Raw genomic sequence first — 65705 nt, 5'->3', positions numbered from 1 at the left:
ACTTGGCATAATACCCTCCAATTCCATCCACATCAATGTATATGGTAGGTATTCATCTTCTCTGATGGCTGAGAAATATTATATATTACTGATATGTATATCTATCTATATCTATATCTATATCTATATATGATCTTCTTTATCCATTCATCTGTCAAAGGACATCTCTGCTCCTTCCACAGCTTGGCTATTGTGGACATTGCTACTATGAACACTGGAGTGCAGGTGTCCCGTCATTTCACTACATCTGTATCTTTGGGGTAAATACCTAGTAGTGCAATTGCTGGGTCATAGGGTAGCTCTATTTTTAACTTTTTGAGGAACCTCCACACTGTTTCCCAGAGTGGCTGTGCCAGCTTGCATTCCCACCAACAGTGCAAGAGGGCTCCTCTTTATCCACATCGTTGCCAACATTTGTTGTTTCCTGTCTTGTTAATTTTAGCCATTATCACCAGTGTGAAGTGGTATCTCATGGTGGTTTTGATGTGCATTTCCCTGATGACAAGTGATGTGGAGCATTTTTTCATGAGCTTGCTGGCCATGTGTAGGTCTTCTTTGGAGAAATGTCTGTTAACAATTCAGCAATGTGGCAGGACACAAAATCAATGCACAGAACAATGAAACTGAAAAAAAGATAAATTAAGGAATTGATCCCATTTACGTTTGGACCAAAAATCATAAAACACCTAGGAATAAACCTAACCAAAGAGGTAAATATCTGTACTCTAATAACTATAGAGCACTTATGAAAGAAATTGCGAAGACACAAAGAGATGGGAAACATTCCATGCTCATGGATTGGAAGAATAAATATTGTGAAAATGTCTATGCTACCCAGGGCAATTTACAAATTCAAAGCAATCCCTATCAAAATACCATGGACTTTCTTCACTGAGTTGGAAAACATAATCCTAAGATTTGTATGGAACCAGAAAAGACCCTGAATACCCAGAGGAATGCTGGAAAAGAAAACCAAAGTTGGTGGCATCACAAAACCTGACTTCAAGCTGTATTACAAAGATGTAATCATCAAGATAGTGTGGTACTGGTACAAAAGCAGACACATAGATCAATACAACAGAATAGAGAGCCCAGAAATGGACCCTCAACTCTATGGTCAATTCATCTTCGACAAAGCAGGAAAGAATATCCACTGGAAAAAAGTCTCTTCAATAAATGGTGCTGGGAAAATTGGACAGAAGAATGCAGAAGAATGAAACTGAACCACTCTTTTACGCCATAAACAAAGATAAACTCAAAAATGGTTGAAAGATCTAAATGTGAGACAAAAATCCATCAAAATCCTAGAGAAGAACACAGGCAGCAACCTTTTTTAACTCAGCTACAGCAACTTCTTGCCAGATACATCTATAAAGGCAAGGGAAACAAAAGCAATAATGAACTATTGGGACTTTATCAACCCAAAAAGCTTCTGCACAGCAAAAGAAACAAGCAACGAAAGGAATGTTATCTTTTTACAGTCAATATGAAATTTCTAGATGAGTGCTAGTGAAGTAATCTGCATGATAAAAAAGTCTGTCAAAACCAGAATGATATATTACCTTACACCTGTCAGAATGGCTCACATCAAAAAGACAAGAAATAGCAAGTGTTGCTAATGGGAGAAAAAGGAACTGTCATGCACTGCTGGTGGGAATGCAATCTGCTACAGTCATACTGTGGAAAATAGTATGGAAGTTCCTCAGAAAGTTAAAGATAGAAATACCATCTGATCTAGTAATTCCACTTCTGAATATTTATCTGAAGAAAACAAACAAACAAACAAAAAAACACCACTAATTCAAAAAGATATGTGCTTCCCTATGTTTACAGCATTATTTACAGTGGCCAAGCTATAGAAGCAACACCAGTGTCCATTGACAGATGAATTGATATAAGATGTAGTATATACATATATAGAATGGAATATTACTCAGTTGTAAAAAGAATGATATATTGCCATTTGCTACAACATGGATGGGCCTAGAGGGTATAACGCCAAGTGAAACAAGTCAGACAGAAAAAGACAAATACCATATGATTTCATTTATATGTGGAATCTAAAAAACAAATAATGAACCAACAAAGCAGAAACAGACACATAAATACAGAGAACTTGTGGTTGCCAGAGGGGAGTGGGTGGGAGGATGGGCAAAATGAGTGAGAGTAGGAGGTACAGTCTTCCAGTTATGGAATAAATAAATCACAGGGATGAAAGGTACAGCATAGGGGATATAGCTATGTGATTGTAATAGGGTTGTATGGTGACAGGTAGTACACTTGTGGCAAGAGTAACAGACACTATATATTGCACAGGCTTGTTGAAACACTATGTTGTACACCTGAAACTAATGTAACATTCTGTGTCAACTGTTCTCCAATTGAAAAAAAAAAAACAAAAAAAACCTGACTTTCCCTTCCCTGCAAAAAGATGTAATAATTCAATAATCCTTTCTTTTCCTTTGCTAATAACTTCCTTGTCCCACCCTCTTTCTTTCCTATAAAAAACTTATTTTATACGGTTCCTTGGAGCATCTCTGCCTGCTGGATGGCAAGCTACTTAATTTATGAATTGCTTAAGAAAGCCAACTAGATCTTCAAACTTACTGGTTGAATTTGAATTTTTTAACACTTCCTAAGAGCCAAGTATTTTATATGTGTCATATTATTTCATCTATATAACAACCCTCTGAAGGTAAGGGATTTTTTATTCCTTTCTTATAAAGAAACCAAGGCACAGAGACAGTAATTTTCCCAAGGACACATAACTAGTAAGTGAAGTTCAAGGAGTCAAATCCAAATTTTCTGACTCTCACCTATCCAACTGTTGATTAAGTTCTGCTACTTCTAGTCTTTTTAGGCTCATAACATGAGGGCATCACGTTTTGGTTACAGTAGCTTACATTCATGAAAAGATCAGCCATTAGAAATGACGAACACCCATCATTTGCTTCGACGTGGATGGAACTGGAAGGTATTATGCTGAGTGAGGTAAGTCAATCAGAGAAGGACAATCATTATATGGTTTCACTCATACAGGGAATATAAAAAATAGTGAAAGGGATTATAGGGGAAAGAAAAGAAAATGAGTGGGAAAAATCAGAGATGGTGACAAAACACGAGACTCCTAACTCTGGTAAACAAACAAGGGGTAGTAGAAGGGGAGGTGGGCAGGGGGATGGAGTGACTGGCTAACGGGCACTGAGGGGGGCACTTGACGGGATGAGCACTGATGTTATACTATATGTCGGCAAATTGAACTCCAATAAAAAAATATACCACAAAAAGATCCTGATTATTACAAACCTCCATACATCCATTACCTTCACAACAACTTTATTTGTTGTAGGAAAAATATATCTCTATTTAAAATTTTCAGAAATCAGGTTTAGTACCTACTTTAATAAAGACCTGGTCACAGACTGAGCTAGCTTTAGGTATATGCAGAAGTGTGAGCCTGAGGCATCAGAAAGACACCCAGCTTCTTTTCCAAAGCCAAGTCCAAATATAGTCCCTGCGATTCTTTCATTTGTCATTAAGTTAATGTTACAGGATTTCTTTTCGTGCCAAGGTTCTTGGTCATGCTGCTTCAAAGAATGAAGAGGTAGACCAGATGAACAGTGGTGGGCCACAAAGCAAAGTTTATTGAACAAATTAAAGTGAAGATGGAGGGGACCTAAGAAGATTGCCACCAGAATTTCTAAGTTTAGAGGTTTTTATGGGTTTTTTGGCTGGCTGTTTTAATCTGATTAACCCTCCATGTGGCTGTCATCCAATCAGGTTTGTTTTTTTTTTTTTTTTTCATGTGGGAAAGGGTAGAGGACTCCTTCCAGGGTGGAGTAAAATCCTTTTAAAGGTAGTTTCTTTTTAGAGTGGGGGCCTCTTGTTCCTGCCTGTATTTCTATCAATTATCCTTCATCATTAATACTTATCAAGTGCTATCTCTCTGCCAAGCAGTGCTAGGGATATGGTAGCAAGCTCTTGGAGTTTACTGTCAAGGCAATATTAAACATATAAATGTATCAATTAGTGTGCAATTATAAATTGTTATATATGCTATGAAAGGAAATATAATAGGCTCTGGGACCATGTTGTAAAAAGACCTAATATAAAGTGGAGATCTGGGAGGCTTCTTTCTGCTGAGATATGGGGTTATATAGGAATGTAGCAGTGGAAGGGTTGAGATCATTCATGCAGAGGGGACATCATGTGTGAAGGCACAGAGGCAGTAAGGAGTTGTCATTAAAGACAGCCAGGGTCAATGGAACAAAGTGGGGGATGGGGTTGAGTCTGAGGGATTGTTGCACAGGATGATACTGATATGTTGACAAAGGTGCAGGCTGTGTCAAGATTTTGGGGTTTTAGTTCAAGTCCCATGGGAAGCCAATAAAGAGTTTTAGCAAGAAAATGATATCCAATTTGAGGTTTCAAAAAAAGAACATTTTGGCTGCTCTGTAAAGAAGGGATTAGTGGTAGAAAAGTGTAGAAGCAGGGAGACCTGTTGGGTTGTTGCACAAGCCCAAGAAAGAAGCAGTAGTGAATTGTATCAAGACAGACCATACCAAACCATGATGTGCAGCACAAACCATCATTTCATCAGACCCATGTGTTCCAAGAGATTGGATACCTAACGGGAATTTCAGCCTCTCCCCGGAGTGGAATTTTAAACCAATCAGTCTGGAATTTTTCTGACCAGCACTAGTTAGGTAATCTGCATGGTAAGGTATCCCCCTTCCCTGCCCTCTTGCCTTCCCTCCCTTAAGTGAAGGTAACCTTGCCTGAAACAATCCTTTCTTTTTGTTTGCTAATAACCTCATTGTCTCGCTCCATTTCTGCCTACAAAATCCTTCCATTTTGTACAGCTCCTCTGAGTGCCCCCTCCATTTACTAGAAGCAATGATATCCAATTCATGAACTATTGAATAAAGCCAATTGGATCTTAAATTTACTCAGCTGAATATTTGTTAACAGATTCCAAGACCAGCATCTCCTGCCAGGTTCACAAATTCTGACCAAAACTTTGCTTGTTTTCTTCTGTCTTAAAACTTCCCTTTGATAACCCCAGTCCCCAGAATGTGTATCTTTCCCCAGTATCCCCTTTTAAGACACTATCAAAGGTTTTTTAACATTTTTTATTTAAATTCAATTTGCCAACATATAGTATAACACCCAGTGCTCATCCCATCAAGTGCTTTCCTTAGTGCCAATTACCTAGTCACCCCACACCATCCTCCCCTTCCACAACCCTTTGTTTGTTTCCCAGAGTTAGGAGTGTCTCAGGGTTTGTCTTCCTCTCTGATTTTTCCCCACTCAGTTTCCCTCCTTTCTTTTATGGTCCCCTTCACTATTTCTTATATTCTCATATGAGTGAAACCATATGATGATTGTCCTTCTCTGATCACTATCAAAGTTTGATAGGGCAGTGCTCTCTCAGCTTTCTGTGATCTACCTGTTTCCTTCTGGTCTTTAGACCTGGAAGCTCTGAAAGTCACTTTGACTGTGGTGGTGCCAGGCAAAAAAAAAAAAAAGTGGATGGAGTTAATGTATATTTTGGAAGTAGATGCCATTGTGGAGGCCGAGAAAATTTAAGGCCATTCCACCTCAAGTTTAGTATTAGCACAAGTACAGCCATCTTAGGCCCCTGTAAATAAGAGCTGAACTTTACAGGAAAACCTGCAAAATGTCCTCGGCAGGGAATCCCATATCAAAAAGACAACAGAGCCCACGCCCATCGTAGAAAGTTCCATATTAGAATGAGAACAAAGCTCAATGCCCTTGAAAGCCCCATATTAGAATGAGAACAGAGCCCAATACCCTTGAAAGCCCCATATCAGAATGTAAACAGAACTTGAGAAATTCCTCCACCCCTTCTGAAAATCCCCTAGACCAGCCCATAAAAAACCCAGCTGTAACCCACTTCAGGGTCCAAGTCCCTGCTCCGCTGTGTCGGGTATACTTGGACCCAAGCTCGAGCTTGCAAATAAACCCTCTCGTGTGCTTGCATCGGTGTCAGCTCCTTGGTAATTTCTCGGATTCGCAATCTTGGGCACAACACCATAGGTCTTGAACACTGGATATAAAGGATAAGAAGAACAAGATGATAAAGATTAGTCCCAAATTTCTGTTATTTTATTTCAACTCCAAGGAGATAAAGCCTGAGGAACTGATGTTAAGTACCTGGCGGAGTTCTTGGCATATATTTAGCACTAAATGTTACCTACTGTATTGAAGATTATTCACAAGCACAAATTCTAATATGCAAGACATTTAGTTTTCCTATATCAACTGTCTTTTTTTTTTTAAGTTAGAACCTAGCATTTTATTTAGATCTTCATTAAACGGTTGGAATTGAGAACCAGACATACTTAATAAACCTCCAAAAATAGATCCTGAAAGGCACTTTCTGCTTAGGGCAAGCAGTCATGGAATAAGCATGTAAACAAGCTGGCTTCTCTGTACCACACCAGCCAAGTCAGCTTTCTCCATGGCCAGCCACACCAGCTCTGCCCTCCCTTCTGTTAACACCAGCCAGACCCCCTGTAGGTCTAACCCAAGGTCTTTCTGTAGGACACCTTGGCCTACCTGGGAATGCTGGGAACATGTTATTAAAGGAATCATGGTGTTGAGGAAAAAAAAAAAATCTTTTAAAAGCTGCCATCTGAGGTGATGGCTTCTCTGTACTTATGCCATACCCCAGAATACAATAAATAAGCAATTAGAAAATGTTCAAGTATGAAGGGATTTCCTCCTCCCCGCCAAAAGCACTGCTCTCTGAAGGAAGCTGGTTTCTCTGTAGCTACACCAGCTGTTCGGAAAGCTCATTGGACCTGGTTTTGAAAATAAAACAAAGTTAAAACCCTGGGAGGAATTATTGTGCAGTGTGGAGTACTCAGTCTTTCTTATAAAGAAAAAAAAAAAGTTATCTGGTACCAAAGTGTGCAACCTACAGACCCTCAGGTACTGCCCTGTGATTTCTCTGTATGACATTTCTAGAGCTAGGATCAACTGTCTTTTTCTATAATAACTTAATTTTTGTTGCAAGCCCCTTTTCTGCCCAGGGAGAGAAACCTTCTCAGTCGTTGTTGCCTCTACTCCACCCTGCAGGCAGGATGCTAAAGTGCTTGGGTAACACCACGCTATCAGGGGCTGATAGTAGGGGGAGAGGAAAGGGGACAGGAAAGTGGATGCAGCTGGTCCTTGTTCAACATCACACAATGACATCTTCTGACACTATCTCATGTCTGTCAGATGTTCTGTCATTCAACCATTAGGTCATCCATGGGCCCTGTTCATTCCCACCTCAAGACCCCATGACACTCAGCTGTCTCAGCCACTCAGGCCTCCCTGACACATGAGAAAGCCTGTTCCTTTTTCTAAACATGAACTGTGGAAAATTAGATGAGGCTGCCTAAGGCACTGTGCCTTTTATATTCCATTGTCCCCACTTCATGCCAAACCAAGGAAGCTCTGGGGTCTTATCAGCTTCCTGGCACTTCCCTGGGTCTATAAGGATGGGCAAAAGGCTCAGGTCCTCTCTACCCCGGATCTGCAGATCCCTGGAGTGCATCATCCCTCTCTCCCATCAAAAGAATTTAAGGGAAGGGTGGCCAGAATCACCCTTTCCAGTTCTTTCTCCCCCATTAAGGAGACAAGCCCACCTGGCCCAGGGGGTGAGATAAAATGGTATTCTTTCAAATCTTTTGCTTATGCCCAAAGCTTTCAATGAATCCTTTTGTTTTCTGAGTTCTGTTCCCCCTGAGGACATTAAATTGCTAAGATTTGAAGGAGGGAAAGGATCATAAAGTTCAGGAAATGCTAAGAAAAACAAAATTATTTAATATATCAAAATACTGTCCCACTATATAGTTATTATCATTGTTCATATTTGCTGTGAATTCACTGATGTATAGAGGCTTTGTAGAGTAGTTAAGCACTTGGACTCTGGAGCCTAATGACTTGAGTTTAAATCCCAGCTCCACTAATTGCTAATTGACCCTAGCTATCTATTTTTAGTGCCTCAATTTCTTCATTTGTGCCATAGAAATGATCATAGTACCTCCCTCAGAGCATTATTTTGGGCATTGAATCAGATCACTAATATCAGAACAGGTCATGTGAGAACAGTGCACATAGTAAATGCAATATGTTTGCTGCTGTGACTATTAAGCTTGTCATGCTCTTCTAACATTTGGCAGAAATCCATTACTGAACATAGGGCAATTGATTCCTGTAATTACTGGAGAGAACAAACCACTGTGTCACTTCCAAAAGAAAATGTTGTGTATGAGCCCATTAAGATGACGCTACAATCTCTACTCTTACCAGCATTAAAGGCAAATATGGAACTTAAATTTAGGACTATGGAACTATATACAGTTGGAAAAGACTCCATTCTTCATTATTTACTCATTTTATTTTTATTCAATTTAGTATATATCTACTAGCATGAGGCACTGCTCTAGAAACTGGGGCATCGTCTAGATTTGATGGTCCTCACAATATGGTAGAGGAAGACAAACATAAATAAAGAAAGAATAAACAGCTGCCAAAATGATACTAAGTCTCTACTAAAATAAGATTCATTCTCTGCTTGTTCTATAGGACATTCTAGAATTTTTCTGGAACCCTGACACCAGTTACCAAGCAACAGAGAAAAATTCTTCAAACCCAAACTGAAGAAAAATTCTTCAATACAGTACATGCTGTACTGAGGGTAGCAGTGGGAGTGGGGGATGAAGAACTACTATTCTGAGAACCTCCAAACTACAGGAGGGAGACACAGAGCAATCATCATGCATATTTTGCCTCAGCTTGTGATCCACGTTAAATGTTAAGCTAGCTGTGGTTTAGTAGTGTTTAGGGTGGCACTAGGGCCACCTGGCAGGGTACCAGGCAATGTTACATATACCTCATTGAATCTGCAGCACATTGCTGTGATGTAAGTATTATTATCATTAGTTTTCCCTGGAGGAAAGCAAGATTCAAGGTAAAGTGACCTGTCCACTCCCACAGACACGTGTACTTTCTCCCTATTTCTCTGACATGTGCACAGGTAACTGTAGGACACATATTGCCACATAAGTGAAAACAGCTACCAGTAGCCTTGTGGCCTCAATGCAAGCACAGTCTAGTAACTATTAGTCCTCTAAAAACTTCAAAAAGGCTCACTTGCCTTAACTCTTCCCTGGGCCCTAGAGAAATTAAAAAACCAGCTCCTGAATCAACTTCCTGGTGAATGAGTCAAAACTGGACTCTTGGGCACAGTTAGGGCAAAGAGGATACATTTTACTGGGGTTTTGGCTCACATTACTACTAAATGTCTTGCTGTGTGTCAGGCTTAGAATAGTACTAGAGACACAGCAGGAAATAAAATCGAAAAGAATCTTTGCCTTTATGAAGCTTATATCCAGCAGAAAGTAAGAGGGAATAGACAATAAACAAAAAAATAAACAAAGGATAGATCATGGGGAGTTCTGGTGGGAAACCATAAAGTAGGAGAGGGAGAGAAATGTGGATGAGAGAGAGCTGTTCCATGCAGCCTCTCCTACTCTGCACATGTCCAGGATGCACAATCAGAAAAGGCCATCTCACCGCTGAATGAATCTCTTCCCTATCACTGGAGATCATGGCTAACAGAGTTACTTTTCTTGGCATTGCTTAGATGAAGGACTTGAGCCTACTTGCTTTGAGAAAAACAGTGACATGGGGGACTATGGAAGTTCCAGGTGGGAGGCTTCTCCTACATGGGTTGGGGAATACCCTGTTATTGCTAAGGTTGTTTATCTTAGGAGGTCCAGGCATTTGGCAAGCACATCACTAGGAGGAAGAATTGAACAGCTCTCCCTTTGCAGAGTCACTTACCAGTTCAACAAACAGCACCATGTTGTATGCCAGGCTCTTTGCCTGGGAACTCTCCACCCATATAATTGCCATATTTCATTGCCATATCAAACTGAGTTTATGGAGGAGGAAAAGTCAAAGGACAATAGCATTTTGTAGGGCAGATAAATCAGATCATGCTTCAGAGAACATTTATTTTTTTAGTAGGTCTATATCCATGCACACCAAGCTTCAGAGATTTTATTTTATGGTTTGAAATAAAAAGCCACTTTCACATTTATTATCTCATGAGCGTTTTTTTTTATAAGGGACATTTATAAAGCACTTGTAAACTGATCCCCCAATTACCTTCAACATATTAAATTTCAGTTTCTTACTACATCATGAAATTAGTCTTAACTTAGTTCCCTTTATATTGTGTGCTTCACTTTCCTTGTAGCTAGTGACCTTCTTCCCTTCAACCCCCTCAATCTCATAGCTACACCCTGGACTCTTGTCATCACCAGGAATTATTCCAACACTCATATGTTAAATCCTGTTTTGGGACCTCCACCTCTTATATTTCCTGAACCCTGAATTTTTTTATTACTTTCTTGGGGATGCCATAACAAAGTACTACAGAAAGTGACTTCAACAACAGAAATTTATTTCCTCATAGTTCTGGAGGCTGAGGAGTCCCAGATAAAGATGAGGCAGGTTTGATTTTTTTCTGAGGCCTGTCTCTGCTGGCTTAGTTAGGGTTCTCCAGAGAACCAATAGGGTATTCATAGGTACATATAACAGGAGATTTATTATATGAATTGGCTCCTGTAATAATGGAAGCCAAGGAGTCCCATTATTTGCTATCTGCAAGCTGGGGAACCTGGACTGCGGACCCAAAAGCTCCAATGTTCGAAGGCAGGAGGAGTTGGATGTCCTAGCTGAAAAAGAAAGAGAGTAGATTTACCCTTCCTCCCGATTCTTGTTCTATTCAGGCCCTCAGTGGACTGGATGATGGCTGCCCTCCTTGGTGAGGGGGATCTTTATTCACTTTACGGGTTGAAAACTAATCAGAAACTCTGACAGAAACACCCAGAAGTCATGTTTTACCAGCTATCTGGGCATCACTTATTCCAGGCAAGCTGACACTTAAAGTTAACTTTCACAGCTACTTTTTCTCTGTCATCACATGGTCTCTCTGTATGTCTGTGCCATAGCTTCTTTTCTTGTAAGGACACCAGTCATATTGGATTAGAGCCCATCCCATGACCTCATTTAACTTTAATTACCTCCTTAAAGACCCTATCTTTAAATATAGTCACATTCCGATGTACTGGGGGTTAGGATTTTAACAAAGGAATTGGGGGGGCACAATTCATCCCATAACTTTCATTCCTACCTCAGAAGGTCTTCCATTTTATTGGGACATTCAGACTCTTGAGTTCAACCTCTCAGAACTTCATTCCTTTCTTTGCATGGCCTAGAACACTTGTCTTTCACTTCAGCAACCCTCCTAACAAAAGACACAATTCCACCACCCTTCTTCTGTTGGACCCATATAAGAAAACACAAATCTTGGATCAACTCATCTGTTGTGTAACTGAACTGATGTGAATTCACTCTTTGGTGAGATATAGATACAGGCTATGCCAAGTGGAACTGTCACCAAAGGAAACTTTATTAGATGCAAATAAGGAATCATTCCAAAGCAATGACTCCCCAAGTGCTGATAAGTGGGTTTCTTTCATTTAGGGTTAGGATAAATATTCATAAAGGGGAGTTTTGTCATCACATGTTAAGGCAGGTATAAAGTCATGTATGTATACTTAGGAAACATGCCTATACATGCATCGTATGTTATGCATTAACAAGGACATTTGTGTTCCTCTTTGGGCAGAAATTTTAACATTACAATAGGATAGATTTAACCCTTGAGCTCTCCATAATCCACCTGTGCAGGTGTGAGGCTGTGGTCAATCTCAAACTGATCTAGGCCACTGGAGCTCTCCCTGTTGTTTACCTTTAAAAGATAAAATTGACATTCCTATGAAGAAGAAGCAGGAACCAGTGGGAATCTTGCTGGTGACAATTTTAACCTCATTAACACTGTTAGGCACAATTTCAGTTGTACCTCCCTTCCCTGCTCCTGAATTGACATTGCTCCTGGAGAAAAATCACTCAGCACTCAGAAGGTGCTACTGCACATAAACAAGGTATGTTCTGTTAGAAATTCATGCTCCTCAAACCCAACTAGTCCCAGGGCCCCAGGCAAGCTATGTGGCTAGTTCCTACTTTTAACACTTTCCCAAAGTTTCTTCCTATACCACTTGCCCACTCATTCTCAGCAGATGACTTTGCTCCTTATATCATAGAAAAAATAGAAGCAATCATCCAAGAAACTGCTCAACTCCATGTTCCTGACCCATAAACATTTGCTTCTATTCCCTTTCTTGACCCCCAATCTATTTGATTTGTAATCTATTTGATTCAAAAAATTCATGTGTTCTGTTTCTATCAGAGGGAGGGGATAGCAGAGGCGGCAGGAGGGTAGGAAAAAGAAGGTGTTAGCAAGATGGTTATTTCTAATCTATAGCCAAGCATAAAAATAAAACAAAATTTGTATTCATCTTTAATGCAAAATTTTGCATTTATTTATTTGTTTTAGAAGCTTTAATATAAAATTATATCCTACTAAGCTCTATTAAAATATGTAGGTTTCTACACTATATTATTCATCTGAAACTAACACTGTAATGTTAGCTACACTGGGATTAAAATTTAAAACTTAATAAACTTTTTTAAAAATGAAATCATCAGGGACAAAGGAAAAAATATGTAGATTTCTTCTTTCTTGAGAGGATATCATAAGACCTTATGAAATTACAGGTCAAACTCAAAAACTAAAACTTAGCCCAGGTTGTTGAGCAGTGGTTGTATGTGTACCCAGTATGTAAATGAAGCAGATATCTGGTAGGCAACTGCCTTCAAGCTATTTTTGGTTCCAAGGTGGAAGCCTATTAAACCAAGTACCAACTGTGTAAGATTTGAATGAGGATTGCAGGTGTCCCTGGCATATCCCGTCACGCCTCGCCTTCCTTTTCAGTTTTTTCCCAACTCTTCACTTTGTCTTAAACTCATAAAGAAATCTTCCATGCTTATATTTAATAGCTCCTTGTACTCAGTTTTCTGAGGTGATCACATATGAATCACTTTTAATCTCTTGTAGGGCCATCAACTTCAAGCTGTAGACATGAAATGATTTAACTCAATTGTTACATTCAAAATAGGGGAAAAATCACAAAAGAAGCTTAGCTGCAAACTTGGAGTTTTTAGATCACACATGTGATATTTTATGACTCACTCATATTTTTTACAGTACAAAATTTATCTTCTCAACCAAGAATAAGGATTCATTTCTAAATACTCACCATGCGTTATTGCAGATTTATGTATCACTAAAAATGAAAAATCTGGCAGTGTTTTCTAAGGTCAACTTCAATATCTCTCACATGTTCACATTTTTACTGACTTTTTTTCATTCGCAAAGTTCTTTCCATCTACTCATTTCACAATATGTGTTTATGCTCAAGGCCATGTTTAAGGCCACATTCCTATAAAAAGTAATGGCACAGATGGTTCTTCCACATCTGGTCATGGAAAGATCCCAGAACTCCATGCACAGAGTCCTCATGTTAATACCACTGCACCATCCCTAGTGCCCCTCTGTGTCCAGGGGCCTTATGCGTAATATTTCACTTTATGACAACAGCGTGAGATACATTGAAATGAATGAGGACTCTGATGTCTAGAGAATCTAAAGGACTGGTGCATGATCTGGTACACAACTAGTGGGGATATTTAAATCTATTAATTAATATGCCTCCAACTTGAACTTTATTATAATTATTATATTCATTGTGGTGATTATCTTTGCCTGTTAGGCTATTAACTGATAAAGAGGCACAGTCCTAGACTCTAAACACCACTAGAATATCTAGAAAAAGTCTATCACTTTTTTTTTTTTTTGTAATCGAGACAGTCAACAATTATGAGCTGGAGAGCAGTTTTACTTTGATATCCTCTGCCTTCTAGAGCAGCTCTAGCAGAAACAGAAGTGTATTAAGTACTGCAGCCACTCTGCCTTTAGTTATATGATATAGCCAGAAATGGGTTAGGACCAAGGATCTGTGGACCAAGGAAGATCAGAAAGTAGAAATAGAACCAACCAAGATTTATTGTATACTTATCTAATGCTTTCAGTTTCTCTAGCACTTGTTTCCCAGAAATCAACACAAACTGTCTAATATTTTCATTACTTCCCACAGAAGAGTCATACCAAAGGTAGAAACAGAGGGCCACAGATAATAAATCTGTAGTAAGGTCATCTAAGGAGATGATGACCTCTAGTGATATCCCCATTACAAAGATTATCCTAATTAGATAGCTAATAGGCAAACTCATGAAAGACTTCCACACATATGCTAAGCACTTAGGTCTGTTGACACATATTCAATTTAAAGGAAGACAAATGAAGAATTTAATAATAATGGATTATAATATACTTGACTAGGGACTCTCCTTTTTACAGTGAAATTATATCAGTTTCATTTATAGCAATAGAAGTATCATAGATTTGTCATTTAGTCCATTCTTCTGCATGGAGGAGCAAAGATGGTGCTCTTCCTGCAGCCAGGCTGACTCTGAAAGAGAGAGTTTAGGGAGCTGAACCCCAGCAGGCTCAGCTCCTTACCCCAAATGCTACTGGGACTTCATCTCTTACTCTCACTTTCTGGGTTCTGCTAAAGGTGCAGACTCCCCTGCCTCCTCATACTTTCATTCCTGGTGGCTGTCCCCACCATCACCACAATGCTACCAACTACCACCAATGTGGTAATCTGACCCAAGAGCACAGGTAGTTTTGTCTATAGAATTCACACATACTATTACTAGAAAAATTGCCCAAATGCCTGCCCTCTTTTGAAGTCACAGGTTCATCTTTTTATGAAAGGGAACACATTTTCTAAACAGCATGGTGAGGATCCCTGGGTGGCGCAGCGGTTTGGCACCTGCCTTTGGCCCAGGGCGCGATCCTGGAGACCGGGGATCGAATCCCACATCGGGCTCCCGATGCATGGAGCCTGCTTCTCCCTCTGCCTGTGTCTCTGCGCCTCTCTCTCTCTCTCTCTCTCTCTGTGACTATCATAAATAAATAAAAATTTAAACAAATTTAAAAAAAATAAACAGCATGGTGAAAGATTTGTACCTATGGGGTAGAAGGATAAGGCACAATTTAAACCTGAATAAAGAGCCAACACATCCTAGAATCCTAGTCAGCTCTTTAATTTCAACAATTTCCTCAGCAATTTCCCATAGTAATATCTTCCCAACGTAATTCTCTTGGGCCAGGTTATTATAAGGTTAAATATGAAAGTATTTACAAAAACAGTAGTGCCTTTTGAAGATGGCACCAAGAAGGAAAACAGTCATCTTTGCCACTGATGTGTCCTTCTATTTACCCTTCCTTGAAGAAGCCTTCATCAAAATCCACAGCAACAATCAGATGTCCTAGGTGATGAAGCATAGTCCCTCTAAAAAGCATTGCCTGAAAATCCCATGTGGCCTGTCAGTTTCTATTGCTTGGTGATTCCAGGGCCCTGTTTGGTAATACGAAAGGTCCTGTTCATTTTGTTCCTCCCCATGCTAACAGCCTTTAGCCATCTTCCCTATTTATAGGAAGGGTTTTGTTGGCTCCATTCCTTAGGTCTTTCCTAAATGTTTGTGACCTAGAAGGATCTCCCACTCTGATTTACATTGACCCAAAGGCACTTTAAGGAAGAGATTTTTTTCTTCAAATGGAGACAAGAGCAGTATCTCCAATGCAACTGGATAAATAATTTATTTTTCCTTCAAAGCCATGACTTTTTTTTCACCTTTCAATTTTTTTTTTTTATTCTGTTTTGGTAATCTGGCTAGAAATGAAAGAACATTTGAGGAATTGAAATTCTTTGGAGTCTAACTACTCTTTACAATCCAATATCATAGGCAAATTTTATCTGAATTATGCTCTTCTCCTCTGAAATAAGACATGTGATTCAGGGGATCCCTGGGTGGCTCAGCAGTTTGGCACCTGCCTTTGGCTCAGGGTGTGATCCTGGAGTCCTAGGATCAAGTCCCACATCGGGCTCCCTGCATGGGGCCTGCTTCTCCCTCTGCCTGTGTCTCTGACTCCGTGTGTGTGTGTGTGTGTGTGTGTGTGTGTGTCATGAATAAATAAATAAAACCTTAAAAAAAAAAAGACATGTGATTCAGCGACTCCATATAGTACTTTCATGCCACTCATTGCTGGGGGGATAGCAAGTGTAGCTATAATTGCCAGTCTACACATCCCACTCCAATCTATTATATTTAGCTATATTTCATCATATTAGCCATAATAATTTGAAGTTCTTTATCATTATTTTAGCTTTAAATATGTATCTTTTAAAAATTATTTCCATTATTTAAATGCTTTTCAAATGTGTAGTCAAATCAAATGAATAGATAAAGTTTGAAAGATGAAGATAGGCCTTTGCAGAAGCCACAACTCAACTGTTGGAAGATATAAACCTCCATAGCACAAGCACTACTCTATATCTGACACACTTGACTCTGCTCACCACAAAATCCTTTCTCTCTATCAGTCTTTTTGGTATTTTTTGTCCCACATCAATCAACACTTTTATTGAGTATTTTTGATTTCAAGGTCCTATGCTAGGCACTATGAATATCACCATGAGTGTAACATGTATTCCCTTCCTTTGAAAAGTTTGAAGGGTAATTGGAAAGTCAAGACAAACAGGAATTTTTTTTTTAATAATTCAAGAGATAAAAATAACAGTGCAAGCAAGGCAGAACATGAAAATCTGCCATGAGCTAGGGAAACCTCGATAGAGAACCAGTACCTCTAAGAATCCATTTTATGCCAGGTTCTGTACTGGCTAGTTTTATAGTTTAAGCATTTCTAGATGGCATCAGGCTTTGTTAATCAGCATGGTAAGACTAAATGCTGTTTCCTTGAGTTTTGTCTATTTGAGCTTTCAGAATCTTGATTATAATAGAAAACAGTCGTTTAATGTAGAAATTTACTACTATAACACAATTCTATCAAGTTACTGCTATTAATATCCCCATTCTATGAAACAGAAAATTGAAGCTTGCAAACATTAAGCAATTTATCCAAAGTCAAACATCCAGTAGATAGAAGAAGCAATTTTTTTTAATTCTAGACTTTATGCAAGTCACACAAGAATTTAAGAGTATTTCAAACCCACACTCTGGAATAAAAACCAGATGGCCTTCCCTGTAGCTATGTTAAGTATAAACAGAAGTAGCATTACCTGAAAAGACAGGAAGCAGGGTGCTTTTATGAATATGAATTGCTCCCTACTAAGGATCTGGCCAAAGTAGATACAACCTGCAGCCTGTGTAACCAAGGGTATCAAATCTAGTGTGGTCCGGTTGAGTTTATATGCTGGACTTTTGTGATCCTCAAATTTAGCAGTTCTCATGCCTGGGGAAGGTTTTGCTTTCTTTTCTTTCAGAGCTAGTGGGTGAGGTGAGATATTGCAAGGGAGTGATTAAATCTTGGACCCCACCCTTTCTGATCTAGTAAGCTTGAGATGAAATCTGGTCATAGGAATCTGTTATATTTTTATTTGTAATCCATTCAAGTTAATCTTGATGTTCACTGATGTTTAAGAATCTTTAATGCTTGAAAGCATGTTTCAGGGTAAGACAGATTAGGTTTAGCTTCCGTATAAGTGATTGAATAAAGGTCACTTTTAGTGAATCATGACTCAATTTCTCAAGCTGTTTGCTTACTTCCACCAAGAGCTACAATATGCACTACCTTAACCTAAAAAAGCTTCTTTTAAACAGAAGAGTATATTTTTTGTGCCTATATTTTCCTTACCAGCTGTGCTTCCTTCCAGATTGATCATGCTTTGCTGCCAAATGGGTGTGTATGCAAAAATATTCTCTCCCAAGGAGCATATGCCTAATATGCCACTGTTTCATATACATCAGCTAATTGATTCCCGTGGCCACCTATTGTAGTAGTCTACATTCCTATTTTACTGATTTAAAAAAAAAAAAAAGACTTAGAAATGAAATAACTTTCTCAAGCTCATGCAACTAATACATGCTGGAGCTGAGTTTCAAACCAGACCTATCTAATTCTAAATCACTCTCCTTCAATTTTTTTTCTTCTATGTCTTCATTTTCTTTTCTGCCCATGTCTTGAACCTTATCATATTACCCACAGACATCTCTTAGTTTTATTCTTGGCTCTGAGGACTAAAAAAGCTGAACATTGGTGCGAGGTAGATTTCTTCCTAGACTTTCAGCTCATATATGACTTTTTGGAGAATTCATTGGTTTGATGCACCACTAAAAAGACTACAAGTTTGCTGTTTGGTAACTTTGACTTTCATTATGGTGACTATGCATAAATGCTCTCTAGTGTTTATTCATTCATCTATTCATATATAATATTAAGGCTCTGAGACCAGTTCCCACATTTGTCAGAGGAAGGTAGGAATTCCCCTACAACACCAAGCAATTCTCTGGACACCAGTTGGGGGCCCTACAATTCAACTCAAATCTAAGACTATCTACTGACAAGATTGCATTAGATTCCACAGGTTAAGAGTTCAGTCCTACAAGACTGCTGCCTCACCCACTTCAGGTGCCAGTCACAAACTCGGGTTGTTACTGTGCTTCTGTCCAACGGCTACAGCTTGGAGGTCCTTGTAACTCCCTCCTTGGGTTCACTTTATTTACTAGAGCAGCTCATAGAACTAAAAGAAACATTTTACACATTAAATTACCAGTTTATTATAAAAGGACATAACTCAGGAACAGCCAGAAGGAAAAGGGCAAGATATGAGGATAGGGTATAAACTTTCCATGGCACTTTTCACAAATATCCACTTGTTCCCCAACCCAGAAACTCCCTAACTCAGTCCTTTTGGGTTTTTATGGAGGCTTCATTGTACAGTCATGATTAATTAAGCCTTTGATAGGGGCCTCCAGTCCCTCTCCCCTCCCAGGAGATAGGAATGTACAGGCTGAAAGTTCTAACCCTCTTAAACTTCAAGTTAGCTCCTCCTCTTGCAACTCCCTGCCATTCTTGGGTGACCTGGGGAAACCAAGTCACTTCCTTAACATGACAAAAGATGCCTTTACTACTCTCAACACTTAGCAGATTTAGGGTTTTAGGAACTCTGTGCTGGGAATGAGAAGGAAGACCAAATATATATTTCTTATTATAATCATAAATTGTAAATGCTTGCTTTTTATTGGAAAGATTGATTTGTTTCCCAGAAATACAAGGTCTCCAATTGGAAAGAAAATATTTGTTACTGGATTTTTTTTTTCCAGGTCTGATCAAATCCCCTAGCAAGGATGTCACAATGGTTGATATCATCAAGAAGGTGAAGGACAATGAGAAGTAGTACAACAATATTTGTCAAGGTTTCCTAACTTTATTTTTTTTAAAGATTTAGAATTTTTTATTTTTAAAAAAATATTTTATTTATTTATTCATGAGAGACACAGAGAGAGAGAGAGACACACAGGCAGAGGGAGAGGCAGGCTCCAAGCAGGGAGCCTGACAGGGGACTGGATCCTGGGTCTCCAGGATCACTCCCGGGGCAAAGGCGGTGCTAAACTGCTGAGCCACGGGGGCTGCCCAGTTTCCTAACTTTAAATGGGCTTGATTGCAAGGAAGACTGTTAAAAATCATAGCTTCTTCTGCTGTACTAGGCTTCTGATTCTAAAATTGGGACCTATTTCTAAAACTTCAGGCCATTCAGTAAATAATCTGGTGAGAATATATGTACGCATCAGGTAGTATGCTAGGAATTGTGTTGAGGACAATCCAAGGAAGAATAGAAAACATGACTCCTATACTCTGCAAAATCTATCATCTATTTTTGGAAATGAAATATTATTATACAATGATAATGATAATGGTAACTAAGGCATGATAGTGTCAAAATAAAATAAGATGGAGATCAGGTTTGAAGATCCCCTGGGCAGACAAAACCAGCTAAGACTCTTAAGCAAAACTTAATCTGATTTACTTCATGAATATAAATGCAATTTAACTTGGATTATTTTTCATAAATGCCTCTAAAAATCTTAAATGAAACTTGTCATCTTAAAATGGTATAAGATAATCACTTTTAACCAATCCCCTACCACCTGGAAAATTCTTTTTTTTTTTTTAAGATTTTATTTATTTATTTATTCATGAGAGACAGAGAGAGAGAGAGAGACAGAGACAGAGACACAGGCAGCGGGAGAAGCAGGCTCCACGCAGGGAGCCCGATGTGGGACTCGATCTCGGGACCCCATGAACACGCCCTGGGCCGAAGGCAGGTGCTAAACCGCTGAGCCACCAGGGATCCCCTGGAAAATTCTATTGTAATAATCACTGTCATCATCATCATTGTAAAGGTTAAACAGCTTCCTCATTTTCACTTTATGTCACCCTGTAACATTATGCCTCTAAGCTTCATGTAACTTTTGGGTTTGAAGTCTCCCTGTTCAAGATTATTTTGTTTCTCATTTAATAAAATATTCATATCAGGTAAATATCTCTGAATTTTCTTTTGACAGTAGATAATCAGTACAGTGAAAGTTGAGATCAAAATAAGTGGGTACTTCTTTAAGTCTAAGGAAGTCCTTGGAATGAAAAAGAGAAAAAAATATCATTTTACTATAAAATAGCCATTATATAACAACTCTGACTTTTATCACACCAGAAAATGCTAACTTATGTACTTAAACAGGGTACTTCTTGTTCTCTCATGAAAAGATCAAAGAACATTTGAATCTCTTCCAGCATTTTCAGAAACAAGCCAGCAAAACTAGTTCACAAATATACTAGGTTTCATAGAAATAAATGTATGTTAATCTTCAAACCAACTTGATTGATCTTTAGATGAAATCCACAGTAACCTCACTATAACATTTTTATCATTATATGTAACATTTTCATAAACTTTAAGCTTTCTAAAGCAACTTTAAAAGAATTTTTTTTATTTTTTATTTTTTATTTTTTTTATTTATTTATTTTTTTAAAGAATTTTTTTTTAATTAAAATTTTTGTCTATGTGGCTTCTGTGCTACTTCTGTGCCAGTAAGTGTTGGGTCTCCCTTTGATAATATTCTAGGTTTGGAAGAGATAGTGAAATGGAAGAGTATTCATTTTGATACTCACCAATGGTCTCCTAAATTTTAAAGATAGATCACTACTGGCAGTCATTGAGGAGTAGAATTGGGAAAATACAACAAAGATCACTTGAATATAAGCTGCATGAGGAAATGTATCCTTAATGCTCAGAACATTCCTTGGCACACAATATGCATTCATTTACTAGACAATGAATGAAAAGTGTATGTGAATATAGTTTAGGATACAATTGAAAGGCATCATGTGCATTCTCCTTGGTTATAAGTTCTCACCAGCTTCATTTACCTTATCTATTTGCTATTTTGTCTATTTAATGTCATCCAACTCGGTACACTGGACAGTATGTGAATGAGTGTATGTGTATGTGGGTGTGTGTATATAATATGAAATTACCTACTTACTGTCTGTCTCCTCTACTAGACCCTGTACTCTGTGTCATATAAATCCTGTATCTTCAGCAACTACCTCAGTGCCAGACATATCGTAAGTGTTATGAAATATTTGTTGAATTAGCCAACTACAATTTGAATAAATCTATTAACATTCTTCACATTTTTTAATTTAAATTCAATTAGCCAACATATAGTGCATCATTAGTTTTGGATGTAGAGTTCAATAATTCACCAGTGCATAAGCTGCACTTAGTGTTCATCACATCATGTCCTCTTTACTGCCCATCACCCAATGAACCCATCCCCCCACCACCTCCCCCTCCAGTAACCCTCAGTTTGTTCCCTATAAATAAGTGTCATTCGTGGTTTTTCTCCCTCTCTGAAGACTTCCCATTCGGTTTTCCCTCCCTTCCCCTATGATCCTTTGTAGTGTTTCTTATAGTCCACTTATGAGTGAAACCATATGATAGTTGTCTTTCTCTGATTGATCTATTTCGCTCATCATAAATACACTCCAGTTCCATCCATGTTGATGTAAATGGTAAGTATTCATCCTTTCTGATGGCTAAATAATATTCCACATCTTCTTTACCCATTCATCTGTCAATGAACCTCTCGGCTCTTTCCACAGTTTGGCTATTGTGGACATTGCTGCTATGAACACTGGGGTGCAGGTCACTACATTTGTATCTTTGGGGTAAATACTTAGTAGTGCAATTGTTGGGTCATAGTATAGCTCTATTTTTAACTTCTTAAGGCAACATCCATACTGTTTTCCAGAGTGGCTGCACCAGCTTGTATTCCTACCAACAGTGTAAGGGAGTTCCTCTTTATCCACATCCTCACCAACATATGTTGTTAACTGACTTTAATTTTAGCCATTCTAACTAGTGTGAGATAGTATTTCATGGTGGCTTTTATTTGTATTTCCCTTATACCAAGTGATGTTAAGCATTTTTTCATGTGTCTGTTGGCCGTTTGTTTTGTCTTCTTCAGAGAAATGTCTGTTCATGTCTTCTGCCCATTTCTTGACTGAATTCTGTTTCTTGGGTATTGAGTTTGATAAGTTCTTAATAGATCTTGGATACTAGCCCTTTATCTGATATGTCATTTACAAATATCTTCTCCTATTCCATAGGTTGTCTTTTAGTTTTGTTAACTGTTTTCTTTGCTGCACAGAAGTTTTTATCTTGATGAAGTCCCAACAGTTCATTTTTACTTTTGTTTCTCTTGCCTTTGGAGACGTGTCTAGCAAGAAATTGCTGTGGCCAAGGTTGAAAAGATTGCTGCCTGTGTTCTAGAATTTTGATGGATTCCTGTCTCACATTTAGGTATTTCATTCATTTTGAATTTATCTTTGTGTATGTTGTAAGAAAATGGTCCAGTTTCATTCTTTTGTGTGTGGCTGTCCAATTTTCCCAACACCATTTGTTGAAGAGACTATCTTTTTTCCATTGGATATTCTTTCCTGTCGAAGACTAGTTGGTCACAGAGTTGAAGGTCCATTTCTGGGTTTTCTATTCTGCTTCATTGATCTATGTGTCTGCTTTTGTGCCAATAACATACTGTCTTGATGATCACAGCTTTGTAATACAGCTTGAAGTCAGGCATTGAGATGCCACCAGCTTTGGTTTTCTTTTTCAACATTCCTCTGGGTATTGAGGGTCTTTTCTGGTTCTATACTGTCCCTCACAATTTTTTATGTCTAAAAATAAAATAAGTGTATTAATCTATAAGTGGTTCTCAGTGAACCACTATGTGGTATTTCCACATAGGAGCATCTAGAGATGTACTGGGAGAGTTTTTTATTTTCCTAATGCCAGTGAGTATCACTGGTTCTTACTGACTAGGTGCCAGGCAAACTAAATACATTGTACTTATTAGGCTAGTTCCACACATTGAAGAATTGCCCTGTTCAAAATGTCATAGAGAAACTACTCAGAATTTTATTCCTTAAAAGCATTTCTCGTTCTAAAAGTAAGTGGAAGTATATATTTTAAAAATTATTGTTTCAAAATGCAAACATGAGTATCAAGCTAACATCATCTAGTAAGGTTTTTGCCTTGCTTCCTATTTGCCTTTAGGTATGTTCCTGGCTGGCACATTGCTCTCAGGTACAGTATGTGGACTATATGAACAAAAAGACCAGTTTTTTTAGTGTGGACCCCAAACTACTGTCCCTGTTCCTCACAGATCCCAAACTAGCCTGGGAAATCTTTTCTGACCCTTGTATATCAATTTAGTCCCACCTGATAGGATCTGGGAAATAGAATAAGGCCAAAAGGCTCTCTAATCTACCCACCCTAAAAAAAAAAAAAAATCTATCAAAGCTCCCCAAACAAGCAATCTCCCTCTTATGAGCCATAAAAGTGATCTTCCTTATTTCCTAAGCCTCCTGCTCTGGAAGAAAGGCTCTGGTAATTGCTACCATTTTTCTGATGACTTATTTGTAGCTTGTGTAAGATAAGCTCTTTCTCACTAAGTTCCCTTAATCACAGCCCTTTGATTTTCCTGCTCCTAGGACAGCAGCAAAACAGTGACCTTGCCCTTTTGTAAAGTAACACCAGATAGAGGGACTGACTACTCAGAGCCTATGGTTATCTCTCTTTTATGTAAGTGTTTCTCAATAGTTCATCCAAGGGTCAAAAATCACAGTGATTCACAAACTTTGTTTCACACTCCTGTTGCAATTTTCACCTGCTTGCTAGCTCCAGGATGAAATGTACAGTCTTTTTCCAAAGTTCTACAACATTTAATTTTATTTTTTTCCTGACCAGAATATTTTCACCTCAGTTTTCTTTATTATTTTTTTTTTTTATTTCTTGGATTGAATGATTGATTTGGTCCTAGCTTTTTTATCAGTTGATGTGATTACCTCACAGGATAAAGCATATTATCAACTTGGAATATGTCCATCCATATTTTTCTCCCTAATCAACACCTTTTACAGATTACATGAGTCATGAATTGTGTGTGTGTGTCCATATATATACAGAATTTTTAAAAAATCATTGTTTATCTTTGAAGTTAGGATCATATCATGAGCACTTTACTATGCCATGCTTTTTTTCTTTCTAATACTTTATGGGGTATTTCTCTAAGCCATCTATTACAGCTCTAGTTCACAACTTTGAGTACCTGCAAAATATCTCATGGAAGGGATGGAATAATTTATTCACTTCTCTAACAATGAACATCCATTTTATCCTCAGTTTTTGACACTTTAAACAACACAGGAATAAACTTCTTCACACAATATATAGAAACATGCTTATATATTTTTTTTAATTTATTTATTTATTTATTTATTTATTTATTTATTTATTTATTTATGATAGTCACAGAGAGAGAGAGAGAGGCAGAGACACAGGCAGAGGGAGAAGCAAGCTCCATGCACCAGGAGCCCGATGTGGGATTCGATCCTGGGTCCCCAGGATCGCGCCCGGGCCAAAGGCAGGCGCCAAACTGCTGCGCCACCCAGGGATCCCCATGCTTATATTTTTATTTCTGTAAGATAGATACTCAAGAATAAAATGATTACATCAAATAGTATGTATCTTTTTTCTTTAATAAGAAAATGTGGGAGTACTTTATCATCTTCATTATCATCATGATTGAAGTTAACAAATGACAAATCCATGACAGGAAATGTTTTATATAATTTTACATCACTGATTCAGGACTCACTGATATAGATACATAATACAAATAGAAGATATATGAAAAATACATCTTTGGAAATGAACACAACACTCTTGTGGATGTGAAACTTAAAATATAGAATGTTTTTTAAGTATGTAGCAGAGGGATGCCTGGGTTGCTCAGTGTGAGCATCTGCCTTTAGCTCAAGTCATGATCCTGGGGTCCTGGGATCGAGTCCTGCACTGGGCTCCCCACAGAGAGCCTGCTTCTCCCTCTGCCTATGTCTCTGCCTCTCTCTTTGTGTCTCTCATGAATAAATAAATAAATTCCTTTTTTAAAAAAAAGTTTGTAGCAGAAAGTGAAATGGACTGTCTCAGCCTAACTTAGCAGTGCCTGAACAAAGTATCCCCTCCTGAGATGTTAGCTTCAGAATGTGAATTCTGAAAAAACTGCATCTTTAGAATGTTCCACAGGAATACTAGGGATCTGGTCTAAATTTTCAATGATGATTGTCATTTCATACAAACCTTCCATCCATTAAGAATTGCCAGACCGGACAACATAGCATTACAAGAGTTACTACCTTATCTCTTGTAAGTCAATTAGAAGACAAAACCAAGAACAAAATGTCTTCAAAATACAGAGCAGATCATGCTTCTCTCTTAGGAAGGGTTAGAATGATTGATGGGACCAGATATGCAATGATTTTTACCAATTGGTAGATGTAGATTTGATCATAGTATCTGCAAGTCTAGTCTAGTAGACACTGCTCTCAGTACCACTGCTGACCTACAGCAAGTTACACCTATGGGCAAATTGGCCATGCCAGTCTGCATTCTCTCCACCCACTATTTCAGAAGACTTTAACACATGAATACATAAGTCACTGTATTTTTCAGCAGCACACTCTATGGTCATCATCCAAGCAGCAGAGTGCAACCTCATTCACTAGGAAAAAATGTGTAGAATAATTTAACACAATCCGACAGGCTTAAACAATCCTACTACCTACTCTCAGCAAATAAAATGTTTTAGCTCTAATCTGTTCCATCCTAATCTTAGCTACTACTCTAAGACTTCATACATCAAAACTACAAAGCATAAAATTACAATCTCTAAGCCAAAGCTTATTCTGGATTCTAGTAGCAGACCTTTTTTTATTAAATTTTTTTTATTGGAGTTCAATTTGCCAACATTTAGCATAACACCCAGTGCTCATCCCACCAAGTGCCCCCCTCAGTGCCCATCACCCAGTCACCCCAACCCCCTACCCACCTCCCCTTCCACTACCCCTGTTCATTTCCCAGAGTTAGGTGTCTCTCATGTTTTGTCACACTCACTGATATTTTCACTCATTTTCTCTCCTTTCCCTTTATTCCCTTTCACTAATTTTTATATTCCCCAAATGAATGAGACCATATAATGTTTGTCCTTTTCCAATTGACTTATTTCATTCAGCATAATACCCTCCACGTCAAAGCAAATGGTGGTATTTGTCGTTTCTAATAGCTGAGTAATATTCCATTGTATACATATATCACAGCTTCTTTATCTATTCATCTTTTGATGGACACCGAGGCTCCTTCCACAGTTTGGCTATTGTGGACATTGCTGCTATAAACATCGGGGTGCAGGTGTCCCGGCGTTTTATTGCATCTGTATCTTTGGGGTAAATCCCCAGCAGTGCAATTGCTGAGTCATAGGGCAGATCTATTTTTAACTCTTTGAGGAACCTCCACACAGTTTTCCAGAGTGGCTGCACCAGTTCACATTCCCACCAACAGTGCAAGAGGGTTCCCCTTTCTCCACATCCTCTCCAACATTTGGTGTTTCCTGTCTTGTTAATTTTCGATATTCTCACTGGTGTGAGGTGGTATCTCATTGAGGTTTTGATTTGTATTTCCCTGACGGCCAGTGATGCAGAGCATTTTCTCATGTGCGTGTTGGCCATGTCTATGTCTTCCTCTGTGAAATTTCTGCTCATATCTTTTGCCCATTTCTGGATTGGATTGTTTGTTTCTTTGTTGTTGAGTTTAATAAGTTCTTTATAGATGTTGGATACTAGCCCTTGATCTGATAGGTCATTTGCAAATATCTTCTCCCATTCTGTAGGTTGTCTTTGAGTTTTGTTGACTGTTAATTTTGCTGTGCAGAAGCTTTTTATCTTGATGAAGTCCCAATAATTCATTTTTGCTTTTGTTTCTTTTGCCTTCGTGGATGTATCTTGCAAGAAGTTGCTGTGGCCAAGTTCAAAAAGGGTGTTGCTGTGTTTTCCTCTAGGATTTTGATGAAAATCTTGTCTCACATTTAGATCTTTCATCCATTTTGAGTTTATCTTTGTGTATGGTGTAAGAGAATGGTCTAGTTTCATTCTTCTGCATGAGGATGTCCAATTTTCCCAGCACCATTTATTGAAGAGACTGTCCTTTTTCCAGTGGATAGTCTTTCCGGCTTTGTCGAATATTAGTTGATCATAAAGTTGAGGGTCCACTTCTGGATTCTCTATTCTGTTCCATTGATCTATGTGTAGCAGACCTTTAAAAACTAACATGAATTGGAGGTCAAGTAGTTGAGCACCCCTTTATTATTCGGCCAACTAGTATCTATCTACATTTTCTTGTTATCCTGGTGATTATACCACTTACAAGCTTAACTGAATGCAATCTTCTCAAATTATGAGCTCTTGTAGTCTATTTATTACTCTGGTCTTCCAAACCAGAAATGGATACAAACTTCTCCCTCGTACTATCAAGGAAAGGCCCTCAGCTTCACCATCAGCACCCAGAGCTGAAATTCTACTTAAACTATTCCTTGTATTGTTATATGTAAATAAAAATGATTATTGTCAGATGATACATTGATATGGAGAAAAAAATTAAAAATTAACCCACTATGTACATCTGCATTGTGTGATCTACACATACTATTTTATTAGTATACAGATGTTTAATTATACATAATACTATTTATAATTGTGCATTAAATTATTTGCCCCATTCACATAATAAGCATGCACATTAATTATTCATCTTATATAATACATATGATGGTGTATCATCCATAAACCCCAAACCACATGAATAGTATATACCACATATCACCATTAATATCACATAGGACATCATATTATTGATCACCCATAGCACATTTACTCAAATTAATCTTTGTCACTGTGTTTATCATAGCCATTATCTTTCCTTAATCACCATGCTTCAAGAAACTAGCAACCTACTCAGGTTATAAACTTCTTTCCTCTCCAGCCCCATAATATGTGGGGCTTTTTAATGGGAAACTATATCTGGCATCTGATTCTTACTTCAGGACCATCTCACCTAAAATTGTCTATCTATTCCTTTACATAAGACATCTCAATGGACTAATGACTAATCAGCTCATGCTCACACATAAATGTCTGGTGCCAGATGTTTGGTATTTTTTAATTTATGGGGGGATGCTGGGTAGCTGAGCTTAAACTGAATATTATTTACCAAAATCATAACCATAAATTGTTAATTGGTCAGTGCTCATAGGAAATATAAAAACTTAATTATAAATGTGTACACATATTATCATCAAACAAAATTAGCTTAGTAAACCTCCTCACCTCCCCCATAGACTGTTAGCTGTATAGAAAATAAGTTTATCTTGCCAAACCCCCAAAATAAGACTCTGTAACATAGAAGGCCCAAATAATCATAATTATTCCATAATTTATATATTTTCTCCAATCATAGTCTCAACTAAAACATACTCTAGTCCAACTCTTAATTACTAAAATTTAAAAACACTAAACTTTATCCAAATATGAGGTCTAATGGGATAGAAATTTTTTATTCTCTATTAAGTTCAATTTTGTCTTTCAAGACTGACATAGCACCTAATATTTTGAGATTTTTATGAAAAAGTATTTCTCTAGATCTTATTTAGATAATGTAGTTTAACAATTAAAGCAAGGTACTGAAAATGCCTATATGAGTTTATAAAATTCCATAAACTCATAGGCTTGGTCCTATTTTTTATTTATTTTGTATCAAATTATACATGCAATTATATGCATCCCAGTGAGAATGTCTTCTAGATCAGTAACCATAAAAGGAGCAGGCCTCAAGCTCATAAGTAGTTTATTATGCCTTGCTCAACCATACCCCCATGAGAGATAGTGATAAAAATCATTCTAAACAAAAGTTTGATGAAGTTATATTAACTTACTATGAGAGTTGATAAATTTTGTACCAACCACCGTAGTCATACAGTTAACACAAATTAATAAAATTTTGGTGTAAAGCATGTTTAAGATAATTTAATAATAAATTTTAATTAACTATAAGAAACTGCAACTAAAACCAAAACAACCTACTACAGTGACTTTAATATTTCTGGTTACACAATAGCTAAGATCCAAACTCAGATTAGATACTCCACTATGCTCAACCCTACACCCAAATAATTAGTATAACAAATTACTCACCAGATTACTACTAGCAATAGCTTAAAACTCAAAGGACTTGGCATCCTCTTCTATGACTGATAAATCCAGATAAGACTCAGCACCTCTTGCTAATCCATACTACCTACCACCGTCTTCAGCGAACCCTAAAAGAGAATTATAGTAGGTATAAATATTAGCATAAACATATTAGATAAATGTATATCTTATGAGGTAGAAAGAAATGGACCACTTATTCTACTTTGAGAACATTAAATATCATGCAAAAGCTTTTATGAAGCTGAAGACTAAGGAGGAATTTAGTAATAATTTAAGAACAGAGCTTCATTGAATTAGGCCATGAAGCACGCACACATCATCTGTCACTCTCCTCACATACTAATTTTATATTTATGACCATTTATAATTATCTAACATGTGAGAGGAGACAAGTGTGCTTGGACAAACCAAGGTGTAAATAAAGCACCTTATTTACTCTGGAAATTTCATCTTAAAATGACCACTTCTTTTTTATTTTTTTTTTAAGATTTTATTTATTCATTCATGAGACACACACAGAGAGAAGCAGAGACATAGGCAGAGGGAGAAGCAGGCTCCATGCAGGGAGCCTGATGTGGGACTCCATCCTGGGACTCCAGGATCACGCCCTGTGCTCAACCGCTGAGCCACCCAGGCATCCCTGATCACTTCTTTTTTAAAGATTTTATTTATTTATTTGAGAGAGCATGCAAGTGGAGGGGGGAAGGGAGAATCTCAAGCAGACTCCACTCAAGGGTGGACCCCAAGGTGGGACTCCAGCTATGACTCTGAAACCATGACCTAAACTGAAACCAAGAGTCAGATGTCCAAACTACTGAGCCACCCAGGTGCCCCTAAAATGACCACTTTGAACTAAAGTGAAGCAAAACTTTACTATAAACCTAACAATTATATTTAAATGAAATAAGGTATTTATTTACAAAGACAAATATAGGGATAGAAATCTTACTGAGTGCTATGGAGAAAATACTGTAAAAGAATGATGAAGTAATTAAAGTATTAGAAAGTAAAGTTCACCCTTTTACATTTTGCATAATGAATTAACTAGAACAATTTCACAAAGAGAACTTAAGTCAACTATTCCAAATCCAGATGAGCTACTTTCAGAGACTTTAAGGAACAAATCTATCCATTTGGCGAAATAGTGAGAAGGTCTATAAATACAAGTGAAAAGCCTGGTAACCTGGGGGGTAGCTGGTTCTCTAGGAGAGACTTTCAGTTCAACTTTAAAGTTAACTAAAAAGGTAATAAGTCCTACATGAAAGTAAAGTTTAATCTAAAAAGGTACAGCTCCTTAGACATTGGAAATAAACTTCCTTAGCAGGTAAATATTTATAAATCCACATTTGGCTTAAAAGCAGCTATCAGGGATCCCTGGGTGGCACAGCGGTTTAGCGCCTGCCTTTGGCCCAGGGCGCGATCCTGGAGACCCGGGATCGAATCCCACATCGGGCTCCCGGTGCATGGAGCCTGCTTCTCCCTCTGCCTTTGTCTCTGGCGCTCTCTCTCTCTCTGTCTCTCAGTCTTTCATGAATAAATAAATAAATAAATAATCTAAAAAAAAAAAAAAAAGCAGCTATCAGCTAAGAAATACTCAAGCTCAACAATTTTATTTTAATTCTAATAACAAAAATTGACTCCTAATACAAGATTGGAATAATTAATTAACAAAAGAAATACTGTTAATATTAGTAACAAGAATTATTTTGTTACAAGCTTCTATCGGATTAAATAACCACTGATAGATAGCAATTAAATAAATTTAACCTAATAATTAATTATTTATTAAATCAATTGTTAGTCCAATACAAGCATGCGACACAAAAAAAGATTTTTTAAAGTAAGAGGAATTCAGCAAACATAAGCTCCACCTGTTTACCAAAAACATCACCTCTAGCATTTCTACTATTGGATGCATTGCCTACCCAGTGATGTGTGTTTAACAGCCACAGTATCTTGACCATGCAAATGTAACACATTGATTTGTTCTCTAAGTAAGGACTTACATGAATGGCCACATGAGGGTTTTACTGGCTCTTCCTTTCAATCAGTGAAATTAACCTTTGCAGGAATGACAAGATCAGAAGACTTTATGGAGCTTTAATCTAAATATAAACCTTTTTAACCACACTGAGGAATGATAAAAAAATTCAGTGGATTAATAATTTTGTGAGGTGACCTCAGAGTATAAAATAACTTCTGAGTGATTGAAATTTAGACCAAACTACTTGAAATCTATTTTATCAGTTACTGATCCAAAGTTGATCAACAGAACAAGTTGCCCTGGAGATAACAGTGCAATCCTATCCCATTCCAGAATTCATATTGACAATATGGTTTACAACCTCAGTGATGATCAGGATATCCTAGTGTTGTACAGTATTAATAGGGCTTCTGTTCAGTTATTAAAGTTTTACATCACCTGAGTTGACTAGAGTGATCCAGGTCAATTTCTATTTAATATTTTTCCCCATAGGAAAAGACAAGAGAAATAAGACCAACTTGAGAAAATTTCCTTCAATCTGATACATTATATAATCTTAATGTAATTAATTTCTGTCAGCCCAGACCAAGACTAGGGCTTGTTAATGAGGAAGTCTGATAACTGCATAAAACTTGACCCTTTATAACTAGCTGTTCAAATCCTCTTCTTAATGGTATATTCATAATTAATCTTCTGTTAATTATTTTTATTTTACTTGCTGTAGCACTTCTTATATTATTTAAATGAAAGTATTAGGTTATATAGAATTTCATAAAGGACCAAACATTATTGGCCCTCATCATCTACTTTAACCATCACCAATGCCTTCAAATTCTTTATCAAAGAATCTTCACAATCATTATCATTAACATCTATATCATTCACCAGTCCTAGCCTTTACACTAATGTTAACAATATGTATTTCACTGCCCATACTGTACCCACTAATCAACATAAATATAGGTGTATTAGTCATATTAACTGTAGTAAGTTTAGCTGTTTGTTCTATTCTCTGATCAGGATGACCTTCAGATTCAAAATATGCCTTAATTGGTGTATGCTGAGCTTTAGCACAATTTCATATGAAGTAAACTAGCAATTATTCTATTATCAGCACTACTAGTAAATGAACCATTTACATCAACCCTAATTATTACTCAAGAGTATTTATGATTAACTTTTTCATCATGACCACTAGCCATAATAGGATTTATTTCAATCCCAGCAGAAACCAACTGAGCCTCTTTTGACTTAACAGAGGGAGAATCAGAATTTGTCTCTGATTTTAGTGCCAAATATGCAGCAGGCCCATTTGCTCTCTTTTTCTGGCAGAAACATGTCAACACTATCATAATAAATACTTTAACAATTTTTTCCTAGAATTTCACAATCCTTACATACCAGAAATGTATGCAATTAACTGCATTATCAAAACCCTTCTTCTGTTTTCTTTTTATGAATCCAAGCATCATAACCACAATGCTCATATGACCAATTTACACCTCTTATGAAAAAATTTCTTCTCACTAACACTAACATTATGCATATGATATGTATCAAATCCCATTATTAAGGCAAATATCCTGCCACAAGCATTATAAATATGTCTAATAAAAGAATTACTTTGATAGAATAAATAACAGAGGGTTAAGCCCTCTTATTTCTAGAATTATAGGGATTAAACCTAATCCTAAGAATTCAAAAATCTCCATGTTACCATACTACACCATGTCCTATGTATGGTAAGCTAAATAAACTATTGGGCCAATACCCCCAAGATGGTTTATATTCTTCCCATACTAATAAATCCTCTCATCTTTATTATTATGTCACTTATTATTATCACAAGTGCCATAATCATTATGTTAAGCTCACACTAATAATCTGAACTGGTTTCAAGACAAATATAATAAACAATATCCCAATCTAATTAAAAATTGTAATTCACAACCCATAGAGGTATCCATTAAATATTTCCTAACATAAGTCACCACATCTGTACTTCTCATAATAGCTATCATTATTAAACTAATATATTCTGGCCAATGAACAATTACTAAAATTTTTAATCTAACAGCACCCTTGTATTATTACAGTAGCCTTTATTATAAAACTTGAATTTTCCCCATTTTATCTTTGAGTACCAGAAGTTACACAAGGTATTCCGTTAATGATCAGAATTAGTTTTATTGACATGATAAAAACTTACCTATCAGTTTTATATCAAATCTCACCATGAGTCTTATATCAACTTCACAATCAATTAACCTAAATATATTAATAATTGCTACAAAAAAATAATTGCTACAGTATCAGTTATAGTTAGGATAAAGAGGAAGCCTTAACCAAACACAACTCTAAAAATTTTAGCCTATTCATCAATTGGCCATTTAGCCTGACTAGCTCTATCATGACTTATGAACAAAGCATCATAGCTCTAAATCTATTCATTTACATTATATTAACATTTACTACATTTGCATTATTTATTTACAGTCATCCACCACAAAACTTCCATACACATGAAATAGAATACCCTTAATTACTACTATGATTTTTCTAATTATATGATCCCTAGGAAGCCTCTCACCACTCACAAGGTGTTTTTTTTTCACCCAAATGAATAATTTTCCAAAACTAGAAGCATTATTATACCAACATTAAAAGCTATTCTAGGCCTACTTAATCTATAGTTCTACATACAATTAAGTTATTCTGTATCACTATAATTTCTATCAACAAGTAACAGAAATAAAATGACAATTTGCAAATATAAGCCAAGTAATTTTTTTACGTCCATTCATTATTGTATTGACATTGGTCCTTCCCCTAACACCAATATTATCAGTGTTGGACTAGGAATTTAGGTTTATGTGAACTAAACACCTTTAAAGCTCTCTGCATGTATTATCTTTGTCCCTGAAATACAGATTGCAGGTTATCTTGCATCAAGTGAGCACAAATCAAACACTTGAATTAAGCTAAATCCTCACTAAATATTCCAGTCAACTGGCTTTGATCTTTCCCAGCATTTAGGGGAAGCTCCTTTTTGGAATTTGCAATTCAATCTGTTATTCACCACAGGGCTTGGTAAAAACAGGACTCAACCTGTCTTTAGACTTTAGACTTAGTCTAATGCTTACTCAGCCATTTTACCTATGTTCATAAACCACTTACTATTAACAAATCATAAAGATATTGGCACATGTTTACAGTTTGGTGCTTGAACTGGAATTGTAGGAACCTCCCTAAGTCTTCTTATTTGTGCTGAATTAGGTCAACCCAGAGCTTTACTAAGAAATGATAAAATTTATAACATAATTGTTACTGTTCATAATAATCTTTCATATAGTAATATCTATTATAATTGAGGGCTTAGGCAGTTGAATAGTACTATGAATAGCCATAGCCACTAGAGCATTTCTTCAAATAAACAATATAAATTTTACTGCTTCCACCATCATTCTTATGTCTATTTGCCTCATCAATAATTGAAGAGGTGCTGGAACAGAATTAACAGTATATCTGCCCTTAGCCAGTAAGTTAGCCCACACAAGAGCTTCCGTATATTTGACTACCTTTTCACTACATTTAGCAGGTGTCTTATTGATTTTAGATACAATCGATTTTATTATTACAATTATCAATGTAAAACCACCAACACTATTTGTTTGATTGTTCTAATTATAGATGTAATATTACATTCCCAGTACTAGCAGCTAGTATTACTATACTATACAGATCATAAGTACCACTTCCTTTGATCCTGAAGGAGGAGGTGATCCAATTTTATATCAATATCTATTCTGATTCTTCATCCACACAGAAGAATATATTCTTATTTATGGGTTTGGAATAATTTCACATATTGTATGTTACTCAGGTAAAAAGGTTTCTGGATATATAGGAGTAATATGAGTCATATTGGGGAGACAAAGTAACTCACAGATTTTCAACTGCACAAGGGGTCAGCACCTCTGACCCCTACATCATTCAAAGGTCAACTATACTTGCGACACTCGTATTACATCTGGTATATTTTAACCAAGACAGTGCACTCAAGTACCACACACAAATGAACCAATAAAAACATATGTAGACATTTTAGTCAGTAGTTCCAACAACCTCTACCTTTACTCCTTAGCCCTTTCTGTTCTGTTTCATTTATATTTATCTCCAAATCTTTGATTTTTCTCCCATTGGGACCCCCCCTCCTGCCTTCTGGATTGGTGGCTAATATTGGTTTTGTTATATTAATCTCCAATGATTTTTAAAGAGTTTGACTTGATTCTCTTCACCTCTTGACACATCAGGTAGGATTCTCTTCCTTAGTTCTGACCCCTTGTGACTGCAATCCCATTTAGGACAGGTGCTAGGCATATGTCACCTTGGTTTCCTCCTCAGGGTGATTCAGATAACTTACCATCTGTGAGATGTGCTTTCCTGTGTAGATAAAGTGTCAGGCATTTATCTATTTAAGAAAAAAAAAGTCTACATTTATTCTTCAACACTCTGACTTCGATCTAAACATATCTAGAAACCTAAAGTTTTCTTTGCTCTTCTATTAATTCACACATGTTCTTTTTAAAGATTTTATTTATTTATTTGAGAGAGAGCACGAGTAGGGGTAAGGGGAGAGGGAGAAAGAGAAGCAGATTCCCTGCTGAGTGGGAAGCCTGACACAGCGGTCCATGTCAGGACCCCAAGATCATGACCTGAGCCAAAGGCAGATGCTTAACAGACCAAGACATCCAGGCACCCCTAATTCAGTTTTCTGGTATCAAACTATCTTGAAGGAAATTTACGTAATGGTGGGACTTGTTAGTTAAGGACTCATTTGAGTTGGATTTGTTCTTATTCTGTTGGACTTTTAAGCTTTCATTTTACATCATTCTTTATCATTATTGCACCTCTTTGGGGCTTATGATCTCTGTAAGTGAGTGCATGAGTAAGTACACGGAACTGATAACTTAATGACAGTCTTAGAGAATGCGTACAGTTCTCAGCCAGGCCTCCACTAATTGAAGTTTAGTTAATTCTGGCTCTCCTCAGTTCTGAGGTAAACAGGAGTGTGGTGAACACTCACTAGAGGGGGGATCCATCAGGATGGGCAAAATGAATTTGCAAGCGGCATGTTTATCTGAAAATTCTCTTCCCTAGAAAATTCCTTTAAAATAGAGCTCTGTGCTCATACTTTGAAGCTTTTTTACTTAGACCACCTCACAGAAGACCTGCAATACTCTGAATAATGGTTCACTAGGGTAATGTAATTTCTCCAAGGCAGGGGTAAGCCTGTGGCCAAATCTGGTCCTGTTTGTTTTTGTATGACTTGCAAGCCAAGAATGGCTTTTATAGTTTCAAACAGTTTGGGAAAAAAAGCAAAAGAATATTAATATGTCATAACATGTGAAAATTATATGAAATTTAAATTTCAAGTTTCATTAAAACACATCCTCGCCCATGAACTTACATATTGTCTATGGCTGTTTTCAGCTACAGGAGCAGAGTCAAGCAGTTGCAACAGAGACAGTATGGTCCACAAAGCTGAAACATTGCTATCTGGACCTCTGCAGAAAATGTTAACTCCAACTCTAGGCTTAATGAGGAAAGGAGGCACATACAAAGTGATGATCTCTTTTACAAGCTTGTATAGGTACATCTTCTTTGCAGTTACGGGGACTGAACAAAGTCAAGGAACAGAGAAAAGAGAATGAGCTGGTACAGTATCGGTGCTTAACTCAAACCTTCCTTCAGGTAGTCTTAGGTGTCAGCCCTCTTCCCTGAAGCGCTCGCATTCAAACTGCTGCCTAGAAACCTGAAGCTGCAGAGTCTAGAACAGCAGTCAAAGATAGTGCATTGGGAATATGGCCAGGAATTATGAGTAAGCTTGGAACATACCTGTTATGCCTCCAAGGAGTGCCATACTCTCTGAGCTAACTTCCCCTTCCAAGCGTTCTAACTGGCCCTCCATCCAGAGAACAGAAAGGAAACTGCATGAGAGGTTTGGAAAAGAGGAGGCAATGAAGCAGGGAGTGGCTACTACCCCAAACAAGCCTGGGCAGTTGAGTTTCTGAAGATGAGAGAGCTTTGTAGAAAGCTACAGCAAGCAAAAGCTAGGCTGAGATGCCCAGGAGATAGACCAGTATCAGTAAATGTGTCTGCCACAAACAGAATATACTCCTGCAAAGGGCAGAGAGAGGAAGAGTGGCCTTTTTCACAAGCTGGAGAGAGAAAACAAGATCAGACAAGGTGGAATCAGGGGTGTCCTGCCCCTCCTTAGATGAACAAGGCTACAGGAATGTTCCTAAGAAAGAGATCCAATCTTCTTTGCACTGTAGTTTGTGTAGCTCTTTAAAAACTAAAAAGAGCTCTATGAAAAATGAGAGAAGATAAAATTATTGGTCTGATTGCAGCCCTAGAAAATTTAGTGAATCCTGTGATTAAAAAAAAAAAAAAATCAGGGACACCTGGGTGGCTCAGCTGTTGGGTGTCTGCCTTCAGCTCAGGGCGTAATCCTGGAGTCCTGAGATAGAGTCCCACATCAGGCTCCCTGCATGGAGCCTACTTCTTCCACCTGTGTCTCTGTCTCTCTCTCTCTCTCTGTCTCTCATGAATAAATAAATAAAATCTTTTTTAAAAAATAAAAATAAATAAAATTTAAAAATAAAAAAAATCTTACCTACACCCCGAATTTACCATTTAATTGCTACCTACAAGCCATGCATGTATATATGTATAAATATAAATATATATATACATATAAATATCCTATAATCCTTGCAACAACTGAACAAGACAAATGGTAATAGAGTAGTATCCCTATTTCATTAATGAAGGAACCAAGAATTGGAGAGATTATATGACTTACTCAAGGCCAAATAGCTGTAAGTGACAAAATGAAGATCTGAAGTCTTTCTGACTATTCACATAACCACATTTACTTTACAGATGACTACTACCATCTTCAAAAGACATTTTAAAAAGGCAGTTCCTCAAATTAAATATATGCCAGTTTATGCTAAGTATCATCTGCTAAATTAAGGAATAAACTAAGTAAAATAATTGAGGTGTCATAATTTTAAGTGATAAAAGAATATGCTTGATCAGAAAATGATTTTTAGAAATTTCATTGTATTTCATGAGTGGCAGTTAGATGTAGCTTATTTAGTCTTATCATCAACATAATTTTACCTGGTACTAATGAATCAACTTATTAAATTTGATCTTTTCTGTGATGGCACACTCTCCCTACAATCAAAGAAATACAAATTTGCAAAATCCAGGCCTTTGACCACAAAGGTCAAAAGAGAGAACAGGAGGAAGGAACATAGGAAACTCATTTTAGCTGCTGGAATGTCTCATTTAAGCAGCTAGTTTTCTACAGTATTAAGGCGGCTTCTATGAGATATCCTCTCTAAAAAATCAGGATTGAATAAAATAAGGTAAACTTAGAAATAACATGCAATAGAATAGAGCAGAAAACTGGAGTCATCTGGGAAAAACTGCCTGACTCACAGGCAGAGCATTCAGAAGTGTAAACAGTGGGTTATGTTTATCTTGCCTAAAGAGAAAGCAAGCACCCAAGTGGTCAGAAACTGGGCAGAGCCCAGCCTATCTGGAGAATTCATGGTTCAGGCTCACTTGTGAGAGGACCAGGAAATGTGTTCCCCTTTAAAGGCAGTTCCTCCTCCCAAATTAAAAAATATATATATAAATAAATAAGTAAAAGCAGTTCCTCCCATTTTTCCAATAGTTTCCATGCAGTGGTGATTTATGGAAAACATTTTTCTTCCAAACTGCCCAAACAACTTGGACAGGACTTAAACATACAGAAGGGAAGATAAAGAAAAAAGGTAGAAAAGGGGAAAATAATGATATTATAATGGGTTGAGAGGGAGGAGGGAGGGATAGATAAGTGGAGAAGGGAATCTATAGTTCATACCAAATGTGGCCAGAATGAGAATGACATATAATTCAGGTAAATCTTTTTATTCTGAGAAGTAAGGGTCATGATTCTTGTCATTCAAGTCTATTTCACTGCATATCTATGTGATTTTGTCTAAACAGAAAAAAAAAATAGAAGTAATAGTAAGGCCTAAAGATATTGTCAGAAACAGGAAAAGATTAGGAAATTTAATTTTTAAAAAAGAGAATGGAGGTGGGGGTGGCAGCTAGTAGAAAGAAGTTGTTTTTAGACAAGACACCTGAGTTGTTGTTTGCTTTTTTTTTTAATTAAGAAAGCAAAGAACATTGTAAGGGAGGAATGGAGTGACTGTCTGGCATACTGAAATGTAGACAGAACCTGACCTTGTTCAGCATTGAGTCTTATGCCAAAATAGAAAGAAGAAATAAATATGCATGTGTGTGCACATACACATGCATATTTGTTTCTTCATTCATATATACATACATGTTTGTAGGTATTGGTGTTTGCATGTGTGTTTTATTTCATTTTATTTTATTTTTTTATTTAAGATTTTATTTATTCATGAAAGACAGAGAGATAGAGAGACAGAGACATAGGCAAAGGGAGAAGCAAGTGCCCTGCAGAAATCCCGATGCAGGGCTCCATCCCAGGACCCCAGGATCATGCCCTGAGCCGAAGGCAGATGCTCAACCACTGAGTCACCCAGGTGTCCTTGCATATGTATTTTAGTTGTGAATCCCCTTTTCTTTCTCATGTTCACTCTTAGATAGGAAATCAATGACAAAAGGCCAAAAGCCAAAATGACAAATACATATGCTAGATCATAAGTCTCTTAACTTTGGGAAGTTGAGTAAAAACAAAGTGCTTCTTTTTTTGGAACAAAATATTCTTCTTAGAAATCAGGGAGAAATGCAAAATGCAGTTAGGTTAGTAAAGAGTTCTGATCCATTTTTTCAACATTGCTTTCTTGGTGCAAAAATAAAGGTTTTTTTTTTTTTTCTCTTAAATATTTATTTATTTATTTATTTATTTTAGAAAAAAAGAGAGAATGAGAGCTTGAGTGGGAAGAAGTGGCAGATGGAGAGAATCTCAAGCAGATTGCCTGCTAAGCACAGACCCTAACTCGTGGCTCCATCTCACAACCCATGAGATCATGACCTAAACCAAAATCACAAGTTGGACACAACCAATTGAGCCACTTAGGCTCCCCTAAATTCTAATTAAACCAAAGAGTGATACAAAAAAAAGTTTTCAGTAATACTGTTGCTAGAAATGTTCTCTGGGCCTTTATACAGGTAACTATGGGGAAAAGAGTGGCCATCATCGGAGCTGGAGTCAGTGGCTTGGCCTCCATCAGAAGCTGTCTGGAAGAGGGGCTAGAGCCCACCTGCTTTGAGAGGAGTGAAGACATCGGGGGCCTGTGGAAATTCTCGGTGAGTGGGACATCACTGCAGCAGACCAGGAAGTGACGTGGGAAGTGTGTGAGAAATCATTGCTGGAGCACAGGCTGCCAAACCAGCTTCCATGCAATTAGAATCCCTCTTAGGTTTGAATCTACAAAACACAGAATCAGGAGCAGGTTGGAAAGTAAATTCCTTGCTCACTTCAGAAGTAAATGAGATAGTGGGATAGTTTTAAAGGTCTCTGTTTACAGAATTCACCCTTGATAAACCATTAACAATTGAGCCACTTGGGAGTAAAATCCAAAGGCAAATATTGGTTAGGTTTATATAATTACATGAGTTACTCATTTAAAAAACAGGGCTGTCCCCATTCTTTCACTGAGGTTACCAAAGGTCCACTGAATGATTCAGACCAGATTTTAAGTTTCAGGTGCTCTTTGGCCTTTCAAAAACCATATAATTAATAAGACTGCTACAAGATGAACAAAGACAGGACACACTTATTTGAAGTTCTTCAATGCCCTTTTGTCTCTGTGCAATAAGGACTCTGTCAGCAGTCATGCTTCTAGGCAACCATTAAGTCACTTCCTGTGTTGCCTAACAACCACATCAGCAGGTGCAAGGGCTTGCCTATGCTCCAGCTCCCATATTCCAGCCTCCAACCTTAGGAACACTGCCTGGCTAAGCCTACCTCGTCTGTCTTCTTCTTCTGATAAACCATTTATATATGCAAATTTAGGAAGAGCAATAACTCTTTTCAAGCTACTATTTCCTCCTTAAGTACGAAATTAGTATTATGTTTCATATCTCAATAAAAAGGTTACATTTAAGGAGACAATGTCTGTGACAACTCTAAATGTTATAAAGATATGAAAATTATTAATATAGCTATTTTCTGGACTGTAAAGAATTGTTGAAACTGTTCAACATCTTGTACAACATTGTAGAACCTAGAATATGCTGCTGAAATGTGCTGACAGAGCTTCAGATTAGCACGCTATTGACTATTAGGGCTATTATAGTGAGCACTTTCTATATGCCTAACACTGTTACCCATTAATTAAATCTTCACAATAATCCCATAAGGTAGGTATCAGTTTTTCCCTTTTGTAAATGAATTTGAAGCTTAAAAAGGAAAGAAAAAATGGTAAATGATCAGTAAATGGAAAAGACAAGATCATGATTCAAGCTGGCCTGTCTCTCTAGCCTTTTTAACCCCTTGGTAAACTGCTGTGTGCCACTGCAACAAGTGGCCTTTTGGGCTGGCAGGATTTCTATAGGAATCTTATCCAATCCTCATATTCAAACTACTTTGCAAAGCACTGCTGAAGATAGGCACTGCTGATACAGCTTTTGAGAGTAGCTACATCTCTTGCTGCTCAAGGAAGACTAACATTTGAATCTGTCATCATAGACTGATAAGATAATCAGCTGCAAACATATGCTTCTCTTTAAGAAAAAGATGAAATACTCCAGAGGGTGGAACTGCGGGCCCAGAAGCTGAAGCCTTGAGACACAGAAGGTTATTTCTAGGCCTTGAAACCAATAACATTTACCCACTGGATTTCAAAATTGGGACTGGTAACTCCTTTCTTCCTTCCATTCTCTCTCTTTTGGAATTGGAACATCTGTAACTGGTACCCAAAGCCTATCTCATTGCTGTACTTTAGTAGAAGAGAATCTGTTTTCTAGTTCACAGGTCCACATATGGAGAGACATTTTGGCCCAGGTAGATCATACCCAGAGTCTCATTTATATAAGATTTAGATAATTTAGATTATGCCATTTCGGACTTTTGAGCTGATGAGGAATAGATGAGACTCAGGACTTGATCTGATGCTGCAATGGATTGAAACTTTAGGGTGATGAGACAAGATAAATGTATTTTGCATGTAAGATAGATGTGAATCTTTATGGGCCAGTGGACGGTGGTAGGCTGGACAATTGAACAATGGTCTCCCCAAAGATGCCAGGTCCTAATTCCTGGAACTCGCAAATGTTCCTAATTAGGAAAACTGGGGTATGATTAAGTTAGAATCTTGAGATGGTGAAATTATTCTGGATTATCTGGGTGTGCTAAAAATGCCATAGCATCTATGCTTATAAGAGAAGCAGAGGGAGATTTGGAGATAGAAGGGGGGAAAAAAATGTGATCACCTCACCAGAAAGAGAGATTTGAAGGTATTGTGCTCTGACTTCCATCTTCAAGATGTGCAGGAATGCTGGCATTCCAGAAGCTGGAAGGGACAAGGAATGAATTCTCCACTAGAGCTTCTGGAATGAACATAGCCCTATAAACACCTTCATTTTAGCCAGGGATAATGATTTCTGACTATTGGCCTCTGGAATTGTGAGAGAATAGAGTCATGCTTTTTAAGCCATCAAGTCTGTGGTAACTTACAGTACACAGGAAACAAATACACTGGTTATTCAGTTTCCTAATTACTATACCTTTTTGAGAGGGTCCACACTGCAGGTGACAGCATCACTTTGCTGTTTCTCAAATACCACTAAGAGTCTAGAGCTGTATAACTAGAATTCATATTATGGGATTATGTTATAAAAGCCTGTTAATTCTGTATTTCATTACCCTTGGTTTCTAAAATCAGCATTTTACATTCTCTCAGCACTTTTTTTCCCTTTGAGAAGTATCCAAACATTTGTTAAGTGTGAAAAAACAAAGGTGCAGATCATTTAAACTTTTTGTGGCTGTTTCTTGGAGCACCTCCCTGTGCCCTTCTAGTTCTCATTTGTGTTGCTGGTCTAAAGCCAGAGTGACATATTTCCCTCACCTGCTTTGATCACTGAGAAAATAAAGTATTTTCAGACTAGGCCACAGGTCTAAGGGAAATGTCTTTCTCAGGAGATCTCCAAACAATACATCAGTAAATTGCCTGGATTTTGGCCTGAAGTTTCATGAGTAAAAGCTCTTTTTTCTGGGCTCACAATCCTTTGTTCACTTCCCCTGATTGTATTCTACTCTCTGGATCAATTGTTTTCTAATGTTTAGTCTCTCCTGTGTTGATTACATCTCTACCAATCTTTCTAATCTCACCAAAAGCTACAAATCACAAAATTACTAGACAAAAATCAATCCTTTTTATGTATTTTAAAGTTACCAAACTGGCTCTTCTTATACTGCAACTGATCTATTTTATCTATACCGTTTTAAGATTTTAATGTAATATTTTAAAATCATGAGATACCACCTCACACCAGTGAGAATGGGGAAAATTAACAAGGCAGGAAACAACAAATGTTGGAGAGGATGTGGAGAAAAGGGAACCCTCATACACTGTTGGTGGGAATGTGAACTGGTGCAGCCACTCTGGAAAACTGTGTGGAGGTTCCTCAAAGAGTTAAAAATAGACCTGCCCTACGACCCAGCAATTGCACTGTTGGGGATTTACCCCAAAGATACAAATGCAATGAAACGCCGGGACACCTGCACCCCGATGTTTATAGCAGCAATGGCCACGATAGCCAAACTGTGGAAGGAGCCTCGGTGTCCATCGAAAGATGAATGGATAAAGAAGATGTGGTTTATGTATACAATGGAATATTACTCGCTATTAGAAATGACAAATACCCACCATTTGCTTCAACGTGGATGGAACTGGAGGGTATTATGCTGAGTGAAGTAAGCCAGTCGGAGAAGGACAAACATTATATGTTCTCATTCATTTGGGGAATATAAATAATAGTGAAAGGGAATATAAGGGAAGGGGGAAGAAATGTGTGGGAAATATCAGAAAGGGAGACAGAACTTAAAGACTCCTAACTCTGGGAAACGAACTAGGGGTGGTGGAAGGGGAGGAGGGCGGGGGGTGGGAGTGAATGGGTGACGGGCACTGGGGGTTATTCTGTATGTTAGTAAATTGAACACCAATAAAAAATAAATTAAAAAAAATGATAATTTACATAAAAATCTAGAGATCAAAAAAAATCTAGAGATATTTCTTCTTTTGAAAAATCAGAAAATGAGGCAACACTGGATCTCCCCTACTCATACTAATAACGGTCCTCTTTTAAATTAAATTTAAATTCTCTGTTTCATCATATTTATTTTTGGCCCATTACACTCATTTCTTGTAACTTCCTCTGCACTATAGAATTTTTTTTAACTGATGCTATGTACAAACAACAACCCCTTAAATTATGTGGAACAAAGGTCACACCTATTTACAAGATTTTTCATCTCCTTCTTCATATAGTTTTATGATCTTTTTTGTTTGAATGAAACCTTCATGTTTATATCATTATAACTGTGTAAATACTGTTCATTACTGAACCACTTAGTTGATTTTGATTACATTTTCTTCCTTTTGTTTTCACTGGAGTTAATAATTGCCCTGTATCCTCTGTTTAATTTTACAGGTACTAACTCTAATTAATCCCCCAAATTCTCTCACAGAATTATGATTCTCCGCTCAATATGTTTAAACATATCAACTGGCCCATCAACTTAATTCTTCTTTTAACTGTCTCTTAAAGATAGTTCTTAATGCTTGTCTTCCTTCTCTCATCAAAGCTGTAACACTGAAGCCCTTATTGTCCTACTATTTAGTTTATTCTCTCCTTTCAGTAGAGTACATCAGAGTACATCCTCCAGAAGTCATCTGAGAAGTTATACACGTAAAGTAAAAAACTGTAGACCTTGAATGTCTTATGATATCATTATTGGATCTGGATTTCCATTTGGTTAGACCTAGACTTAGCTTTCGACTCTCTGAGATCTGTTACACCAGTTGTCACTCATCTATGTATGCTCTATCTTCCAAGATGTTCTTGTTTGTTTTTCCTTGTCCTTACATTTCCCTTTTTTTTTTCCCTTGCAAGTTCATACCTCCAATACTTTTACAGTCATGTTAGTAAATTTTGGGTGAAAGAAGTGTCAAATGCATCTGCATAATCTGTCATGTTTAATCAGAAACTTGGATAACTTTTGAATCAGAAAAGAACAAATCTACTTCCATAAATAAGAAGGGTTTGGCTCTTTGTTGACCACTCCCTCCAAAAAAATTACTTTTAAAAATGTAATTATTAACTATATAGCCATTCTCTTATGAACTTTCTACCTGGTCAACTTAGAAGAATCAGTCTGTAAGCATGGGCTCTGAGATGTGCTATATAATCCTGAGTAGGAACAGTTAAATGTCCATGATTAAGTTAAAAAAAAAAAGGAACACGTCACAAATAATGTATTTGCCTGACACCACAACTCCTTTCCTAGTAATCAGGAACTTTTGGGAGTCTAAGAAAAACTGAAGACCAATCATGTCAGCATTTCTAGGCATGTTGACTATCTCAGAGCAGCCAAAGTTGCAAAAGTACCTCAAACATGTCTCAAAGTTTTGCCTCATTTTTATTTTATGAAACTCCTTCCTTGGTGTAATATTACATAATTTTCTTCAACCTTGGCTTGCTTCAGTACCTCACCTTTGTCCTTGTATTAGTTTTCTATTGCTGCATAACAAATTACTACAAACTTACCAACTCAAAACAACACCCATCTATTACTCTCAGTTATGTAGGTCAGAAGCAGAGCTTAGTTCAGCTGGGTTCTTTGCTTAAGGTCTCACAAGGCCAAAACTAAGGTGTTCACTGGGCTGCGCTCTTATCTAGAAGTACTGGAGAAGAATCTGCTTCCAAGTTCATACAGCTTGATGGCTGAATTCAGTTTCTTGCTCATGTTAGGCTAATATCTTTGTTTCTTTGCTGGCTACAAACTGGGGATTCCTCTCATCTTCTCTCATCTTCTCCCTGTGAGTTCTTGATATTTTATAATATTTTATCCATAAATACATACTAGACTACTAATGCTTAGGTCACTCTTTTATGTCTAGCATAAATAGGACAACAGACAAACATCCAAAATTATGTAGGGAGAAACATAAAAGCATTTCAAGACAAAAGAAATACCTCCAGTTCAGCACAACTTAATCTCCAAATCTCTTTTGGATTAATGCTCAGTCTTTCAGAACCCCCCCGAACCCCCCAACCTTTGAATTTTCCACCACTGTATCTGGACTTATGGAAAAAAAGCCAAAATTTCTTGAATTCAAACACAGATCCGGGGGCTGTTCTCTGGCCCTGCTAGTCTCTTGGTGTTTCTCTTTTGTTTGGTTATTGTTCATGCTCATCCTTTAGGAATCTTTTTTTTAAGATTTTATTTATTTATTTATTTATTTATTTATTTATTTATTTATTCATGAGAGAGAGAGAGAGAGGAGGGAGAGAGGCAGAGACACAGGCAGAGGGAGAAGCAGGCTCCATGCAGGGAGCCCAATATGGGATTCAATCCCAGGACTGCAGGATCACGCCCTGGGCTGAAGGCAGGCACTAAACCACTGAGCCACCCAGGAATCCCTAGGAATCTTAAATTGAAGATAGCAGTTGATGAACTTACAGACTGTCTTCTCTTCTTGCTGTTTAGACCCCACTTGCTTCCTATGAGCACATCAGATGACCTTCCCAGAGATCCAGTTTTCCCATTGAGTTCCTGAACCAAGTAGCCCACTCTATATCTCTCTCCTAAAATGCTACTTAGCCCCTGCCATGGCAACTCTCCTGTAGACTACCTGCTAAGAGAATTCTCAGATAATTTCTGCATACCTATTGGGAGCAAGTGGAAACTCTCATGTCCTATTCAAACTGAACGGATTCAAGAGAGCTAAACTAAGACCTACATTTTCCTAATCACTGCTACTTGATCATCCCGTGTCAACAACCCTCTACCTGGGTTGGTGGAAGTGGAACCTTTAAGATAAGTAATATCTTACCAAAATTTCGAATGTGAAAACAAAAGCCCCTCTGCCCTCAGTGTTCCCCTCAATTTTATATGAGCTATGTTAATCTTGAGATTTCAGCCCAAAGAATAAACTTGAAGAACTCAATGATTTACCATCATCCTCTTTTCTGCTTCTATTCTCCTTTCTCCTACCCAATTTTCTAAACTTCACCTTTCCAGTTCCTTTAAACCACTGTTTTTCAAACTAGAATTGATGACTCATTAGTTTGCTATGAAATAAATTAATGAATCAATCTGCATTTTTGAATGGAATGGACAGAAAATATCAGAATGTAACTCAAGTAATTAGATATGATTTATTCATAAAACTTTTGGGTTGTGTGTGTGCATTGTGTTGCAATATAAAATACATTACCAACTATAGGTTATGGTCAAAATCATTTGAAAAACACCATTATAAATATAACCTAAATTCTCTCTGCCCTAGGTGCATAAGAAAATATTATTATCTAATTAACCAGAACTACTTCATGATATGTTAAAGGAGATTTTTTTATTGTGGTGAATATACCACAATAAAATTTACCATTTAACCATTTTAAGGTATACAGTTCTGTGGCATTAAGTTTATGCACATTGTTGTATAATAATACCACCCACCATCCACATTCAGAACATTTTTATTCTTCCCAAATTAAAACTCTATATCAATTAAACAATACCTCCTTATTCCTCCTTTTTCCAGCTCTAGGCAACCACCCTTCTTTATTTCTCTATGAATTTGATAACTCTGGGTATCTCATATAAGTGGAATCATACAGTATTTATTCTTTTGTGACTGGCTCATTTCACTTAGCAAAATGTCCTCAAAGTTAATCCATATCATAACAAATATTTGAATTTTCTTTCTTCAATTCTAGTTATACATTCCTAAAAAGACATAATGAAATTCAAAATTTGTTTCCCTTAGAAAAAATGTTAAGAAAGATATATGCTCCCATATTCTAAGATCCTTTGATTAGCATCAAATGGTTTAAGTAAAATTAATTTATTCCTCATCTTACTGAATTTACTTGTGGGTAAAAGTGAGTGATAATTATTTGGAACCATCACTGACCATGGTAACTGTACCCATTTACAGACTCTCTCCTGTTTGAAACTATACATTTACAGGAGCATGCAGAGGAAGGCAGAGCTAGCATTTACCAGTCTGTCTTTACCAACTCTTCCAAAGAGATGATGTGTTTCCCAGACTTCCCATATCCTGATGACTTCCCCAACTTTATGCATAATAGCAAGCTCCAGGAATACATCACTGTATTTTCCAAAGAAAAGAACCTCCTGAAATACATACAATTTAAGGTAAGATGCTATCAAAAGATTAGTTAAAGGCATAATTGTGAGGAATTCTATATTTATTAGCAGATTCATGTTTGTTCCTTTCAGCTTTCTTCCTTGTTTGTCAATATTTTTAACAGTGTGGCCTCTCTGACCCTAGATTTAGAAAATACATCAGAAATTTACAAAATACCACATACAGTTATTAGAGCAAAATGCCATTAACTTAGAAATCAATAAAAAAATAAATGTAAAATAGCCATGGATTTATAATTTCAAAACTTTTTTCTAAAAAATTTATGGCTCAAAGAAGAAATTGCATTGAACATTTTGATATTTAGATCTGAATGATAAATTATACACATCAATCTTGTGAGATGAATAAAGACCAAAACTTTCATGAAAATTATAAGCTTAAATGCTTATGTTAGAAAATAATAAAGGCTTAAAAACTAATAAGATGAAGAAATTAGGAAAAGAAAAGTATAATAAACTCAAAAGAACATAGAATGAACAAGATAGTAAAGAGAAATTACTAAAATTGAAAAAGCATATTAAGAAGATAGAAAGTTCATCCTTTGAAAAGCCAAAAAAAATAGACAAATAGCTGATAATTTGAGGAAAAAAGAACAAAGACACAAATTATATTAGAAATGAAAAAATGGATAAAACTGATATAAATGAAATAAAATATGTAGTAAGAATACTATAAAAGTGTTTTCCAAATAATGTTTTTAAATTGGTTAAATTAAAAGTCGTTTTTTTTTAAGTTGCCAAAACTCACACAAAAAGAAGTAGGAAGTCTGAATAGTCCTTTGATAACTTAGAATTCTTTTTGACTCAGAAACAAACTAAAATTTTTCCCATTAAAAAAACTCCATAGGTAATTCCAAATTTTCAGCAAATTATTTAAATATTTTATAAACTCTTCCAGAGACTAAAAATTAAAGTATAACTTCTAAACTTATTCTATGATATTATAACCTTGACATCAAAAGCAAACAAAAATAATAGGAAAATTACAGGCATATTTCCCTCAAGAAAATTAGTGGAGGAGCACCTGGGTAGCTCAGTGGTAGAGCATCTGCCTTTGGCTCAGGTCGTGATCCAGGGGTCCTGAGATCAAGTCCCACATTGGGCTCCCCACAGGAAGCCTGCTTCTTCCTCTGCCTATGTCTCTGCCTCACTCTCCATGTCTCTCATGAATAAATAAATAAAATGTTTTTAAAAAAAAGAAAGGAAAAAAGAAAATTGGTGGAAAACACTTCAAAAATGAATATAACAAAATATTTTTTAAAAATTAGGTGTCTTCATTGAGTTGCTTTTGGGCTAAGGATACAGAATATTTTAATATCATCAAATATAAAGATGTAATTCAGTACAAAACTCGGTCAGTCACAGGAAGAAAACAATACATTTACCAAATTCTGAAAAGGCATTAAACAAAACTTAACATTCATTTCTACCTAAAAGAACAATAAAAGCAAAGAAAATAAACTCTCACCAGTATAAGATTACAAAGGAATTTTCTTGATCCATAGAAACATACAAATATTATCTTAAAATATGGTAGCCACTAGCCAAAAAATGAGATGTGCCATAAGCATAAAGTACACACTTGATCTCAAAGTCTAATTATGAAAGAGAATATAATATATCTATTAATGATATTTATTTTGGTTACTTGTTAAAACAATAATATATCAGATAGAATTATACATTTTCTTCTTTTTTAATGTGATTACTAGAACATTTTAAATTACATATGTTGCTCATGTTATATTGCTACTGGACAGTGCTGTTCTAAAGAGTGCAGAGTTAGAATAATTTCCTTTAAAATCCAGAAAAAGACAAGGATGCCTATAATTACAGCTTCTTTTCAATAGTCAAGAAATTTAAGGGACAGTACAATAAGTAAAGAAAATAAAAGGAATGACAACTAGAAAAAAAAGTAACATTCATCACAGATGATATGACTTTCTGCATGGAAAACCCAAAAGATTCTAGAGACAAATTACTAGGTTTAATAATGATTAATATAAACGTGTTAGGCAAGATGGTAGTATATTAGGTCAAGATATACAAATCAATTGCAGTTCTGTAAACCAGCAGCAAAAACCAGAAACTATAATCCAAGAAGGAACCACTTACCATAGCATAAATAAATGCATAATCCCAGAGTTATTCTAAATAAGTGACATGCAAGATTTTATAGATTCAAAAGTGTCTGTTTTATTAGAGTTCATAAATAATATGCATTATATGGATATGTATACATTTATTGTATAATATTTATGAAATACTATATATAATAAAGCTTATAAAAACAATTTGTACCAAATAGAGATTCTTTATCCAATATAATCAGAGGAATTGAAAAAAATAATTTTGATGAGGGAGCATACCAACCAACAGACAGCTGATCAGCTGTGAATAAATATTTATTGATAATCTAATCCAGTGCTACTCATTATATAGGCCAAATAACATCAACATTTCCTGGGAGCTCATTAGAAATCAAATTTTCATGCCCTATGCCAGACCTCGTGACTCAGAACATTTAAGACTGTGGCCTGGGAATCTGTACTTTAACAAGCTTTCCAGGGAGTCTTTATGCACACTAAAATTTGAGAACTCATTCTCTGAATATAGACAATATCTTTCACTTTAAGGCAACAATAATATTAAAAATAAAATGGCTAAAGAGATATGTTAGGAAGTAGTTGTTACTATAAAAATCATTTGCCATTGCCACCAGATTACTTAGTACATGTGGTACATGCCACTTCTAAGCTATGATTGAATTCACTGTCATAGCTCCAAGAGGGGAGTCACTCAGCACAGAACACATTGGTTATGCACAAGAAGCATATGGGGAAAAAATATATATATTTTATGTGGACACCTGGGTGGTTCAGTCAGTTAAGTGTCTTCCTTGAGCTCAGGTGACCACCACGTCCAGCTCCCTGCTCAGCAGGGAGTCTGCTTCCCCCCTTACCCCCTGCTTGTGCTCATTGTCTCTCTCTCTTCGCTCTCTCTCTCTCTCTTTAAATAATCAAATAAAATCATAAAATATATACATTTACCACTTAATGTTTTGATTCTTTGAATTTTGAATTCATAATATGTATCTTAATAATGGATATTTTTCCTAAGCCACTGTTAAGGATTTTTTCTATACAATTTGATCAAGTTGGTGCCAAATGTACCTGTAGCATAGAAAAGTCTTTCTGTATTTCTTTTAGACTCTTGTATGCAGTGTAAATAAACGTCCTGATTTCTCAGTCTCCGGCCAATGGGATATTACCACTGAAAGGGATGGTAAAAGAGAATCAGCTACCTTTGATGCTGTACTGATTTGTTCTGGACACCATGTGTACCCCAATCTACCAGAAGAGTCCTTTCCAGGTAAGGCTGAAATTTAGGCTACCATCTACATATGTGGCATGAATTAATATCTTGATAATGTCATATATATGCTTCTATTGTATGTAATAGATGTAGAGTGTTAAAGTTCCATGTTATTGTGACTGTGTTCACCCACAAGTCTTTTATAGTAGTTTTTTAAATGGAAACCAAATGACTCATATGTTTCCTACTTTTCACTCAGGACTAAAACTTTTTAAAGGCAAATGTTTCCACAGCCGGGAATATAAGGAACCAGGAATATTCAAGGGGAAGCGAGTTCTGGTGATAGGCCTGGGGAATTCAGGCTGTGATATTGCTACGGAACTCAGCCACACAGCTGAACAGGTACACTTCTCAGGCACTCAGAAACTATCTTTAAAGAAACAATCATTTAAAAGGTATGATAAGAAACAAGGGAAGGGGAATGATGCACAGGGTTCTTAATAGGAAGACTAAGTAGTGTTTCATATATCTCAACTTCCTTCCATAACCTAAAGTTAGGGGTTTTTTAGATTTATTTATTTATTTATTTGAGAGAGAATGTATATGTGCAAGTGGGGGGAGAGGCAGAGGGAGAGGGAAAGAATCTCAAGCAGACTCCCTGCTGAGCGGGAGCCCCATGTGGGGCTGGATCCCACGACCCTGAGTCATGACTTGAGCTGAAATCAAGAGTCCAACCTGACGGAGCCACCCAGGTGGCCCAACAGGTGAGGTTTTGAATAGTTTGCTATGACAAAGGCAGGATATCAGCAAGGAGTGATGCCATTCAACAATCTTCTTCAGAACATTCAGTGTCTAATGTGTCTGATCAATCCCTCCAAAACTTGTGCAGATTTAGGTTTAAGGTTATGACTCTGAGGCTCTTAAGTCCTTCAACCCCTCTGAGTGTCAGTTTTCTCAAAAAGATAAATAAAACAGATAAAAATAGAACCTACTTTTTGAGCTTGGTAAGAAGTTAAAGAATTTAAGCATTATTTCAGCAACATAGAGTTCTATATTCATTCATACATGAATATGGTCATCCCATAGTTATTTGTTGACTGGCTATTATGTTGCCAAGCACTGGCTTGGGTCCTAGAGAGAAAGTGGAGAACAAAACACACATGATACCCGCCCTGAACTCAGAGTCTGGTGTAGCAAACGGGTATTAAATAAGTTAACAAATAATATGTAAATTGTGAAAAGTGCTAGTAAAAAAAAGAAAAGGCATGCTGTAAGAGTGGATAATAAGGGTGACCTGCTTCAGACAAGGAAGTGGGAAAGCCCTTTCCAGCTGATGACATTTAAGCTGAGAACTAAAAATTGAGAAAGGGGTTCAGGTCTGAAGAGGACTCCAGGAAGAAGGTTTTGAAGCAAGAAGAAGCTTAGAGTCTCAGGAAACTGTGAAAATACCCCTTTGCTGCAACTCATTGGGCCTGGAAAAGAATGGTATGAGGAGAAATTGGAGAGGATATGGAGAAGAGGTGAAACAGGGCCCATAAAGGGATGGGAAGGAGTTTGAACAAACATCACCGAATAGCTTTGGGGGATTGTTTAGGGACTGACTGCCTAGAAGCCCACAGACAGGAATCTTATCTCTAGAGGCTATGCCTACTGATGTCACACTGGACATCCCCAACATAGGTCCATTTTAAATTATGGTATTACAATCAGTGAAGCAAGGAGATCATGACAAGATAAGTAGTATAAAGAAATATTCCTGTTTACCTGTTCAAAGCACTATACTAGACAGCATAGAGACACAAAGAAGTCAACTACATAGCACCTCTCTTCAAGGAATTTAAAATCTACTTGGGAAAATAACATATTGTATGATCTGATATAAATAAATGTAATTTCAAAAGTTAAGTAGAAAGTCTAATAACAATACAAAAGCTGCCACTGGATAAAAGGATACATAGGTCATTCAAGAACTAAATGCTCTGATTATGGAACTGCAGACCTCACAATGGGAGTAGACCAGACCATTCCTTAAAGGATATTTATAAATTATATGGTTGAAGAGGTGACAAAGGGTATTCTTGGAAGGGAGAATGGCATAAGCAAAGGTATGGAGACAAGAGAACAGCATGTTTCACTATTGTGGTTCATCTTGCTGGAATGGAGGTATATAACAAGAATAACAGTTTGTATAATGCATTATGGTACTCCAGTGCCTTCATATAAATGTGCTTCTTTGATTGTGGCAAGAAAGTAGAACAGGTTTTATTTTGTCCATTTTACAGAAAGGATAACTGAGGACTAGAAATGTCAATTGTCTTCTTAAAAGTCATAGAGGAAATTAATGAAGTGTGTAGAAGACTAAACACCAAATATGATTCCAAGGAGCAGAGTAGCTATAGGAATTGTGAGAGGAGGGTCATCTGGGTGGCTCAGTGGTTGAGTATCTGCCTTTGATTCAGGTCGTGATCCTGGGATCCTGGGATTGTGTCCTGCATCGGGCTCCCTACAGAGAGCCTGCTTCTCCCTCTGCCTATGTCTCTGCCTGTTTGTGTGTGTGTGTGTGTGTGTGTGTGTGAGAGAGAGAGAGAGATGAATAAATAAATAAAATATTTTAATTAATTAATTAATTAAAAATAAAAATAAAAAAGGAATTGAGAGAGGAAAGAAAGAATGGAGTAAGTTGCATCATATCCTTTAAGGCACTGAATGACAGGATAAAGTATTCTAATTTCTTTATAAATAATAATAAATCATTTCAGCTTCTTGAGCTAAGGAAAAATATGATGAAACCGTAGTTTTAAGAGATTCATCCATTAGTTGTATATATGATAAATTAGGGAAAAGAAAATCAATTTCAGAGGCTCTCAACAAGTTGATCCTCTAGTCTCTCCTTTGCTTGGCTTCCCTTATAAAAAAACAAAACAAAACTTGGAAATGGCATTATATATAAAAATTCTTTTTAAAAAATGCCTAAAAACCTCCACTGTTAGGGATTATCATGATAGAAGGGGAGGAAAGGAACACATTCTCCGTGTCAGGCAATGGTGGTCATACTGCATGGTTAGCACACTGCATTACATCTCACACAGATTTGATGTGGCCAGTACTTATTATCTCCATTTTACAAATAAGAGAACTGAATATTTTAGAGAAGTTAAAGGAATTTTCCCAAAAATACATAATTAGTAAGTAACAGAGCCAGGATTTGAGCTTATGATTTTCTGATGCTGTAGTTCTTGCCTTCTTTCAGGATGGGGAAAGGCATTTTAAGTCAAAATGCCTACTTTGGGTCATAATTGCCTGCTTGTAAACAATGGTCATCAGATAAGCACTAAAGGAAATGTGATGAGAATTCAGTTATTAGTCACCTCCAACAGAGAAGATAACAGGATCATTGGTCCTAAGATGTAGACTGGAGTGCAGGAAGTTTATTTGGGACTGCTCTCTGTATGAATACCTTTGAGGCAAGGGAAGAAAGTTACCCTCTACCCTACATTGAAGCTATCCTTCTGGATTGTCCTTCTGAATTGTTCCAAGTTGGGGTGAGACATTGGACCTTTATATTCCCACATCAAACAGTCACTGAAAGGAGGGAATCCAGAAAGACAATAAGACTTTGGGTAAGATGCTCCCTTTTCAATGAAGCAACTCTCAAAGAGGGCTCACAGATGAGGGATGCCTTCTGGCAACACTCCCAGGAGCTGGTGTAATAATTCCATTCCAAAAGTCAGATCTGAGGGACAAACCACTGTACGCACCACAAATGGTCACTACTTTAACGGTTAAATTACTGTTTTTTTTTAAGGTCATCATCAGTTCCAGAAGTGGCTCCTGGGTGATGAGCCGGGTCTGGGATGATGGTTATCCATGGGACATGATGTTCATCACTCGATTTGAAACCTTCCTCAAGAACAGCTTGCCAACAATCATCTCTGACTGGTGGTACATGAAGCAAATGAATGCAAGATTCAAGCATGAGAACTATGGCTTGATGCCTTTAAATGGGTAATACAGAGTTAAATATGATGTTCACACTAACTTTTATTTCAGTGTTAACAACTTACCATGTGTTGTAACTCCCAAACCAATCAAAATAATATTAGTGAAATAATCACGTCTCACATTTCAGAGGATGAAGAACTGCAAAAATTAAGAGTGATTTCCTGTTTCACAATCATCCTTACCAGATTTGTACAGCTGGAAAGTTATATAATACATCATAATTAGGCTCTAGAGCAAAGATAATAATAGTTAACATGTTTTAAGCATTTAATGTGACTTAGCAAGGCTCTGACATGCATTATCTCATTTTATCCTCACAATGACTATGAGGAGGTTTCTATTATAATCCCCATTTTAAAGATGAGAAAACTGAGGTTCAATGTGAATAATTTTACCAAAGTCCCATAGTTAGAAGGTAAAAGCAATTTTCAAAATGAGCCCAGATCTGGTGACTCCAGAGCCGCTCACTCTTAGCCACCTTGCTCTACTGCCTCTCACTTCATGACAAAGTTCAATTAAGAAAAGCAGGACTGTCCCTGTTCTACACTCTTATCACCCACCCTTAAGGGAGCCCTTAATGCCTACGTCTTCAGCCTCCTCCTCATTCTTTTCTATAAAATCCCCTGAGACATATCCTTCAGACACATAAGAAATTACTTTGACAAGGGGTGAAAAATCCAAATTATACATTGTTTACATCCAAGTTGACTTATTCAACTAATATTTATTTAGCATTTATTATGTGTCAGGTCCTATATTAGGCCCTATGACTATAGCTGTGAACAAAACACACAAAATCCCTCTTCTTCTAAGTTTACCTTCTAGTAGTGGGAAATAGACAGGAGACAAATAGCAGAAGATCATATGTTGATATGTACTAGGGAGAAAAGAACAAAGCAGGCAGAGGTAATGGGGAGTGCTGCTAGCAACCCCAGAGGAGGCCTCATTGAAGAGGAGACTTTTAAGCAAATTCCTGAAGGAGCTGAGGAAATAAGCCAGGAGAATGTCCAGGGGAAAGTAACCCAGAGGAAACAGGACATTGCCTCTTCAGGGCCAAGACTAGCATGTTCAGTGGCCTTCCCTCCCTGGGGAAAAGAGGTCAGGGAGAGAAGCAGGAGATGAAATAAAAAGATATCAAAATGGCCAGATGGTGTTAGGCCTTGTAAGCCATTGTAAGGACTCTTGTTTCTACTTTGAGTGTAATGGGCATCTGAGCAAGCCAGGGACAAGACCTAAGTTAATCTGAAGAAATCACTCTGGAGCTGTGGTCATCATTCAGTGTATAGGGGTAGGATAAGGAAGAAAGTGAAAAGAATAGGTAAAAGGCTATTGTCAAAAACCCAGGTGACAGAGGTTGGTGGCTTGGACTAGGATTATTAGCAGCAAATGCTCAGAAGTGATAAAATATATACCCAGATTTGGGATATATTTTGAAGGTAAACACAAATAGAATTTTGTTAGATTGGATAACAGATGTGAGAATAAGAAAGGAGTCAGGGTCCTCCAGACTTTTGATCTGAGCAAGGATGCAAAGATGGACTTGACAGTTACTGTGGATGTGGAAGACCACAGGAGGAGGGAACTTTAGTTTTAAATATATCAAAGTTAGAATGCCAACTAGTCATCATAATAGAAGAATGCTGAGAGACCTAGGGACACACAAGACAGAAGACAGATTGAAACCCTAAGTTAAAAATGTGTATTCACCAGAATATAGGCAGGACTTTAAGAAAAGAAACCAGATGACATCCCTTGAATAGTGAATGTAGATGAAGAATACAAAAGGTCTGAGTGCTGAGTCTGGGGCATGTCCTTGTTCAAAGGTCAGGAGAGGAGGAGAATTTAGCAGGACACACTGAGAATGAATAGTAGGTGGGTAGGAAAGGAATAGAGAGAGAGGTGATAACCTGGAAGCAAAATAAAATAGTGTTTCAAGAAGGAGGAGCCATCAACCATGTCAAACACTGCTGGTCAGTTGAATACAATGAGAAGTGACGGTGAATCATTGGATCTGGCAGTTTGAGGATCCTGGTGGCCTTGACAAGAGCAGTTTCAAGGTGACAGTGGGGCCAAAAGTCTGATGGCAACAGGTAATTCTCACAGTTGAATCCAGCCTTTTTCCAACCAGGATTGCAGCCCATCTCATTGTCTGGCCCAGTTTCTCTGAGGTAGACTCTCCCTGTGGCTTTCTCTCATGGTTGCCATAGTAATCTAGGAGCAAAGCTTTTTTTCTGCAGTGTTATTCACATTCACCCCAAAGTTCATATTTGTCTGTACTCACTAGAGATAAGTGCTGAACAAAAAATCATCCAAAGCTCTCCTTTCCAGACTTTCACTGACCAAAGATTCAAACTGGCCCCCTCCTTCTTCTGGCCTATATAAATCTCTGGCACTCCCTCCATCACCTGACTTGTGCCTTTGTTTACAGGGGCCTCACACTTCACCCTCTATCAGAGAGCTCACCCAAGATCTTTGTATTATTTTGGTCTCCCAATGACCAGAAGTAGACATAACAGTTATTGTCAATCTGAGGGAGAAAGATGAGGCAAGAGAAATTGAGAAACTTTAATTTGATCAAGGTTCACAGTTAATAAGAACTGAAGAAAAAAATCCAAATACCCAGGTACTCTGATTTAGGATCTTTCCTGATATAACTTTAATGTCTTGGGTGCTGACTCTGGGATATAGAGCTCTGTGGGAGAGAAGAGAAAGATCACAAGAAATAGAGAAATGGTTGGCAAAAGGCAACTCATCTTACTTCACAATACTGCCTTACTTCAGTTTTGTTCTTCAACCATACTGGAGACACTCCATGGAATAAGAGAAAAAGCTTTGGTAGCTTTCTCCTCCTTTATTAATTGATTATTAATTATTACGGACCAAAAACCCAAAAAGGTAATATTACCATTCTCTATTTTCCATACAGAACCCTGAGAAAAGAACCTGTGTTTAATGACGAGCTCCCAGCTTGCATTCTGTGTGGCACGGTGTCCATTAAGCCTAATGTGAAAGCATTCACTGAGACTTCAGCCATTTTTGAGGATGGGACAGTGTTTGAGGCCATCGATTGTGTCATTTTTGCAACAGGCTATAATTATGCCTACCCCTTCCTTGATGAGTCCATCATTAAGAGCAAAAACAATGAGATCACCTTGTTTAAAGGCATTTTCCCTCCTAAATTGGAAAAACCGACCATGGCAGTGATTGGTTTTGTCCAGTCCCTTGGGGCTACCATTCCCACAACTGATCTGCAAGCCCGCTGGGCAGTACAAGTAATAAAAGGTAAGTAAACAAAGAAGATAATTGATGGGGAAGATGGATGCCAATGAGAATGCCTTTGAGTCTTTGTAAAACCAAGAATCCTAATAACAGGGAGGAAATCCTAAGTCCTACCCAGTTTTGAATCTATAATTCTGTATTTTTGGTACTTTTATAAGCAATTAAAAACATCACATAGGATTATCATATGCAATAGTACATAATATTATTCAAAGAGTATTTTGTGATTTATAATTCCTTAGAGCTATTGACTTTTATTAAACCTAAAAACACTAGAGCTGATGGTCTTAAATGCATGAAAATTTTATAAAATTATGTTATATAATTACATATATAGTTAAATAGAATGACATTGCTTGAAAGGTTAATAAGAGAACATGTTTTCAAGCCAACATCCAGCCAACTTCAAATATTCACAGTCATAGAAAAAAATCATGATTTCTGGAAAGTTAGTGTCATTTCTGCTTTTTCCCTGCCATATGTCAAATAAGAATGAACAGTGGAGCGTTAGAAGCAGAAAGTATGGGCAGCCCTGGTGGCCCAGGGGTTGAGTGCCGCCTTCAGCCCAGGGTGTGATCCTGGAGACCTGGGAGGGAGTCCCACGTCGGGCTCCCTGCATGGGGCCTGCTTCTCCCTCTGCCTGTGTCTCTGTCTCTCTCTCTCTGTGTCTGTCATGAATAAATAAGTAGAATCTTTTAAAAAGTTAAAAAAAAGAAAGTATAGTGCAATAGATGATCAGTCTCTAAGGTAGACAAGTTCCTGTATTAAAAAATAATAACAATAAACTTGATTGGGGTCAGGCAAGGAAAGCAAGCAGCCACCTCCAGCAGAAGGTACGAGGATCAGATTCACATTAAGGTTTGAATGCAGTTGTATAAAGATTCACATCATAAGACTAAAAGTCCATGGTTATAGAACAAAAAGGTGTTAAAGTTTAATGTGCAAAGTTTGGTCCTAGAGGTATAAAACTTCTGGAAAAGGGATCTTAGCAGGCCTACTTCCTCTGAAGCCATATGTAAGGCTTCTTGTCCTACCTGACTTGCTGGGATTTAAATGTTCTTTTTCTGTAGGAGGTCAGAACCTGCCACTATGTATACTGAGACATTTTTCATTACCAGGCTATCATGAACATCCTTACAGTTGTGCATATCAATAGATCCCTTTAAATTTCCTTTACTCTTTCCTCCAAGGCAAGAATGTGTTACAGAGTAAATGTTGCACCAGTAGGGCAACAGCCAGGAAGGGGGTGGCATAAAATTCTGCTCAGAAAGAAGTAAGCTTAGGCCCAGGGAGACTGTCATTAAAGGGTAGGGCTCTTACTCCGTTAGGGTAAGTTGTAACCTGGGCTCTGAAGAAAGGAGACAATGTAGAGACCCAATCAATAGAGCACTGATATATGAGTCAAAGACTCAGCCTTAGGGGAAATGGGTGATAAGGCAAATAATCCAATTTGGGGGAACCCCAATACCAGGACAGAAAGGCCAGTTACAGGCAACCCAATGGTGGTAGTTGGTGGGCTTTGAGCATAACCTCTTCCTTCTTGATCTCTCCTTCTGCCCAGGGACAGAACAGGTTCCAAGGTTTGGAACAAGGCCATGCCTACAAGGGCTGTTCAAGTGACCCTGCCTTTAAGGATTGCAGGAACAGAGAGTTAAGCAATCATTGTATGCCTTGAGTAATCAGATCTGGGTGTTCTAGTCTTGTTCAATGTGATCCCAAAATTGCCAAAGAAACCACTCTAAATTTCAAGTATCTCTGGGCACAAAAGCATGTTTTGGTATGGGTTTCAGAGAAGTCTGTAAACCTATTCCAGAATGAGCCTGAAATCCTGGAGCAGTCGCAACTTGGATCTGGTCTCTTGGGTTTCCCCATGTCCTCAGTGATTTGTGCACAGTCCATATCCTCAGTCTCATCCAGAAAGTGTTAGCTCTTCAGAATAAGCTTGGGGCTTGACTACATTCTATATCTTATGTGTCAGGAACTCTTTTTTCTGACAAAGCAGGATAATTTCCTATGAAGTTTTTTTCCTTAAATCTACAAAGAAGTTGCCAATATACCTCTGGTTATAAACTATAAGATACCATTCTTAAAAATACAGCTGGGAGACTAGAATATAATCCTTAAAACTGATTTTAAATATCTGTTAACTGGTTTAAGAGCAAAGATACAAAGATAAAAAGCCATTTGGTTCCTGGTTTTTAATTGTCACATCTCAATTCCGAGAAGACTAGAAATTACTTGTATGTTTCTCTCAAAATGACCACCTGTTGATCTGTTGAAGATTTTACTTTGTGGGCAGCTGGGTGGCTCAGTGGTTGAGTGTCTGTCTGCCTTTGGCTCCATTTGTGATCCTGGGGTTGTGGGATTGAGTCCCACATCAGCCTCCTCACAGGGAGTCTTCTTCTCCTTCTGCCTATGTCTCTGCCTCTCTGTATCTCTTTCATGAATAAATTAATAAAATCTTTCAAACAAAATTTTGCTTTGCTAGACAATGGCCCCCCAAAAATGGAAATACAAATGAGATACATAACTCATGAATAAGATGGAAAAAATGCGACCTGACCTTTTGCCAGACTTATTTAACTATTATCATGTCTTCCCCCCCTCCCCCGGCCTTTTTTTTTTTTTTTTTTTAGGAACTTGCACTTTGCCTTCTGTAACAGACATGATGAATGATATTGATAAAAAAAGGGAGGGAAAGCTCAAATGGTAAGAACGAACACCCTTTGTAAAGAGAGCCTAGGGTTCCATAGAAAAATCAGAATCTGTGAATACTTAGAACTATTTTAGTCTTAAATGGTTCAGAATGAGGTCATTAGGGTGACAGCTATGAGCTAAATTCATCCATTCAAAAAGTATTTATGGAGGATTTACTTTGCACCTGACACAGTACTCAGTCCTGTTTCATCCCTCCAGGGCTCCTGCAATATATCACAGAAAGAAGACTCAGAAAGGATTGAAAATCAGAGGAGTTTGAGAGTGTGTGAATGTGGATTTCTATTTTCCAAACCATAAATCCTCTAAGATACAGAGGATGCCTCCAAACTGATGGCTCTAATGAATGTGATTTAGCAAATGAGAATAGTCAGGAAAACAGAGCTCAAGTCCTACCTCTGTCACTAATTAGCTCAGTGGCCATGAATGAACTTCATGAGTAAGAGACAATTTCCACTTGTGAATGGGGATAGAAATACTTTTATCAGCTGCTGTGCAGTATTGGGGAATGTCCAGATGAGATCAGTGCACAAGCTAACAAAGTGCAGAACGAATAAGTGAAGTCCCCTTTCCAAGCACAAGGGACTGATGTTGATTCCCTCTGACAAAAAGCTGTAAAGCATTTTCCCTGTTTTTGTTCCTATAAGACATGTACACAGAGCTTTGGTATTCACAATGATGTTTCTTCTCCCACCTCTAGGTTTGGCACCAGCGAGACAGTACAGACGGATTATATTAGTTATATGGATGAACTTGCCTCCTTCATTGGGGCAAAGCCCAATATCCCGTGGTTGTTCCTCACAGATCCCAAATTGGCTGTGGAGGTTTTCTTTGGCCCTTGCAGCCCATACCAATTTAGGCTAGTGGGCCCAGGGAAGTGGCCAGGAGCCAGAAATGCCATCCTGACCCAGTGGGACCGGACCCTGAAACCCATGAAGACAAGAGCTGTTGGGAACCCTCAGAAACCTTGCATGCTTTGCCATTTGGTCAAGCTCTTTGTTCTTCCTGTTCTGTTCATTGCTGTTTTCCTCGCATTGATCTAATTATCATTCCCCACAGGATTCTGAAAGTTACTGATGATACCCAGGATAGAACTCTCCTATTTAAAAAATAAGAATTTCACACCTCCTACTTTCCTATTCAGCAGGCATTCGTCAGTAACACAGTACTATTTCCAGGCTTTCAAGTAAGCCCCTTTAAGAATCAAATCACGACCTAAAGACAGCATTAATCACTTTTCTTTAGGTTCCACTAACATTTCATAATCAGAACTATGCTTTTCACCACTAACCTCAAGCATCTCCTGAAACATTGCGATGTGATTCCTTTTCTCCTTTAATCAAAGTTTGAAATACATGCTTCAAACTTAAACAAAGAGCAAACTCAGCAGAGTAGTTATGATATTCTCCAGCCACTTCTGAAAACCATTTGCAGGAGAATCAAGTAGAGAATTTGGCTTTTAATTCTATTTTTGTTTTATGCCAAATCCTCCAGGCAATATGTCCTGATTCCTGGCCAAAAATTATAGCATGGATGGGGATCCCTGGGTGGCTCAGCAATTTGGTGCCTGCCTTCAGCCCTGGGTGTGATCCTGGAGACCGGGGATCAAGCCCCACATAGGGCTCCCTGCATGGGGCCTGCTTCTCCCTCTGCCTGTGTCTCTGCCTCTCTCTCTCTCTCTCTCTGTGTCTCTCTCATGAATAAATAAATAAAATCTTAAAAAAAAAAAGTATAGTATGGAGACCTGGTCTATAATGAAAGTTAACAAGAAGTAACATTAATGGACTGATAAAGGATATAATATTCTTCTCAAACTTATGTAGCCAACACATTCTCTTAATGTCCTATTAATGTCAATCTTTCTCCATACTTAAGACATGAATTATTTTAACTATTTTTGATGTCTTAATTACTTCTTTATTAACAGCGATGATTTTTGATCACTCATTTTTGCTCTCAAGTTTTACTGATAAAATTAAATATATATTTATGTCTTAAAAGATATACAATTTGAACATATGAAGCACAAAAGATCTTTTCACTCCCAATTTCATCTCATCATATCTATATTCTCAATAAGGACACAAAATTCTTACCAGGACTTAAAAAGTGCATAAATCAGGTATTAAAAGTACAACCAAATAAAAATTGTTTTGTGCAGCGGCCACAGCTATGCTGATTAGATCCAAAGCTGACCCGCATGATCACAGGGTTGCTGACTGCACCCAGTTGGGAGGCAGGAACTTGAATCAGGCTTTTGGCACTTCAGCCTTCTAGATGTTTCAAGCTTCTGGTGCCAAGTAGTTGCTCTTCGCCAAATACTTAGCCAAATTCGTGTGTGTATATATATATACCAGTCTTCTCATTCCTCTGTTCCTTCCTTTGTCCTTCCTTCCTCTTTATCTTCCTCTTCTTTCTTGTTACTATTCTAACTTCTTTCTCCCTTTTGCCTTCTCTGACTTCTTTATATTCCTTTGCCCCCTTTGTTGTTTCTTTTGCCTTCTCCTTCAGCAGGAATGATCAGAGGTAGGCATATTCACTTTGAAGGACTCTTGGATCTTCTGGGATAGAGTCCCAGATGCTACCCTAAGGGGTCTTTCAAGAAGGGAGCATATTTCCCCAGATGCAACTACCCAGCCAAACGCAGTGTTACTTAATATCCAACTTCACCATTCAGTCCAATCACTGCTCAAATGTCAATTCTATGTAAAAATACAATCCTTTGTCACTTTCTACCTCCTGTCTTTTGTTTTTCCTCATGGTATCTAATATAGTCGCCACGTGTTTGTGAGTGATCTGTTCCCTCACGAGAAATAAGCTTTATGAAAGCAGAAATATTTTGTCCACAACTGACTATTCCCCCGGGGCTTAGAAGAGTACTTGGCATTTAGTATGCAGCCAGTAAATATTTGCTATTCTTGTTGAAAACAGGCATTATTTAGATTCAATCAAATGTTCCAGATGCAAAGTGTTAAGTGTAAGGTGATAAGAAACTGTTTTGCTATAAGTGGCTGCTTTAAAATGTAGGTTTTATTATTATTTGGGTAGAGTGAGGCCAACATATCAGAAGATAATTGCCACTGAAGAGATAAGTTGCTAATTATTCACAAGCCACCCCACAGGACGCCAGACAGGGTGTCAGCAGGGTCAGACAGGAGGCTAAGAAAAGGAAAACATGGGCAAGAGGCTTTATTGTTTCTTTGGTGTGGTTTGCAGGTTTTTTTCTGTGAGAAGTAACTGGAGAGGTAGCATAAGCGGGTTTAGGACTAGTTGGTTTGAGTAATTTCAGCAGGGTGTAGGGGTTGCCCTGAGTTGTCTGGTACCTGGAGTGTGAAAGCCAGGGAGCATGAGCTCTAGACTGGTTGCTGTGCTTATGA

At 37.4% G+C, this 65705-nt stretch overlaps 1 protein-coding gene across 1 annotated transcript; it reads left to right on the top strand.

The window, feature by feature from the left end:
- Nucleotides 1–39259: 39259 nt before the first annotated feature.
- On the top strand, nucleotides 39260–65063 carry LOC112648628 (flavin containing dimethylaniline monoxygenase 3). Its single transcript, XM_025430373.2, has 9 exons — nucleotides 39260–39415; nucleotides 40785–40922; nucleotides 48817–49005; nucleotides 52227–52389; nucleotides 52592–52734; nucleotides 56138–56337; nucleotides 59261–59616; nucleotides 62250–62322; nucleotides 63029–65063. The coding sequence occupies exons 2-9, from the start codon at nucleotides 40791–40793 to the stop codon at nucleotides 63369–63371; spliced, it is 1599 nt and encodes a 532-aa protein (XP_025286158.1). The 5' UTR covers nucleotides 39260–39415; nucleotides 40785–40790; the 3' UTR covers nucleotides 63372–65063.
- The last annotated feature ends 642 nt before the right edge of the window (nucleotides 65064–65705 follow it).

Source organism: Canis lupus, chromosome 7, assembly GCF_003254725.2.
Source record: "Canis lupus dingo isolate Sandy chromosome 7, ASM325472v2, whole genome shotgun sequence".
Classification (NCBI taxonomy): domain Eukaryota; kingdom Metazoa; phylum Chordata; class Mammalia; order Carnivora; family Canidae; genus Canis; species Canis lupus.
The sequence above is the reverse complement of the archived record's forward strand: the minus strand, read 5'-3'. Positions and strand labels throughout refer to the sequence as shown.

Bases quoted from the DNA above. Each gene is read 5' to 3' on its own strand.
- LOC112648628 (XM_025430373.2), top strand. From the start codon at position 40,791: ATGGGGAAAAGAGTGGCCATCATCGGAGCTGGAGTCAGTGGCTTGGCC. The intron at 49,006-52,226 runs GTAAGATGCTAT...TATTTCTTTTAG, and splicing joins TGAAATACATACAATTTAAG to ACTCTTGTATGCAGTGTAAA. The intron at 59,617-62,249 runs GTAAGTAAACAA...TTTTTTTTTTAG, and splicing joins GGCAGTACAAGTAATAAAAG to GAACTTGCACTTTGCCTTCT.